At 47.1% G+C, this 69,885-nt stretch overlaps 4 protein-coding genes across 8 annotated transcripts; 2 read left to right on the top strand and 2 right to left on the bottom strand.

Annotated features, from left to right (window-relative positions):
- Positions 1–12,237: 12,237 nt before the first annotated feature.
- ARL10 (ADP ribosylation factor like GTPase 10) lies at positions 12,238–22,022 on the top strand. Of its 4 annotated transcripts, XR_009335613.2 has the most exons (5): positions 12,317–12,611; positions 13,218–13,419; positions 16,305–16,480; positions 18,486–18,835; positions 19,262–22,022. XR_009335613.2 is itself a non-coding variant. In XM_059063528.2 (4 exons), exons 1-4 carry the CDS (start codon positions 12,429–12,431, stop codon positions 18,657–18,659), a joined length of 735 nt encoding a protein of 244 aa, XP_058919511.1. In that variant the 5' UTR covers positions 12,238–12,428; the 3' UTR covers positions 18,660–22,022. The 4 variants fall into 4 exon arrangements, 3 of the variants coding, with proteins under 3 accessions (XP_058919511.1, XP_066888009.1, XP_058919513.1); XM_059063528.2 differs by having other exon boundaries at positions 12,238–12,611; positions 18,486–22,022; XM_067031908.1 differs by lacking the exons at positions 18,486–18,835; positions 19,262–22,022 and adding an exon at positions 16,815–17,943.
- A 1,672-nt stretch (positions 22,023–23,694) lies between these two features.
- NOP16 (NOP16 nucleolar protein) lies at positions 23,695–29,355 on the bottom strand. Its single transcript, XM_059063533.2, has 5 exons — positions 28,157–29,355; positions 27,958–28,066; positions 26,736–26,805; positions 24,904–25,010; positions 23,695–24,156 (listed from the first exon to the last, which is right to left on the bottom strand). Exons 1-5 carry the CDS (start codon positions 28,261–28,263, stop codon positions 24,013–24,015), a joined length of 537 nt encoding a protein of 178 aa, XP_058919516.1. The 5' UTR covers positions 28,264–29,355; the 3' UTR covers positions 23,695–24,012.
- Positions 28,477–29,473, top strand: HIGD2A (HIG1 hypoxia inducible domain family member 2A). The gene is made up of 2 exons (XM_059063534.2): positions 28,477–28,696; positions 29,051–29,473. The coding sequence occupies exons 1-2, from the start codon at positions 28,543–28,545 to the stop codon at positions 29,215–29,217; spliced, it is 321 nt and encodes a 106-aa protein (XP_058919517.1). The 5' UTR covers positions 28,477–28,542; the 3' UTR covers positions 29,218–29,473.
- A 1,826-nt stretch (positions 29,474–31,299) lies between these two features.
- CLTB (clathrin light chain B) lies at positions 31,300–49,914 on the bottom strand. 2 transcript variants are annotated; one of them, XM_059063532.2, is made up of 6 exons: positions 49,131–49,914; positions 44,083–44,129; positions 36,970–37,087; positions 36,591–36,702; positions 34,610–34,663; positions 31,300–31,745 (listed from the first exon to the last, which is right to left on the bottom strand). In XM_059063532.2, exons 1-6 carry the CDS (start codon positions 49,315–49,317, stop codon positions 31,574–31,576), a joined length of 690 nt encoding a protein of 229 aa, XP_058919515.1. In that variant the 5' UTR covers positions 49,318–49,914; the 3' UTR covers positions 31,300–31,573. The 2 variants fall into 2 exon arrangements, with proteins under 2 accessions (XP_058919515.1, XP_058919514.1); XM_059063531.2 differs by lacking the exon at positions 34,610–34,663 and having other exon boundaries at positions 49,131–49,668.
- Between the last annotated feature and the right edge of the window lie 19,971 nt (positions 49,915–69,885).

Genomic DNA, 69,885 nt, shown 5'->3' on the forward strand with positions numbered 1-69,885 from the left:
GCACGTGGGCTCAGTAGTTGTGGCGCACGGGCTTAGTTGCTCTGCGGCATGTGGGATCTTCCCGGACCAGGGCTCGAACCCGTGTCCCCTGCATGGACAGGAGGATTCTTAACCACTGTGCCATCAGGGAAGTCCCGAAACTAATTTTCTAAATACTTTTGACTCGGAATTTTCTTTTTGCACCTCCTTGGGCACTTCATACTTTAATAAACTTGGAGCCTCTAAAATCGACCAGAATCTCTCTTACATCCACCCAGGATGCCCCAAATCATCCTGCATTTCTACTTCATGGGGGACGGGCAGAGAGTGGAACCACACTCTGCCCACCTGCCTTCCTCTAGACATCTGCGCTCTCTGGCCAGTATAAGCCCTCAGAAAGGTCCACTCCCTAGATAGACCTGCCAACATTCTCAGCACCCATCAGCGGACTGAAACTTGGTCACTGGGATGGTAGCAGGTGGGGCATTTGCATTTCTGGGATCTCTAGACTTGGAACTCTGGAAACCTGCCCCCTATAATATCATAGATAAGGGATTCCACCTAGCCGTGCTTAGGCATTGTCCATTTCCATTGCCCATTTCGCAGCAGAGGAAACTAACACTCTCAAGGGAACTTTGGATAAGATACCTCAGCCAGGAAGCGGCAGTGTTGAAATTCAAGACGGGCTGAGTGCCCAGCTGCTGGCTGTCCTTGGCCTCAGCTCCTCCACTTTAACATCCCTGGGGCAAGAGGGTTGAAGGCCCGCACATTCCCAAGGAAGAAAACAACGAGAGGTAACACTGCCCTCTAGTGGTGAGGGGTAAAGATTTCACTGAAAAAAATAAGGATGCTTGGTCAGCTGTCAGACTGTCCTTAGACACCAACTTCCCCCGCCTAATATCACAGATGAAGCAAGTAAGGTGCAGAGAACAGAAGGAACCCGGCCACTGTCACAAAGTTAGTCCAGGGCAGTTGGTTAGCTAGAAAATGTGTTCTTGTGTCTTACTTTGCGTCAAGTCCTATGCGTGGTACTCAGGATACACTGGGGAGGGTCCCTGGCTGTTTACAGGCTGACTTGTGTCCTCCCAAAATTCATGTGATGAAATCCCAAACCCCAGTGCCTCAGAACTTAACAGTATTTATAGATAAGGGCTGTAAAGGGGTGATTAGGTTAAAATAAGGCTGGTGTCCTTATAAGAAGAGGAAGAGGCCCCAGAGTTACACAAGCACAGGGGAAAGGCCATGTGAGGATACAGTGAGAGGTGGCAATTTGCAAGCCAAGAAGAGAGGCTGCAAAAGAAACCAAACCTGCCGGTACCTTGATCTTGGACTTCTAGCCTCCAGAACTGTGAGAAAATTAATTTCTGTTGTTTAAGCCACCCACTCTGTGATACTTTGTTATGGCAGCCCTACCAAACTAATAGGAGGAGATAGACAACGAATGAGAGATTATGAATAATTAAAAGCCAGATATCAGGAGGCAATAGCACCAGGTGCTATGTAATAGGGGGACTGACTCTGGAACATGAGGGGAGGGTGCCCAGAGAAATACAAGTTACAGAGGCAAGGAAGTAGGTGAAAGAGGGTGCTCCACTTGGGGCACCAAAGCAAGGGCAAAGGCCCAGAGGCAGGAGAAAGCTTGCGTCTGAGGAGAATTGGAGGGTGGGGAGTAATTAGCAGAGTCCTTGAGGTGGCAGAGCCCCCACCAGCTCAAGGTTTATAGGCCAAGGTATGGATTTTGGTCTTTCCCCTGAGAGCCATGGGGGTGAGGGGCCACCTGGAAGTGTACATAGTGTAAAGTCCACAGTCGGCCTTGGGTGGGGAGGGGAGGAGAGGGGAGAGTTCGAATGGTTAGTTGCAACAGGCCCTGGGGTGATTTTGTTAAGCTAGGTTTTATTAGGCTCTGTTGGGGTTTATCTGACAGCAGTTTGAACACATTTAAATGCATTTGGGAAGAATCAGCAGAGAGGGAAGTGTGCAAGATGCAGGTGAGTAAGGGGTTAAGAGCTCTGAGATGCAGGAAGGGGCACCTGACATTTGATCAATTACCTAGGGCTTACAGGCTTTTCAGGGACCCACAAAAACATCTTTGAAGGCTAAAAGTTAAATGATTGGCTCCAAGATTTTTTTTAAAACTGCAGAATCAAAACTAATATGTCTAATTAAATGTCCGCACAACAGAGTATTACATCAACTTCCTTTATGATAATATTTAACTCATAAAGATGGCGTTGCATTTGAAAACAAATTGAGAGCTAGATTTTTCTCACCTCGAAAAATACTCCCAATGAGCAACTTAGTGCTTCCCCCCAAAAAAACAAAAAAACATAGTCAATCACAAATTAGACAAGCTGGGACTTCCCTGGTGGCACAGTGCTTAAGAATCCACCTGCCAATGCAGGGGACACAGGTTCGAGCCCCAGTCCAGGAAGATCCCACATGCCGCGGAGCAACTAAACCCGCGCGCCACAACTACTGAAGCCCACGCACCTAGAGCCCGTGCTCTGCAAAAAGAGAAGCCATCACAATGAGAAGCCCGTGCACCACAAGGAGTAGCCCCCGCTGGCCGCAACTAGAGAAAGCCTGCACGCAACGACAAAGACCCAACGCAGCCAAAAATAAATAAATTAAATAAATAAATTTATTTTTAAAAATTAGACAAGTTATCTGTAGCTAAGTAATTTTTAAAGAAAAACTTTTACTTATTTAAATGTTTTACAGCAATATGTTTAACATGGGACGTGAGTACATTTGAATATGTTTGTTTGGTACAGTATGTGGTGGAATGTTCTAAGGAAGGACAGACTAGGGCAGAGGAGACCTAAAAACCACCCTGGGGTGGGTCCAAAGCATGTGACATGTGAGGGACTGGCCTGGGAAAGAAGGAAGTTTTCAGGGTGTTTGGTGGAGAAGATTGGCAAGCCCCCCTCTACTGGCTTTTTTGTTGTCGGTGAGGTAGGAGATGAGCTGTCTCTTCTGTCTGTGAGCAGAGAGGGGGAAGTGAGGTGAGGGACGAAGAGAGAAGAACGTAAAGATTTGAAATTGCCATTTCAGAGAGTGGAGGAGGAGAAACTGACTGGAAAGTGCGGATGACCCAGTTGAGGCTGGTCACCGTGAGTAACTGATTGTGCCAGTCTGTCTAGTTGTGTGTTTTCAGGAGCATATGGTTTAACAGTCTGGAAGCAAGAACACCCTGGACTCACCCAGGGCTGGGGTTCAATAGGGGTAGCAGGATGAAGTTACATCGTGTGCACAAGAATAGACACTCTTACATACACTGCCTCATCCATAAGGATCATTATATTGATTACGATGCATTTGGCTGCAATCAAGAGAAAAACTCAACTAACAATGGCCTAAAGGTATTTGTTGTTTATCTAGGAGTCTGTAGGAAATTAGACCTAGGATTGGTTTGGAAGCTCCAGAATATCCTCAGAGACCTGGGTTTTTCCTCCCACTTGGTGCCTTCCCTCAGCAAGTTGGGTTTCATTTGCAGGCTTGGACCTCACGTTTGAACTGTGGACGCCCCAGCTCACAAAGCAGAGCTTCCTCACATGACAGCACTCTCTGTGGGAAGGGAGAAAATTACTTCCTAGAAGGCTAGCAGTCTTCTACCTACATCCCCTGGGCCAGAACTGAGGCAGATGCTCACCCCTACACTAAAACTGGATCAACAGGAACTGGAAGGCTCCAATCATCTTAGTTTTAAATCATGACTCCTCCCAAGGCTGAGCACATACCAAATAAATAAAGTTGGGGTTCTGTTAGCAAGAAAAACAGAGGGATGGCTCTGTCGGATAGGCCACCAACAGTGTCAGCACAATCATTATCTTCATTTTACAGTTGAAGAAACAGGTTCAAAGAGGTTATGTGACATGATGAAGGTCATAGTGGGTCTGGAAATTGAGCCCCGATCCTTCTGATACCACTATGCTGTGCCCTGTTCAGGTCTTGCTGATTCTAAGACCAGTTTTCTTTGCATGTAACAATGGTTCCCAACTAGGATTTGAGGACACTAGGGGTCCCTATAGCCCTTACAGAGAGTTGGGGAGAGGAGGGAACTTCCTGCGTATTTATTTCCAGTGTAAAAAAATTAATAAACAGAAATCTTGGGCTTCCCTGGTGGTGCAGTGGTTGAGAGTCCACCTGCCGATGCAGGGGACATGTGTTCGTGCCCCGGTCCGGGAAGATCCCACATGCCGTGGAGCGGCTGGGCCCGTGAGCCATGGCCGCTGAGCCTGCGCGTCCGGAGCTTGTGCTCCACAACAGTGAGAGGCCTGCATACCACACAAAAAATAAAAAAATAAAATAAAATAAAATAAACAGAAATCTTAATTAAATAGTCAGGAGACCAGAAGCAGGAGGCTCTCACACTCTGTGATGACGATAACAGAGCCCAACAGGAATGAGAAAGATTCCTCTTCCTTCCTGACAAGGACTCATCCAATGAAAAGCCATGGACTCTTGGTTTACTGTAGCCCTCCCAGCTTCCTTTTCCCCTTAATGAAAGAGTTCTCCTTCCCTTGCCATGCAAGGACTTGCACATGGCTTCCCACAATTGCAGGCCCCAAATTGCAATTCTCTGCTCATCTTGAATAAACCCACCTTGGTTAGAGAAATATCTGGCAGTCTCTTTATTTTAGGTCAACATTTTGGTGGCCCATATGGGGGCCAGAGTTGATCCCTGCTGGTTCCGGGACTGGTAAGCAAACAGATGCAGTACCCACAATTGAGCCCATGTCACTCACTGCTTTTCTCACCAACCCTGGTCTTTCTCCTGGATCAAGCTCACACTCTCTTTGCCTCTGAAGCTCTCCAGGCTTTGGGGGAGATCTACTTCAAGCTTTCGTCTTTCTGGTTAAGGTCTTGTTCTGTATGCGAGTACTTTTTTGGCACTTTGCTCTGATTTTTGAGATCAGAATGTTTCAATTGAAGCTGGCTGAGAAGCTGTGGGCCCATTCCTATGGGAACAAGAGCTGCTTCACTGAAACTGTGCCAGTTCAGCTGTCAGCCCATTCCTTAGGAATAGGGACTATTCTCTAGAAACTGACTGAGAAAGTCTTTGGCCTGGCTTCTCTGGGACCAACCTGTGTCCTTAGAATTGGATGGTATCAGCTTTCAAGTTGTTTGAATAGAGTGGTTTGAGCTGTTTGAAAATTGTTCTTTTACTCTAGAGAAAAACCTGTAAGAAATAGGATATCAGTTACCTAAATAGTTTGAAGGTGTCCTCCCTATAGGGACTCTGAATGATTTTCTGTTTAAAAACTGCATCCTTCTTCATGCACATTTCAACAAATGGACCAACCCGACCAAAGGCAATTTAGAATATCAATGGCCATTTGGAGGAACTTTTGAAATCCGCAAACTTAATTTCATTAAAACCAAATTGGACTAAAATGGCTCAAAAAATTTCCAGAACTGAGCAGTATACCTGTTTCAATTGGTACTTTGAGGATTCTCAATGTTATCAGGAGTCTAAAATTGCCTCTCTGAAAAATAAGATTTTAAGATTAAGTACGACAAATGAAGAAAAACAAAATGGTTCCCAAAGCCTTGGACTCTTCTTCCTTGGCTTCTTTGTCTCCCATTCCGCCTCTGACACCATCTTATCTCTCTCTCCCTTGGTTCTTCATGTTCAGGCCCTGCTCCCAGCACCATCTTCCTCCTTCCCTTCTATACCACCTACACCTCCTCTATGCTCTCAAGTCCCCCATGCTAAATCTCTCACCAAACTTGTCCTTTTCTCTAAACTCTCCCTACCCCCTTTTCCTCTGAACCTTTAAAATGAAAAGTTCAGAGGAAAATCTGTCCCTTTAAAATTAAGCCTCCTGAGGACCCAGAGAAAAACCCTCAATTTCTTATATTCCCTGGACTAAAATTAAACTGGGAGCCATAGTTAAAGATTTTCCCAAAGTAACTGAAGGTCCTCACGGATTTGCTGAGGAATTTAAAAGTATAGTCATTCAAACTAATGAACCTGGTTTCTCCAACTTATATCAGCTAGTTAATATGCTTGTCAGTGGCCCAGCCTTAGATAAAAACCCCTAATTGGGAAAATCATGAAAGGGCTCTAGAATTACAACTGGGAGAGCAGCCCACTAATTGATTATATGATCAGGCTTGTTCAATTGCTAGGTGACTTCACTGAGCAATTTCTAGGGCTTTTCCAAAGCCTATTGATTGAGACAAAATTCAAGCTTGCCCACAAAAATCTGATGAACCTGTTCACAACTATTACAATCAACTTCAGATTATTTTTTAAGAAAATTCTCATCTTCCTTCAGATGTTGATTTCCCACGGGTAACTTTTAACTCTGTTTATTAGTGGGCTGAACCAGGACCTTTCCCTTCTAGTAAAAAGGACCAGGATGAAGTGGGAAATTATGTCCACTCTAGATTTAGGTAATCTGGCAAACCAGCTCTCACACTGTAGGTGGGTCACCACCAAAATTCTTAATCTTCAACTCCACAAATGAAGTCCCCTAAATAAAATCAACACCCTCCCAGTTTCTGCCATTACTGCAAAGAGCCAGGACATGGAAAAGAGATTGTTACATACTTAAGCACTTCAGGCACCATTATCCCTCTAACCAGCCTTTCCGACTTCTTCCCAATTCTCACTGACAGGGCTCCAAGGAACTACAGGGCCTCTTCCCAATCCTCCCTCTTAATCAGCTTGGGGAAACATTCCTCCAGATTTGGGATGGATCTCTTCTCATCCTAACTGACACTGCAGCCACACTCTCGGTGCTCAACCCCACTACTATAAAGCAGCCCCTGCCTTGGAGTATTAATACAGTTCAAACAGTGGGGATCTCTGATGAACCTCAAGCGCTTCCTGTCCCTGAACCTATTCTTTTTTGTCTAGACCCTTTGAAAGATATACATGCCTTTCTCCTCAGTTCCTCCACCTCATCCATTTATTAGGCCAAGACTTCTTACAGAAGTATCACACCAGGGACTTCCCTGGCAGTCCAGTGGTTAGGACTCCACACTTCCACTGCAGGGGGAATGGGTTCTATCCCTGGTCTGGGTCCTGAATGCTGTGTGGTGTGGCCAAGAAAAAAAGAAGTATCATGCCAGAATTTCTTTCTCCAAAAAAAGGAAATAATTCTAGAATTTGACAGTAGTCATCAAAGTCACCCACAAGGTGAATTAAATGATCCTTTGACATTTTTTATTTGTTCCATCTCTGACAGTATTAGAGCTTATTCTAGAAACACAGATCATTTGTGTCTATTGAATCAGCTACCATCCCCCTTCTGGGTAAAATCTCCAACTGATGTTGGCAAAATTCATAGCGCATCTCCGATCAAGATTCATATAGACCCCTCAAAACCTCTCCCCAGAATTAGTTAACACCCTATAAGATGTTCTTCAGGGCATAAGACCCATAACAGTTACAAGGCTCAAGGCCTCATCATCCCTTGTAGTAGCCCTGTAATACTTACTCCCATTTTACCAGTGAGAAAACCTAAGGGTCAAGTGTGGAGGTTTGTGCAGCACCTCAGAGCAACAAAGAACACTGTTATCCCTCCACACCCTGTCGTTCCTAATCCTCATATGTTGCTAACACCCATTCCCACCAAATGTAAATTTTTTAGTGTAATTGATTATGCAGTGCATTTTTAGTATTCTAGTTGATGAAGCTACCTACCTACCTTTTTGCCTTCACTTGGGAAGTAAAACAATTCACCTGGACAGTAATGTCTCAAGGTTCTACTTGAGACATTACTTCTTATTTCTTGCAAATCCTAGAAGCTGATCTGGATGATATAAAGTCCCCTAGAGGTTCTACTTTGTTGCAATATGTAGATGATTTGCTTCTTTTCTCTCTTTCTCAAGGTTTCTCACAGAGAGACAGCATCCAGTTGCTAAAGCTTTTAGCCTCAAAGGGACGGAAGTTCACCAAAGAAAAACTGCAGTTTGCCTGAACCCAGGTTTGATATTTAGGACATCTGATATCAGAACAAGGGCTACACTCAGATCCAGATAGACTTCATGGTGTCCTAAGTTTCCTAAAACCCAAAACTAAGTGCCCACTGGGAGGTTTTCTTGGGCTAGTTGGTTTTTGCCAAAATTGGATTTCAAATTTCTTATAGCCAAACCTCTGTAATATTTTACTAAACAATAACAACCTGGACCCAATTTTATGAGAAGAACCAGACAACATAGTTTCCAAGGCCTTAAAGGAGAGTTTGATGAACCCCACTTGCTCTTGGGCATTGCAATTATCAGATTCCCTTTCTCCTTTTTGTTTATGAAAAGGAAAAGAATGCCCTGGGGATATTCCCCCAACAACGTGGGACTACCATTGACGCTCTGGGTATTATAGCCAGCAACTGGACCCTGTGGCATGAGGACACCCTCCTTGCCTTAGAGCCATTATGGCCACTGCCCTTTTGGTTAAGAGCACCAAGAAAATTATTGTGGGATCCCCGTTAACCATCTTTGTACCTCATGCAGTAGAAGACTTCCTGAGTTCTCATCACACTCAACATTTCTCAGTCAACATTTCTTCACCTCCTATGAAGGCCCTTTGTTAACTGCTCCTCACATAACTCTATTATGCTCTAATAACTTTTAACACTGCTACTCTTCTCTCCTCCAATACATATGAGAGACTTCAGAGCCAAACTCTGAGTTTTGCTTCTTTTTCAGATGAAAAGTATGATAAAATGAGTGGACCTAGGTTCCAGCAACTGTAAAGGGGGATCTAGGGTATTTAAAGCATGGTTTTGCAATCACACAGACCTGGTACAAACCCCAGCTGCATCACTTATTGACTCTGTGATCTTGGGGAAGTCACTTCCTCTCTCCAGGCTTCAGTTTTCTCTCTTAGGAGATGGAGATAAGCTGACAAGTTGGCAGATAGCACAGGCCAGCCCCAGGTCAGGGGGATACCCAATAGTCACAGGGAAGCTGGCAGATCAGAAAACCTCACCCTGTGGCTACCAGAAGAGGGCCAGGCTGGGGTGTGGACAATGGGATCCCAGAGCAGAATAGGACACAGCCCCATCAGAGTTTTCTGATAGATACACACTTTCTTCTTCCCCACCTTGCCCAGGGCAGACCTTGGCCAGCCCTATAGCTGTCACCCTACTATTACTGCAGGCTGAGAAGGCACTGGCTGGGTGGGGGTGGCTTACAGCCTCTGGGTGGGGAGGGAGGTCAAAAACAAGTACAAGGCAGTGAACTGGCCTGTACCTTAGCTTCTCTTCCACCACTCCTCTTCGCCCTCCTGATACCTTAGGCACTAGGTTATGGCAACCATGGGTAGCAGCCTCTAGTAAAAGTCCTACCTGATAGAGAGGTACAGGGAGGTTCTTCAGGGATGCAGATGTCTGCTCAGGACAGTATAAACCAGGAGGTATAGACTGTACACGAGAGTCTCCTTCTCAACTCACCAGGAAAAGTTCAAGCTACACTTGGGCTCTGCCCCCTCCCTCAGGCACTCAGTCCTGGCCCCAAAGAAATAGGACCTCACAGGGGCAGATAAGAGACAGCTGAGGGACACACACCCATCAAGAGAAAGACAACATACAGGGCAACCTTATCCAGACACAGCAGAGTTCATGGACAAGGCAGGACAGGAAATGAAATACACAATTTAAGTATTATTCTAAAAAGGAAAAGAGAGGATTGGGGAAATATGAAGGAGGAACAAGAAGTCATACAGAAGAACCAACTACAGTCAGACATGAAAAATGTCATAGATGAAATAAAGACCTCAAAGTTTGGGGTGAATAGCAGAGTGGATATAGCCAAAGAAAGACCAAATAAGCAAGTATTGATATTAAGATCAGGTTGAGAAAATCTCCTAAAAAGCATGAAGAAGGTATAGATATTTTACATGGTACCCCAGTACACACACACACACACCCTTAAAACAAAAGTTTCATGAGAGGGTGTTATTGTCAACTGTATTCCATATATATATATATATGATATAAATTGATTTCACAATTCACTAATGGTCTTAAACTACAGTTTGAAACACAGGACTGGAGTCATACTCTTAGACTCTCTTGCTAAGCATTACTTCTCTCCAGAGGAATGATTTCTTTGAATGGGGAGTTTGGGAGAAGACAGGTATGCTCAACCCAGCTGCTTCTGGGCTCTTCTGCCCTGCCCAACTGTAGAGATGGTGGGTCAGGATGCTCTCTGACTGCTCGGGAGGGGCCTGGCCCTGTAAGGTTTCTAGACAGTTTCTGTTCTCACTTCAGTGCCTACCCCTTTCCGACTATTTGGTGCCTCTGCCATGCTGGCTGTTAATATTCTTAGTATAAAACTCCTGCCCTTGCTTGATGAGTTGAGTCACTGATCTGGTGGGTAGTCCATCTGTTTCAGGAGAAAGTATCAGCAAGTCTATTTCGGCCCCATGTCTAAGCCCCTTTCTCCAATTCAGCATTTATTGACAACAAAGATGACATTTTTCTCTCCATTTGAACATCTTCTTTGTCTTCTCCATTAGTTCTAAACTTGGGAAGCAGAAGCATTCTTTATAAACCTGCTGTTATGGACCAAATGGTGGCATCCCCTCAAAATAATTATGTTGATGCCCTAATCCCCAGTGTAATAGTAATAATGATAGTATTTGGAGGTGGTGCTCTTGGGAGGTAATTAAATTTAAATAAGGTCGAGAGGGTGGGGCCCCACCATGGGATTCGCATCCACATAAGAGGAAGAGAAAGCAGAGCTCACTCTCTCTGCCACGTGAGTACACAGTGAGAAGGTGGCTGCCTGCGATTCAAAAGGACACTAGCTGGGAACTGAATCTGCTGACACCTTGATCTTGGACTTCCTAGCCTCCAGAACTGTGAGAACTAAATTCTTATTGGTTTTCACCCAGTCTGTGGTATTTTGTTGACAGCCCAAGAAGATTAAAACATCTTTTAAGATTTAACAGTGTTGGGGCTTCCCTGGTGGTGCAGTGGTCAAAAATCCGCCTGCCAATGCAGGGGATATGGGTTCGAGCCCTGGTCCGGGAAGATCCCACATGCCGTGGAGCAACTAGGCCTGTTCACCACAACTACTGAGCCTGCGCGCCTAGAGCCTGTGCTCTGCAACAAGAGAAGCCACTGTAATGAGAAGCCCGCACACTGCAAAGAGTAGCCCCCACTCACTGCAACTAGAGAAAGCCCGTGCGTAGCAACAAAGACCCAATGAGGCCAAAAATAAATTTATTTTTTTTTTTAAAAAAAGGGCTTCCCTGGTGGCGCAGTGGTTGGGAGTTTGCCTGCCAATGCAGGCGACGCGGGTTCATGCCCCGGTCCGGAAAGATTCCACATGCCGCGAAGCGGCTGGGCCCGTGAGCCATGGCTGCTGACCCAGCGCGTCCAGAGCCTGTACTCTGCAATGGGAGAGGCCACAAAAAAAAAAAAAAAAAAATTTTAACAGTGTTAAATGGTGCCAGAAGGTCAAGCAATAAAAGAACTAAGATGCCACCAAGGGATTTACCAACAAGGGGTTTGTTAGAGACCCTGGTGAAAACAGCTTCTCTGGGTGGGTGGGTCAAAGAATAGGAAATGCACATTATCCCAAAGCAGGGCTAAAATGGAAAGAAGAGGTAGCAACCAGAGGCAGAGGAAACAGGAGACATCTGAGCATACCGGAAGGTGACTAGAAAAAAGCCCAGAGTCCTCCCTGGTGTATAAGATGGCTTGAAGTGGTTTACAGTAAAAATATACCCATTCACCCCACAGTTCCTCACAGGGTCCTCCTCTTAAGTACCCCAGACCCGTTTCTCCTGCTTTTCCTCCTTGTGTTACATCTGGAAACTTTGGCAGTCACCGGGGGTCACGGAGGACAAAGTGGTCAGGTCTAAACAGACTCCTGGACCTGCCTGTTTTATCAGGATGCCAAGAGACCACAAGAGAGCAGAACCCCTGGGAACCAGGCAGCAGCCAAGGCAGGGTAGAGAGTACTAACAGTCAGGGACCTGGGTTCCAGTCCTGCTTCTGCACTCCATAACCTGCCATCCCATAGAATTCCTCTCCAAGATCTTGAGGGATCCAGGAAACAGATCGCCTGGGTTTGAGTGCAGGCTTCACCAAAGTACTACGGTGTGGCTTGGGCCTCGGTTTTCACTTCTAAGAGGCACCGTTTTAAGGGGTAACCTAGAACAGCTGTGAGCTAACCCCTTGGCACACAGCAAGTGCTCGGTAGATGCCAGTATCACCGCCTCTTGTCCTGCCCAGGCACAGCCTCTCGCTCCACACCTCACCTTGCAGAGTGGGCGGGAGGCCCCCACGCTCCGGCCAGCGCCCCCGCTCCAGCCGCCAGGGCGCGGGCGCCCTGTCGCGACAGCGGCGGTGCATTGTGGGGCTTGTAGTGCGGGGCTCGGTTGGGTGGGTGGGCGCGGCCGAGGCAGTTCGCAGCGGGGCCATCTTCGGCAGGCCGGCTGGCTCGGCCTGTGGAACCGGCACCCGCGCCCCTCGCCCGGCCCGATGGCGCCGCGGCCGCTAAGCCCTTTGGTGCTGGCGCTGGGTGGTGCGGCGGCCGTGCTCGGTTCGGTGATCTTCATCCTCTGGAAAACCTACTTCGGCCGTGGACGGGAGCGGCGCTGGGACGGAGGCGAAGCCTGGTGGGGCACGGAGCCTGCCCGCCTTCCGGAGTGGGACGAATGGGACGTGAGTACCTGGAGGGGATCTGCGCCTCCGCGCGCGCAGCCGAGGGGTGTGACCGCCGCCCTGCGGGGCGGGAGCTTGACGCCGCACGCCTCGCGCGGGTGAGCGCGCGTTGGGCGGCCGGGAGTCCAGGAACCTAGGAAGGGGTGGGCCTTTGGGGGAGTGTGCTATGCTGCGCCGCCGTAGGCCTAGGGCTTCCTCTGGGAAGCCGAAGCCTGTCGGGCCCGCGCTGGGCCCAGCCCGAGCCCGCCCGGCGCCTGCGCAGTGCGCGCGGGCCGGGGGATGCCGGGAGAGGCTCTCCGCCCCCTCACCCGGCCAGAGCGGTTCATTTGCGCGTTATCCCAACTCGGTGGCTCCTTCCGCTGTGGGATGTGGGGATTGTCAGTCTGAGGAGGGGTAGGAATTTGCCCGAGGTCACTCAGGAAAAACCTGAAGAACGGGTCTTGAGATTCAGGACTCCATAGGCCCCGCTTGTCCCTTTGCACCAGAGCGGGCCTGGCTGCCCCTTAACGGCGGCAGGGCGGGGAATGGGCGCTTTTTGCCTTCGGTCTTCTATGGGGAAGGGTCAGGCGGGAGGGTATCGACCGCAGCCTGACCCGTGCCCCACAGCCCGAGGACGAGGCGGACGAGGAGCCGGCGTTGGAGGAGTTGGAGCAGCGCGAGGTGCTGGTGCTGGGGCTGGATGGCTCTGGGAAGAGCACGTTCCTGCGCGTGCTGGCCGGGAAGCCACCGCTGGAAGGCCACATCCCCACCTGGGGCTTCAACTCCGTGCGGCTGCCCACCAAGGACTTCGAGGTGGACCTGCTGGAGAGTGAGCAGAACTCCCCCCCCCCCGCCACACACACACACACACACACACACACACACACACACACACTCTCCCGCTGTCTCCCCCCCCCCCACACACACACACTCTCCCGCTGTCTCCCCATCATCTCAGCTGGACCCAAGCCGTGGCTTTTTATCTAAGCAGGACACACCCCTGTAGAAAGTCCTTCCCTGCCTCCCTGCGACACGGGATATAGTCCAAGCTTTGTACTCTGGCTTGGTCGCCCCCTGTCCCTCACCCTTACTGCAGCCCACATGCCTAACACTGAGATACTAACAACTGAAGTTTCCAGTATGCCAAGTCCTTGACAGACATCAGTTTAAAACCCTCCCAACAACTCCATAAAACCGGAAACAGTTACCACCTTCATTATATGTGAGGAAAGGAGGCCCAGAAAGTAAAATAATTTATCCAGGCTCACACAGCTTGCCGGTCAGCTAATGCAGACTATCTGGCTCTGGGCTCTCGATGTTAAGCACTGTGTACAGTGCTTGTTTCTGAAGCGTGCTTGCTGTTTTCTTTCTAATCTTCTGTGCTTTGCATGCACTGTTCCCCCAGTCTGGAAAGCCCTTCTTCCGTTGTTAAACTGCTGTTCATCCTTCAAGATTTAGATCAAACATGATATCCCACTGAAGCCTTCTCTGACCCCTAGTCCCTGACTAGGCATCTGGGGCACCGATAAATCCGATCCAGCTCTGGCCCCTAGGGCCCAGCCCCAATCAGGTACCTGGGAGAACTTGTTGAGTGAATCATCAGAGGGGGTCTGAGTATCCTCCTGCCCTCAGTGTTAGGCCTCTTGGGATCCCAGGAGAGGATGGGAGAGAGGGTATTGAGAGCGGAGCAGTACTTAACCACCTGTGTCCAGCCACAGACTCAGTGGGGAGGGACGGGTAGCCTTCCTGCCAGCCAAAGGACTCAGACCATAAAGTCTAGGTGGATTTAGTTAAGTCCTAAAGTGGTGGGATCAGACTCTGAGGGCCTGGCTGTTGGCCTGAATGGGCCCAGTTCCTCTGGTTTCAGGTCCTTGCCTGCTAGCCTGCCCTGGCTACATCTTTTCTCCCTGACTGTAGCAAACGTTGACTTTCACCTGAGATTTAGTCCTTTCAACAAGCTTTCCCTGTCTCCATCTCGTGTGCCAGGGACACAGAAAATTCAAGTGGGGCTTCTGCACTTAAGGCCCACTCTGTCTGGCAGAGACAGTTATCGCCCTCCCTCCACCTTGGAAGAAGGGGTTTAGTGTTTTCATGTTACCCAGGGGTCTGCCCTGTTAACATCCCAGGCTCAGTAAGATCACCCAACCTGGATTCAAACCCAGATCTCCCATTCAAGTCCTGGGGCTTTCCCCTCCCACAGCACTCACTTCACTGTGGTCTCCTACAGTGCCTGGGCTGGAGCCCAGCTGAGAGTGAGCACTTTGTGCATTTTTGATGACTTTTCCCTTCCCCGCACCTCCTATATCCATTTTATTAGCTAGTTAGGTCAGCTTTATCCTCCAATAGAGTCTGCGTCTGTTCACTTCTCCCCACCTCCATCTCTGCCTAATTGGTCCAAGCGATGGTCACCTGTCAGGACTACAGCAGTCTCCTTGCTGGTCTTCCTGCTTCCACTTCTGTCCTCAATGTTGGCCAGCGGTATCTTTCAGAAACCCATATCAGATCATGTCATTCTTGCTTAAAATGCTTAAGGGGCTCCCCACAGACTCACTGTGGCTTTACAGGCCCTGTGTGGTCCAGCCCTGGGCAGCCTTGCTGGTCATGGCTTCCTCCTCTCCCCTTCTGGCGGCACCTCAGCCTTCTGTTTCTCGAACACATGGATCTTGCTCTGCCCACTGCTTGTAATGCTTCTCTCTGCCTCATCTCATGACTAGCTCCTTCTCGTCATCCCAGACTCAGCTCACATGCTGCCTCCTTAGACCACCTTCCCAGACCAACCAGTCCAGAGCCACCAGCACATACAACCACCCCACCTCGCCCCTTTCACTTTTTCTGTTTTACTTCCTTCCTTTGTGGAATGTGTTTATGTGTTCCTGCTGTGTTGTTTCTGGTTACGGAGGGAACTCCTTGAGAGCAGAGCCCCTGCCTGCCTTGCTCACCTCTGTATCTCCAGCACCCAGATCAGTGCTTGGCACCTAGTAAGCACTCAGTATATACTTGTTGAGTGCCTGCTATGTGCCAGGCATTGTGCTGAGGGCTTTGGGGGGATCCAGAGATAAATAGCTCTAACTCTCAAAGAGCTTAGAGCCCACAAGTGTCAGAAGTATAACCAGAAACACTAGGATGCAGGATGACCAATGGGGACTTTGCAGAGGGACAGAGGGGAACAGGAATAACCCAGGTTGGGGGTGCTACTTGGGCAGCCACTTGGTGGCACTATTGAGTATGGTGTTTCCAAGGAAAGAAAATGGGGTGACTAGACTGAACAAGAGAAGCCGAATGGAGAATGGCTGTGCACAGGCAGGGCAGGGAGTCCTGGCTGCTGACCACAGCCGCCACTGACCCAGGAGGAAGCTAGGATTTGGGAGGAGGCAAGGCAGCCCAGTAGAAAGAACCAGAGTACTATTTATTGAGCATATACTATACACCAGTCCTGTGAAAGGTGCATTGCATGTGGTACCTTTGGGTTTTGCTGCAACCTGTTAGCTAAGTTCAGTGAGGAGGAGACTGATGCTCGGAGGTAGCGACCTGTGCAGGGCGACCTACCTGTCAGAGCTGGAGCTAAACTTAGGTCTGATTGGCTCTGGAACCTGTGGACTTTCCCTTGCTCCTGGCCAGTGGAGCCTTGGAAGGCAGGAAGTGGGGTGGAGTCAGGCTATATGTAGAGAGCCAGGGCCCAGGGAGGCTCTGAGCTGGCCCCTGGCCTCTCCTCAGTCGGTGGCAGCCAGAATCTGCGCTTCTACTGGAAGGAGTTTGTGAATGAAGTGGACGTGCTGGTGTTCGTGGTGGACTCGGCTGACCGGCTGCGATTGCCCTGGGCCCGACAGGAGCTGCACAAGCTACTGGACAAAGACCCTGACCTGCCTGTCGTCATCGTGGCCAACAAGCAGGTGAGGGCCATGGGAGGCTGGCTCATGCCAGGCGGGCTTGATCCACAGATGCCTGGGCAGGGGCAGGGAGCACTGGAGAGGTATTCGGGCCTAGGCCCATGACCTGCAATGCTTAGCTGAGAAACTGTCCCCCGCCTCTGCTACCTGTACTCTTTCTGCATTCCTAATCCGCATCCTCTCTCTGCCTTCCTCTTTGCCTGTCATTTGTCATCCTAGAGAAATGAAAAAAATTATTATTAAGTGTCCACTATTTCCCAGGTGTGGTTTCAAATAACATTTCATATTATGCTTCTGTTCACCCTACAAATATGGGATTACTCTTTCCATTTTACAGATGGGGAATCTGAAGCTCAGAGAAATTTTGTACACCTTGAAAATAGTAAAATTGGAATGTCTTAACTCCAAAACCTGCACCTTTTCCACTATGCTATGTCTGTATGATTTCTGACTCTAGATCAGAGAGCTACAGCTAGGAAGTGATAAGAAGTTGAACAGATTAAATAATAAGAACTAACATTTATTTTGTGCTTACAGTGTGCTAAGCACCCGGTAATCTTGACCTCACAAAAACCCCACTATAGGCCTTGCTGTTAGCCCAAAGTTACAGCTGGTATGTGGCAAAGCCAGGAGTTGAGCTTGGATCTTCCTCAAAGTTCCTGATCTTCACTTTACCTCTCCTGGCCCAGCAACTCGCGGCATCACACACTTAAGATGCCATTCTCTGCCACAGTATAGAGTCCTGTCATATTTCATGTGGCCTGTGCCCATGGTCCTGATAGCTGTGGGGCATGTTTCCAGCCTGGCTTGGAGAGAGGCTGTCCATCTTTGACCTCAGGTTCCCCCTGCCTATCAGGAAATACTTGGCGGTCATGTATAAATAGGGTAACCATATGTCCTAGTCTGCCTGGGACAGCCCCCATTTATGCCTGTTGCTCTGGTATAACTATTACTAGTACCTACTTTGAGTCTCTGAATTACCCCAGTTTGACATGGGGAGGGGGAAGGGTAAGCTGGGACAAAGAGAGAGTAGCAGTGACATATATACACCACCAAATGTAAAATAGCTAGCTAGTGGGAAGTAGCCGCATAGCCCAGGGAGATCAGCTGGGTGCTTTAGGAGGTGGGATAGGGAGGGTGGGAGGAAGGCACAAGAGGGAGGGGATATGGGGATATATGTATATGTATAGCTGATTCACTTTGTTGTACAGCAGAAACTAACACAACATTGTAAAGCAATTATACTCCAATAAAGATGTTAAAATAAATTAATTAATTAATTAAAATAAAAAGAAGTACCCCAGTTTGGACAGTGAATCACATCATCATGTTGTATATAAACTGTAATTTATAGTGATTTTGAACCTACAGGAAACAACACCTGAGGTCCCAGCACTCTATGAATTGCTCCAAGAAGAATCATTTTAATCTTGGGCCAGGCTTGAAATTAAAATGTACCATCACTAGCCATGTTGTGTAGTGGCTTCTTTTTCTCGTCACTGGGTCTCTAGAAGTCTAGGGAAGGTTAAGGCCCTTGTCTGGAAGTGACCCTGCTGTAATATCTCTCCCCCATTAAGTTTAGGAAACTGAGCTAGGATTCCTATAAAGGTTATAAACTTGGTCATCAAGCCAACCTGAGTTTGAAACCTGGCTCTGCCACTTATCACTGTTTCATTGGCTAAATGACTTCACCTCCCTGAGCTTTATTTCCTCATCAGTTAAGTGTGGACTGTGAGAATTAAGTAAGATTAAGTGCCTAATCACAATGCCTGACTTAGACGAAGTGCTCTTTCTTAGCACAGTGGCTGTGGGTAAGAATGATGGGGTGGAAAGAGATTGATACCAAGAAAGTCAGAGATGAGGAAGAGAGTTTACACCAAGTGGCCGTGAGAGAACTTAGGCCCCAGTGTTCCCCCAGGGAGCTGAAGAACAGTTTATTTCATGGATGACAAGGGTGGGTTGTTGGGAAACACTGTCAGTCCCGCCTGACATCTCTGTTGCATCCCAGGACCTGAGCGAGGCCATGAGTATGGTGGAGCTGCAGCAGGAGCTGGGCCTTCAGGCTGTCGATAACCAGCGGGAAGTCTTCCTCTTGGCAGCCAGCATTGCCCCTGCAGGAGCCGGCTTTGAAAATCCTGGCACCGTGCACATCTGGAGACTGCTCCTGGAGCTTCTCTCCTAGGCTGGTACCCACCTGCTCACCAGCCAGCCCTGGGACGCCAGTTCTGCTCCTCCTGCTTCTTCATCCCTAGCCGGGGCCTGGGGCACAGGCTATGTGGCAGCACTTCCCTTCTCCCCTCCTCGCCCTCTCAAGATCAGGGCCTGGTCAAGGCCAGGAGCCATATGGAAGCCTTCCTGGTGAGCTAGCCATGAAGCAAGGAGGCGGGTGAGGCTGAGGGTGGGAGAGAACAGTGTCTTGCCCATTCTGGGCTGGGAGTGAATCCCACTTTCACCAGGGAGGGCAGCCTCGTCCTCTGACCTGTACAGTGAGCTGCTCAGCAGGCTTAGTTCTCCCCGCCCTATAGGTCCCAGTGGTTGAGGACCGGTTTAGGTGTCCAAAGTATGCCCAGTCTAGACCATTCCCTCCTGGTGACTTCACACCCCTCTAATGTGGGCAGGTTCTGGGCAGTACACTGTGAGCTCAGACCCCCACTCCTGCATTATCCTCCAACCCCAGCTGGCTCATGGCCTTGTGCAATCCCTCCCTCTCTGGCCCCAGGGCCATCCTTTTTAAAGAGAAGTGATTTCTATGTTTTTTTTCTAACTTGGAGGTATATTTCCCAGCCATGAAGATAAGAAGCTCAAGGACGAACCTAGAGATCCTAGCAAGGAGCTTTCTGAAACCTCCCTGCTTCCCCGAGGTTGAGGCCTGGCCCACCAGCCTCTTGACTACAGAGTAAGTGGTATTCACCCGCTAATCAGAAAAATTGAAAGCTTCCCCCAGCCCCCCACCCCACCAAAATCTGGAGACAGAAGCTGCTGCTCTTACACTAACTGTGCCAATGCCCATGTTTACATAAGTCTGGGGAAGGAAGGAGCCTGCCTGTGTCCCTGGGAAGAAGACTGTCAGTGGAGCGGGATGTTGACCTCCAAACTGCATTTAATTATTTATTTATTTATAAAAGGAACAGGCCAAAGTTTAGGCTCTGTTTCTAGGTGCTGTTATTAAAACCTCAGATGATTGTCATGGAAAATTTGGGTCTTTTGAGGAAAATAACTGGAATCTTGAATGACAGTGTGGTAAGCTACATGTGTCAGTGGCGACAGAGCTCGCACTCCCTTGACCCTCTGTGGCTGTAATTGATGTCATAATACTTCACGATGATCCATATGAACTTGAACTCCACCACTTGGCCCAGTAGTCAAAGGGACACAAACTCTGTGTAGGTAACATGATTCTGGGAGAGGCAATTTCATCATAGTTATCCAAATAAAAAGAAATGAGAATTAGTAGACCAACCAACAGGGTAGCCTTGGGTACCTCACTCAGCCTTTCTAGACCTGCTGATTGCCCAGCTAAGGCAAAGTTGGACAGAATTTCTGCTGTCCTCTCCAGTACACATTCCATGATTCTCCTGTTTCCAGTGATCAGCCAGTTTAAGGACTGTCTCTGTATTGACACTTCTTTTTAGTGCAGGCAAAAGAAGGAGTCTTTTGTCTGTCATGGGCCACTGAACTGTCACCGCCACAAATGGGCCTTTTTTTCAAGGAGATATCCAACTCAGTTTGCTTTTTAATTGAGAACAGAGATTATGTGCCTTTGTTTCATTTGACATTTACTCAGTGTGCTGCAGTTCCATGCTGTGGCCGGTGCAAGAGGGGCAGGCTGGGAAGGTGGGCTGTAGGTGTCTCAGAATAGAATCACTTTCTTTGAAATTCCGATTAACTTTCTGCTTTAAGAATTGATTTGACTGATTTTATTTTAAATATTTCCGGAATGACTTGGGTTTTAGAGTAGACTTTGAAGCTCTGTTGACACTTTTCATTTTGCCATTAGAAGGTTGAGAGACTTTACTTCTCTGTTCTATGAACTCCACGTCGTCCTCTAGTACTAAAAAGTTACCTTTGGAGTCAGCATTGTTGAGGGGGGCACCCTTTTCTACTAATTAAGATCTGCCTTTGGTCTAATGAGTATCACTATGTAGTACAGTTTTTAAAGTCCCCATTGTTGGGAGGTGAACTTGAATAGAGTCTAACTATATGTACTTTAGCAACTTTCAAAGACCACTCTCAGAACTGACAGGTCCCAGTGGCACACCAGAAGACACCACTGAGGAGCACTGAAGGTCTGGGTTGCCACGCCCTGGTACTTGCACAGTGTATAGACGTTCTGTTGGCCTGTGGCTGTGCCTCACGTGTGGAGCTGCTGGCCTGTCCTGGCTGGGTGGCAAACAGTACTCATCTGCTCCAGTTCCTAGCAGGACCAGATTGGGCAAAGTGGGGAAAGGCCTTTCTTAAGAACAGCTAACTGCCTGGCCTTGTGGTGCTCTTACCTAGTTGTTCCTGAATGTGACTTTGGTTCTGGAGCCCAGATGACTGCTTTAGGGAACCAGTCATTACCTGGAGCTGTTCATCTCAAAGTGAGGTTCCTGACTAGTCTGGGTGATGCTGTGTTCCCCCTACTGCCCTGACTCTACCTGAGCTTGGGAATAGGGAGTGAATGGCTGGGCAGCTCTCATATTCTAATGAAGACCATACAGTGCCCACTTCACATGGGAAGGAAGTTTCTGCACCTACTTGCTGGTTGAACCTGTGCCTGGATCACTTACCCTGGCTCTAGGGGCTTCTGTTCTTAAGAGTTATTTAAATGAAACCATGGCTTCAGACCTGCTGCTATCCCTCTGAAGAGAGGCCAGCCTGGCCCAGAGCTTGGACATGTGGATGGTCTAGGCAAGAGGGGTCCTGAGGCTGCTGGGACCATCACCTTGGACTGGCCGCCTATTCTAAGAAGCCTCCTCTGGCACTTCTTGGCGCCCAGAACTGCCCGTTGCAAGCTTGTGCTGACACATTGGTATCCAGCTGTAAGGACTGGGGAGGAGGTGAAGTTGGTCCATCCTGGCCTCCCGATCCTCCACAGAGAAATGCTAATGAAAAATCTCACAACTCTAGCCTGTCTGTCTGAATGAAACCCCAGGTTCTCCAGAAGAATGTTTCCACTTGCCTTTGGGAAACATTTTGTTCTTATGCTAGTTTAGTAGCAGCTGCCAGCATCTCGAACCAGCTGCTAAAACTCGCCTGTGGTGTCCATCGTCCTCATCCTGCCCCAGACCTCAGACCTGGGCAATCTGAGCAGTCTGCCTCTCACCTTTGCTGTGTGCTCCCACATCCTCTTAAGTCCTTTCTAGTAACTGAAAAGGGGAACCTCCAAGTTTTCCTGCTGCCTCCAGGAGGTGGGCCCATTAAGGGACAAGGGGAAGATTGCCGTCAAAGATCTGAAGTAAAGGAGCCTTGCTGTCCCAGCCCATGCCCTGTGAACACGGACCCACAAACTGCATAAAACAGTGTTGGTGGCTGTTTGAGGTATACAATAAATGCCCAAAATTTGGATATGGTTTCACATAAATTCTGATTTTGAGGAACATGTGCTTGGTGCTTATAGTTCCAGTGAGGGGCAGCTATGGAGGGTGGTCCCAGAACACTTCCTGTGACACGTGTCAAACAGCAAGTTCCGGTCCCCTGGCCCTGCAGTCCACATGGGGGTGGGGGGGTTAAGGAACATAAGCTTTGGCCTAACTCAGTACTTTCAGGGAGGAACCCAAACCCTTTCTTGCGAGGAGTTCTAGCTGTCGGGGCCAGAGCCAGGCGTGGAAATGGGAGCGAGAACATCTTGAGTGCCTCCATGCCAGAGGTCAGAATGCAGGTGGCGCCATTCCACAAACATTCCCCCAGTACCTGCCTTGGGCTGCGCTCTGGGATTCCTAGACAGGGTCCCTGCACTCAACCCCAGTCTGATAGAGAATGTCAACTAGACTAAAAGGTAGTTATGACTGTGATAGGCACTGCTATAGGAAGTCTGGGGCATGGGAACTCCAGCCTGGGGGCAAAGGAAAGTGGTATGGAAGGCTTCCTAAACTTGGCACCTGAACTGGGTGAAGAAACAAGGTTAAGGGTCCAGCCTGGTCAAAGGCCTGTATTTGGAATGCTGTGAAGGGCAGAAGTTAGGAGGCCAAATCACGAAGGCCCCCAGGAGCTCTGCTGCAGACTCAAATCATAAAGGCTGTGCTCGAGGTGTTCACAATGGCTAGTCACTGCTGGAGTCTAGCAAGCCGGATCTGATGGGGGGTGGTTTCTGTCTAGTTTCCAGCATGCCTTAATGGTGTGGGACGGGTGGGCTGCCTTCAGGGTCCAAAGAGAAGGTCAGCAAGATAAAGTCTAGGCTTAGCCATCGTGCAGACTTGACTTCAAACCCCACGTTAATGCCTCTCAAGCCTGTTTCCTTACCTGCAAGATGAGGATCCCACACAACCTTAGAGGGTTTTATGTGAAATGTTCTATGTAAAAACATAAGCCCTTCTTTTCAATAGCGGTGAGGAGAGACAAATTTTACGTGCTTTAAGGAGAAAGCTTAGGAACAGAGGTTTTCTGTATTATTAATAGCTGAGGATAACATATCAAGACAAGAAAATGCCCAGCACCCACCCCACACCTTGTCTGTGATCCTGCTACATACCAGTCGTGCCACCGAATTAGGCACGCCTGGCCCCAAGGAACGGCCATGCAGTGTGTAGCCCAGTGCTTGGCACACAGCACAGTGGTATTCAGCAGTCCCCAGATGGTCTCAGAAAGCAGGTTTGGGGGCTTCAGACTCCCTTCAGGAAAGACAAGTAGCAAAGGCAGGTCACGTGAAGACAGACCAGGAGGCAGCTATACAGCTCCTTACCTTCTGGCACTTGAGCCACAGCTGGCCTCAGACCAGGGCCATGGAGAACCGGTCCACCAGCCCCCGGCCTGGGTTGAGGCAAGCACTGGAAGCCCCTCCCAAGCAGCCCAGGGTTCCCAGCAGGCTTCTGTAGAAGCGTTAGTGGAACTGCTATGCAGGAAACCAAGGCAGAGAGCAGTGGAACCAGAACAGGGGAGAAGAGGAGGGAGGCAGTGCCTAGAAGGGCATGTGAATATGGAGCAAAAAGGGCTGAATGGCCTCTTTACCTTGGCTGAGTAGGTTTTTGCAGGGGCAGCCCCAGGGCTTGGCTGGGAGGGGCAAATACAAAACCATCAGAGAAGTAAAATACTGTATTTTATTGTACACAGACTATATTCAAACAAACCACCCACTCTGAAAACAGCAGGTTCTGGCTTTTCCCAGAGACTCCAGAAGAACATAAATTGAAGCCTCTGGGAGACAGTGCCTTCCCCAAAGGGAAGCGTGAGAGAGATTTTGTGTGTGTGTGTGTGTGTGTATGTATGCACTATAACCTTTTGATTCCATGGGGTTTGGCTAGCCTCATCTGTAGCCGCACACCTCTCCTTGCCTTAAACCCTGGCTCCAGCTTCTCTGGTCCAGGAGGAAGCCTCAACCTGGGGCAGGTGTAAACCAGTCACTCAACCTCCATCTTATTCTTCTGCAATGAATCGACAAAGGCTTGCCACTCCGCTGGGTAAAAACGCTTATAGACGTTGATCTTATTCCGAATCTGTTTTGGAGTATCTTGATAGTAGTTCTTCTCATCCCGGGCCATAGCCTAAGAAGGGAGAAGGGCCACGTGAAGAAGGCTGGACAGGCAAGGTTCAAATCCTAGCCCTGAGTTGGGCAAGCTACTTCCCATCCCTGAGGTTCAGATTCCTCACCTCAAAAGCCATAGTGTATGTGGGGAAATGCCCTCAGGGACTAGGCAGGAGCTGGGACCAGGTGAGTAGCTCATTCTCCATCCATTGCCAACTGATCCCACCTGGGCACAGGGGTCCAGTGTACCCAGATTTCAATTTTTAGGAGAAGCCAAAAATAAGGACTTTTATTTGAAACCTCCGATAATTAAAATGGCAACTACAGTTAACCCTTGAACAACACAGATGTGAACTGCATGGGTCTACTTATACACAGATATTTTTCAGTAGCAAATACTACAGCACTACATGGTCCATGGTTGGTTGAATCCCTAGATGCGAGGAAACGCAAACTTGGAGGACCAACTATAAATATAGACAGATTAACTCTCAAGTTGTTCAAGGGTCACCTGTAGTTCAAGTTGATTAATAAAAATACCATGCAAGTAAAACATTAATGAGTGCGATATGAACCACAGGCCACTCAGTCTATCCAATTATAAGCATTCTGTCAATGACATCCATTTCTTAGGGTCTCTCTTTCCTCTCTGTTTCCACTCAGTCTCAGGAAACAGGCACTAGCCAAGCATATCAGACCCTGAATGGTCCAGGGTACCTTCCCAAAGGGCCCAAGTGGTTCCTCCTGCCAGGCCTAAGCCACTCACCTTATAGTCCTCCCCATGGTTCTCCACCATGTAGCAAACATAGTCAATGAGATCCCGAGATAGCGTATTTCCTTTCTTTTCTGGAAGGCTGGCTTCTGCCTCTAGGTCTGATTTGAAAGAAGCCGAGAGACAGGGAATAAGGCTTTGCTTCCTGCACAAGTTGAGCTGCTCAGTCAATCCCAAGCCACAAGAGTTGCTACACCAACCATCTGATGAGCTTTTCCATCTGCAAATTCAGTGCTAGAAACTTCTTTTTAGCCCCTCAGGTCCCAGGCTCTGTCTATGGCACAAGCATCTATCAGTATGGCAATGAACTGAAAAGCAAGTCACCGCTCTTGGGCATCAGATGGGTGAAAGAAAGGCACCAAACTAAAAATCTCTACTAAGTGCCAGGTCCTGGGGACAGAGATGAAGATTAATGCATTGCCTGTCCACAGGACAGGGCTCCCTTCCAGCTCTCAAACTCTCTGAGAACCTCTTGAAGAGTTAATAACAATATGTGAAATGGAAAGGTGTGAATAAATGAGAACTCGAGCTGTAAGAACTAGGGCCTGAGGCACCTCTCTGCTCCACGCGAGGGGAAAAGCCAAACTCCAATAATGGCCTCACACCTAAAATACCTAGGTAAATACTCCCCCATTCCTCATCTATGAAGGGAGAAAAATAGCTAGCTCATGGAAATGAGGTAGTCAAATCTTATCCCATGTTAGGTGCTAAAATTGCTTATAGTCAAAATTATCTTTGACTTGGTTGCCATGGGTTGCAGGGAGGGGAGAACAGGGCATTATTGTTTAATGAGTAAAGAGTTTCAATCGTGCAAGATGAAAGTTCTGGAGTTCTGTTGCAAGACAATGTGAATATACTTAACACTACTGAGCTATACATTTTTAAATGATTTAAGATGGTAAATTTTATGTGCTTTTTAACCACAATTAAAATTTGTTTTAATTAAAGAATTAAAAGTAAAACTTTTTAAGATTAGCTTTGACTACAGAGAGTACACATGATTTTGTATATACAGTCCTGTGCAGTCAGTAACTCTTATAAGAATCATTAAAATAGACTACAGGGCTTCCCTGGTGGCGCAGTGGTTGGGAGTCCGCCTGCCGATGCGGGGGACGCGGGTTCGTGCCCCGGTCCGGGAGGATCCCACATGCCGTGGAGCAACTAAGCCCGTGAGCCATGGCCGCTGGGCCTGCGCGTCCGGAGCCTGTGCTCCGCAATGGGAGAGGCCACGACAGTGAGAGGCCCGCATACCGCAAAAAAAAAAAAAAAAAAAAAAAAAAATAGACTACAGACAGGAACTCACAGAATTCTATATCAAATGTCTGGTCATTCAGATATTTTAAACTTTTGGAGAACTGTTAAAAATCACAGACAGGAAAGAGGAAGGATGGGTAGAATATTCCAGAGTATTCCTGCTTCCCTGCAGAATTTACCCTCTTCTGTTTTAATATTCAGTCTCTATAGCCTTACTATACATAAAATTGGATTTATCATTGGAAAGATTACATGGTGGAATCTTTAAAAAAATCTGTTCATCCTTAATCTCATAAGAAGCTGAATGTGTGCCTGAGACTTACCGTTTTCTCTTCTATCCTCTCAGGCAATAGTTACATCCTCCCTGAACATCTCTGACCTCCCTTCACACACTGGAGCTTAGCCAGTAGACTGAAAATGTCTCAGCCGGGACACAGTCCTAACTCTGCAAGCTGAGCCCTAGACCAGCTCACTTCTTCCCTCTGAACCTCAGTTTCTCCATCTGTAAAATGAGAACATCTGAGGGTCCTTTGCAGCTCTAACTGAGCAGGATGAATGTGGCCCACACCCACCTTTGAGCACATAGGGCTTCTGCATGAGCTCCTTAGGCCTCTCCTCCACGTCCACTTCCAGGGCCTTTACCTGCAGAGAACAGAGACTGTGAGACCAGTAGACACAGGAAAAGATTCTGGATGAGGGGAAAGTCTAAAGGCTCCTGCCCGTCCCAACACAACTGTATTACCCACAAGGATCCCTCCACAAAGGCAAGAAGAGATGACAAAATGAACTAATGCCCTGGAAGCTTCGTGGTTCCCAAGAGGCTCAAGTAAGCAATTCATCTTTCTGTGCCTAACTATAAAATGGGCATAATACCCCTTTGCCTGCCTCACTTAACTGTGTGGTTAGCAAATGAAACAATGCACGTGAAATCACTTTATACTTTACAATGAGGGAGAGATGTCAGACATCTCTTGTGCAGAGGAGCAAGCTGACGGTGCTTGGCTATAGCTTCATAATTGTTCAAGAAACAGTAGCGCCATTTTCTGGCATGAAGGGATAAAAAGAAACATGCCTGAAGGCAATGGGACAAATCCAATCAGTAAGCCCATTCATTAGGTTAACTATTTATTGAGCACTAGTCACATCCTAAGCACCACAGGATTTAGTAGTGAATGGAACACAGATTCTTGTCCCCAGGAGATTATGTTGGGGGAAAGAGGCACAGACAATAAACAAATACACAATATAATATACCATCAAATATTTACAAGTGCCAATGAATTAAAATAAAGCAGGAAAGAAGTTACTGAGTGAAAAGGGGTGGTATTTTTGAGAGCGGTCCAGAAAAAGAATTATTCCAGAGAAATTAGCCCTGGGAAAAACTACCCCTAGGGAAGCCTCAGACCAAGGACGATTGGATAACTGAGGAAAGGTGTAAGTAAAGATTCCAAACTACTTATTAGGAAAGTTAAGGGTAGAAAAAGAGAAATTCTGGAAAATGTGGCTGAGATGCCAAGGGACCCAAACAGTTTAATTTCAGAGGAAAAAAAGTAAGTGCAGAAGGAAAGGGGAAGCTCCAACCCAAGTCCAATGTGTGCTGGGGGAGGGAGTATGAAGGGACCCTCAGCCACAGTCAGTACAGCCTGGCCCGAGTTGGCCGTGGGGAAGTCGCAAACCCCGGAAGGGCGTGAGGGAGATAATAAACAGGATTAAGTTCTGAAACCCAGCTAAGTATGGCGGGGGGGACGGGGGGGGAGGTGGAGGGCAAGGGCCGGGACCCTACCACGTCACTACCTTTCTCTTAAGAAGGGGCACTGCCCTGTTGGGGTCCATAGCCAAACCCATATCGGCCAGATTCTGCCGCACCGATTTGGTCTGGTCCCAGGCATGTCGGATGTGGGAGCTACGGGAAAAGAGAGGGCGATCGCGTCACCATCATCTCGCCGGCTGTCCCGCCCGAGGCCCCCTGCCTCCTGAACCTTCGTCCCCTCACCATTCGATCCGCGGCGCTGCCTTCCGTCGAGCATTCCGGTTCAGACGCTTCCGGTTAACATTATAACCGAACTTCTGCCTCCGGGTCTTCCCCTTGGCTTTAGGCATCGCGCTGACCCCAGCACGAATAACTCAGACTCGGTGCCTCTCACTCCAAGTACCTCATGTAGCGACTGCTTCCGGCTAGTGAGTGCGTGGTTTCGCAGGCTTTGGGGAAATGTAGTCCTCCTCGCAGCAACAGCAGCCATTACTACGACTCCCAGAATGCCATGAGGGATTACACCTGCGTACAACACTGAGCAAAGTCCTTTTCCCCGCCCTCTTGGATGACCTCATCAGGAGGCGGGTTTAGCGTCCGGATTTTCTTCAGCAGCTGTAGCCTAAAACATGGCGACTCCTGGCCCTGTCACTCCGGAGGCACCCTTTGAACCATCGCAGCCCCCAGTCATTGACGGCTTTAGCCCCAGTGTATACAGAACTTCAGAAAGCTTCAAGGAAAAGTTTCTTCGCAAGACCCGCGAGAACCCAATGGTACCCATAGGTAAGCAAGCGGGCGCTAAAGGTACTGTAGACCAAGAAGACAGTGATGTAGAGGGGAATGAAATCGGGGAGGACCGGGGACGCCAGGGGAGGACCGGAATGAGAGTGGACCAGAGATGTAGCGAAGGGGCCGGGCGGTGAGGGGCTGGGCGGTGATTGCAGCAGGAGCTGGACGGGATTGGAGAGCTGAGATGGGGCCGATTCTGACGCGGAGGACCCCAGCTTCGGCCAGCCCCTCCCAGCTCAGCTCCACCCCATACCCCCCTCTCCTCAGCAGCTGTTTAGAGATTTTGACCCCGGGGGCGGGAGCCCAAAGCGGAGAGGTTGCTTCCCACCTGCTTTGTCGCCTCTTCAGGCTGCCTGGGCACAGCGGCCGCCCTTACCTACGGCCTCTACTGCTTCCACCGGGGTCAGAGCCAGCGTTCCCAGCTCATGATGCGCACCCGAATCGCCGCCCAGGGCTTCACGGTCGTAGCCATTTTGATGGGTGTGGCTGCATCCACTCTGAAATCTCGACCCTGAGTCGGTGGCCTGGCCTTGAAAGCTCCGCGGAGACCGTTCCCAGCTCCAGGAGCAACCACCTGTCCTGCCACTGGCATTATTCCCTCATCTCCCCTGACAAGCCCCTGTATCAGTGGGGGCAGAAGTGGCCAATTGTGTAAGCGACAGATTTTTTTCAGGAATCTCAGGTTCGGTTCAGTTTGCGGGGTTGCATACTTCTAGTTGTGCTGCACCTTCTCCACTCCCTACTTAATAAATAAACTCTGATCCACTTGTAGTTTGGTGAATTCATTCCCAGTCTCACCCTCATGGTTTTTGGTCTTTGGTTTTAGGAGAAAACAGACTAAAGACTGCAGGGGCTCTTAGAATTCCAATAGTCTACTGATTCTCAAACTTTCCTGGTAACAATCACCCTGGGGTATTTATTAAAAGTAGAGAGTCTCTACATTGATGTTATATGAAAAAAAAACAAAAAACTGATCTTTCCAACAGTTTTCAAACTTTCAGTAGAAAACCTTCCTTCATATGAGGCCTGCCATGGTTCTGTCAGAGGCACGGGGCTCTGCCCTCCACTTCTGCTCCTGACCCCAATCCCACCTCCTGAGAGCACCTAAGACTCCACGGATCTAGACCATCTCAGCTTGGTTCTTGATGCATTTTATGGACCAGGAAGCTGAGGCTTAGAGAAGCAGCCTGGTGTAACAGAAAAAGCATAAGGCATAATCCCAAAGCTTGCCAGTGGTTTGTGGCAGCACCTAGTGTTTTATGGCTAAGGATAAAAGGAGGCTGGGGACCTGAGCAACCTCTAGAAGAGAGGCAACTCATGACTTTCTCATTCATGCAAAGTCTCAAACAGGTGTTCCTGGTCTGCAGTCAGCCCTAAAGTGTTGATTCGGATTCAGGTTCCTTCCATCCATAACTCCCATCAGTTTCAACACCAGCTGGATGACTTAGGCCAGCTAAGTTTCTTGCCACCACCATGCTCTTTCAGCTGTAAGACAGAGATTATAAATGTAAAGCAGTACTTGTGGTGACCCTTGGCCTCTACAAGGAACAGATATGAAGTGGTGAGGACTATGGCACTTCTAGAGAGGATGGCCACTATTTTTAACTGTTGGTGTTGTGGGCTCCCCCACTCCAAATAAAAAAGATTTGTTGAAGTCCTAACCCCAGTACCTCAGAATGTGACCTTATTTGGGAATAGGGCCTTTTCAGAGGTAATCAAGTTAAAATGAGGTCAGTAGGGTGGGCCCTAATCCAATATGACTGGTGTCCTTATACAAAGGGGAAATTTGGACACAGCAACAGACACGTATAGAGAGCAGGCTATGTGAAGATGAACTCAGGATTGTTGTAATGCTTGTACAAGGCAAGGAACACGGATCTTTCCCTAGTGCCTTTAGAGGGATCATGGCCCTGCTGACACCATGATTTCAGACTTATGACCTCCAGAGCAGTGAGACAATAAATTTCTGTTGTTCTAAACCAGACGCTGTGGTATTTTGTTATGGCAGCTCTGGGAAACTAATAACGGTTGGCAATTAAATATTTTTAAACATTGTTCAGATCACAATGGCTTGAACATAACCTGTTTGCAACTCTGTTGAAGGGGAAGGTGTTGTCACTGATTGTTTCTCCCAAATCCACAGAAGAGCACAGCTGAAAGAGGCAGAGAGTCCTGACCAATCCCAAGGAAGGGCTGTGGCAGAGGCTACCTTCACCAGCCCCTCACCCAGGCAAAAAGGAAGCCCCCACTGGGAACCTCTGGTCTTGCCTCTTCCCTCCAAGCTGCTTCCCCTCTGGGTGTCTGTGGCTATATGACAGACCAACAGAATCCCTATGTCACGGGTTTGTTCAAGGATCAGAAAGGATCAAGCTTGCAAAAGCATTCTGTGAGAGGTTGTCTTTCCTCCTGGGGCTAGAGGCAGCAGACATAGACAGATTGGGATGCCCTCTGCCAGCTGGGAGCTCCTGGGTTACCAGGGAAATAGCCCTACCTTCTCTCAAGCCCATGAAGCTGGGAAAGTTCTAAGCACAAACAGCCCTGACACCAGTTGTGGCTTCCAGAGAAATGAGAATGATAATAAATAAGTGTAAAAAGAGTTAACAACACACCCTTTAAGCCAAGAAAAAAAAATACATCAGGAGGGACAGTCACAATTTTGTGAACCGAGAGATGTGAGGGGCTGGGCCGTAGGGCCGTGAGGGAATGACAGTTGAGAGGGGTGAGGGTTCCCCTTCCCGGCCCCGGGAGATGGCGAGGGACGGAATAGGCTGTGCAGCAGCTGCTGGAGGCATTTCCCCCCTGTGGCCAAAGCAGCTGCTCCTCCTCTGCCCGGCCCGGCTCCTGTTTGGTGGCCATGTTGGTGGCAGGCTCCTAGCGGGAGAGCGGCGTCTGCTTCAGGGACATGAGCACCGAGCGCAGGCGGGACACGTCTTTGCACTGCTTGCTGCTCTTGGGGTTGAAGTCACACAGCTGGGCCACCTTCTCCCACTCTGTACCTGGGGTCTCCTCCTTGGATTCCTTCACAAAAGCCTCCTCAGATGCCCTGCAGGTGGAGATAGGACAGAGGTTTCATAGCTGTCTGCCTTTCCCCTTAATCAGTGATGCTCTGCTCCCACTGAGCAAGGCTGCTTTGTCCAGCCTACTCTGGGGTCCTTTGTCTAGACGTCTCGTCCCCAGCCCTGGGCCCTCTGACCTCAGGCCCCCAGGAACAGCCTTACCATCAGAGGAAGCCTAGTTTGGTCCTGCCTCAGGGCCTTTGTACTTTCCGTCACCTCTTCCCCCAGACCTGTTCATGGCTTGTTGCTTCTTGTAATTCAGGTCTGAGTGCAGGCCTTGCCTCCTCAGAAAGGCCTTCCCTTGCCACTGTAGCTCAAGTAGCCCCCTACCCCTGCCCCAGCACTGTCTGTTCATTACCTCTCTGTCAAGAGTTCCCAAACTGGGGCTCCTGACACCTAAAGGCCCTTGAAGGAACTAATGCAGTACCTCAGCTATTTTCAACATTTCCAAAAACTGAGCAGGACATTGACTAACCCCCTAGCTGAAGTCTCTGGTTCAGCATTGCCTCTGGGTTCTGTGGACCCTGTAAAGTGTTCTTTAGAAAAGAGTTGTGGTCAAAAATGTATAGAAGAATCAGTTAAAGAAGATCTTCAAAACAAGACTTGCAAAGCCTTTAATGTGCTTATGTGCACCACGAATGTGAGTACACAATGGATATAGAATCTGCCATATCCCAAGCATACTTGACTACAGAACTCTTTTTAGCCCCAAATAACTATTATCTCGGTGGCGCCACAGCCTGAGGAATGCTCCACTGGAGTCTTTGCCTTTGATTAGAATCAAATTAGGATGGAAACTGGTGGGTTTTTCATCAGGCTGACAGTTATAGAAGCCACTGATTAAGGAACAACGGGGAAACAAAGTATAATAGCTGTAGTTTAGTGGACAAAACCTAAACATGGGAGTCATTAAGAGAAAAGCAATAAGGGATTCTGGGGTGGGAAGGGCTGGGTCTGTGTCCCGTTTAGCCAACAAGTGTCCCTAAAGCTCCTTTCTCCTTAGAAGCCCCCTGCATCTCAAGCAGGGCCGGTTCTGCCACGTGCCAGGCACTGACTGATGGCAGGGAGCTCTCCAGGTGATCCCACAGGATCGAGGATGAGCCGGGCCCCAGATCAGGTGACCCGGCCCCTCGCTAGTGATCTTGCTTCCCTGGTGTGTGCTTATTTCCTAACCTGGGAAGGGAGGATCAGTGCCTCCACCTTGCTGATCTGTCTCACTGGCCTGAGAATCAAACAACGTAGCAGGTATATGCAGGCTTGAGAAAATGTAAGGTGCTGTGTGGCATTGGCTGACCAGTGGGGCTGAGGGGAGCGATCGTAGGAGCTCTCTCTTCTGGGTCAAGAGGCTCCCCTCTAACCTTGTGGCTCAAAGTGGGGTTCATGGTCCAGCAGCACCGGCATCACCATGGAGTTTGTTGCAAATGCAGAATCATGGCCTCACCTCAGTCCTTCTGAATCAGAATCTCCGTTTTGACAAGAGGCCCTGGTGATTCATAGGTACATGGAGGTCTGAGGAGCGCTGGTCTAGATTATTCCTCTCTTCAGGACTCCCTTGGGTGCTCCTTGGGCCATTTCTTCGGGCGCAACAGGAGCACTGAACCCCCTGTGGTATTCCCCAGCGCCGGTGCCCTTCTTCCATCCCCTCTCCTGCTTGAAACCTCCCATGGCTCCCCGCTGCCTTCAGGATCAAATCTGAGCTTTTTAACATCTCACGACAGGCTTTTGCAACTGGCTCCAAAGTGACCTTCTCTCCCCATTCCCACCACCCCAGGCGCTGTAGGCCGCTAGATATTTCCCATCTCATTGCCTTTGCCCCAGCAGCTTTTCCCACCTAGGATGCCATTCCCTTCTCACCCTCCCCACCCAGCACACTCCTTCTCACACTTTAAGGGCCAGCGGACTCTGATCTCTGAAGCCTGCCCGGGCTCTCCCTGAGCCCACCGTGTCCTTGCATGTGGCTCTTATCACAACACACTCCTGATCATGAGCAACTTGGGGGGAACAGACCGTGTGTGTCTTATTCCTGTCTGACCAGAGACTGGCACTGGACAGATGGCAGAGCGGACGGAAGGAAGGAGTGGAAGGCTGTTATTCTGGTGTGTCCCATGATCTGTGAGAGATGCGTTAGCCCAAACAGTGTCAGAGGCCTGCCAGGGGCGTATCCAGAGCGAGGAACAGCAAATATTTGGCACATACACACGTGGCAATCATCACACATTCATCACTGCATTTTTTTCTTCGGCTTCACAATCCCCAGCACACCATCCAGGCTGTCACTACCAGCCAGTGGGGCGACATAAGAGGAAATCTCTGCCATCTCTGGTCTGGATCAGGCACAGGGCCAACTAGACCCCAAAGCAGAAATACGTGAAAGGGAACCACTGGTGGTCTGGACAGGGGCTCATGACCAAATTCAGGCTGAAGTTTTAAGGAGGAGCAGTGCACTTGTGGGCAGGAGCAGGGGATGGCTGTGCATTCTTTATACCTCTAGCACCAGCACTCAATGTTTGTTTTGTTCTACAGAAGACTCACTCCACCTCCCCCCTCCAAGAGGCATCCCAGAAGGAGGGAGTTGGGCTGCTTTGCCCTTTGCCTCTCTCACCTGGGGATGGCCGGACATTCCTTTCTTTTCTTTGCCTGGATTTTAGCAAAGCTGTCTCAATGATGCTCAATAAACATTTGCTGGAGGGATGGAGGTGAGGGTTGGTGCCTGCACCCACCCCTCAGGCTCACCTCCTGCTCTGATCATTGCCCCAGGCCCAGCCATACTCATTTATACCCCACAAGGGGGAGACTCAAGAAACTGCCAGCCACACACAGGCCCTTGCAGAGGAGCAAAGGAGACACGTACACGTAGCCGATGATATCAGCATCTGGCTGCTGGTAGAATGCTTTGTCAGCGATCCTTGAGGGAAGGGGGTTAGGTGGGGGAAGACGGGATGGTAAGATGGACAGACAGGCAGAGGGTTAAAGAGAAAGAGAGACAGCGTTAGTACCTCCAGTTGGAGACGTGTTAGGAAGCATAGTTCTGGAAGGCTTGGCAACTCTCCACAGTCCTGAGAGGAGAGCAGGGATCCTCCACCCACCCGAGCAGGTGGCCTTTTCTAAAACTCAGCCCTGTCATATTAGTCCCCCTGTTTACAAACCTTCAGTGGCTCCCCACCGCCTGTATGTGCCCGCCCCTCGCCTCCGAGGCCCTGCACACGTGAGCCCTCATTCCGGCCCTCTCTCCCGCCACTCCCTGGTGCCCAAGCGCAACGTCCTTTCTTTCATATCATGCTGTTCCCTAGTCTAGAATACCCTCCCCCACCCCCTGCCCTCTTTCTCCTGGTGAACTCCTAACCACCTTCCAAAGCCCAGGTCCCCAGACACAGAGGTCCCTCCGCGACCCACATCCCTTGCTTCCACAGCTTTCCTGCAGAGGGCCCTACTACTGAGTTCAGCCGTACCCGTGTGTTTCCCTCCTCTGCTCTTTGAGGACACAGACTGGGTCCTTCTCAGCTCGGCCTCCCCAGTGCCCGGCCCAGGGCCTGGCATGTATCAGCTTCCAGCTGGTGGCTTCCCAGAGCCAGCCTTTTCCTTCCTGGCAAGTCTTGTACCTTGAAGTGCACAGCCTCAGAGGCAGGGGCTGCTGGCAGTCTCTAGTCTGAGACCATTTCTGCAAGGTATTCTCCAGTGGGCCTCCGCTATCTTTCCTGATCAACATCTGTCCCCCTTCTTCCAGGAAGGGCATCATGATTGTCCTTTGAAGCATCAGCTGCCCCACTCAGTCCCTGTGGTTTGGGTGGGATCGGACCCCATGCACAACCCAAGTAATGGGACTATCGACCAAGCTGGGTCCATGGGAGAGTTCCTCCCCCGGGACAATCTCTGGGCCTGGGCTGGGCACGTGACCCACACCAGACCAATGAAGGTCAGGTGGAGGACTTCAGCTAGAGCTGTTGGGAGCAAGAGGCTTATTTTCACTGAAGTTGCCAAGAAAATAGAGCAGAAGCCTGGAGCTGCTAGTGGCCACCTTTGCCCCCATCCCAGGGGTGTATGCCCAAGAGTGAAGGCCACGTAGGGGAAAGCAGACCGAGAGCAGTACCAGTGAGCTCTGACAGACTTTGTTTCAGTGCCTGAGTCTTGGGTCTGCAGCCCTTATCCCTGGCCTTTCCAGTTATATAGGCCACTAATTTCCCTTTATTCTCTAGCCACTTCTGGGTGGCTTCATTTCTATAAGCAATAAAATCCTGCACACGGCTTGGTTCTTCCTTTCCAGCCAGGCCTGTGTTCTCTGTCATGATAACCATGGCCACAGGGGGCCCAGGCCGAGCTGTTGGCCACTGGGCTCCAGGACAGCCTGGCTTACATTCCAGTGGGTCCCAGGACCTCGTCTGCTGACTGGCAGACTCACTTTTCTCTGTCGTGGTGAGGAGGTCAGAGCTTAACGGCGTACCAGCTCTGCAGAGTTCAGCGCGCTGAGTTCCACAGGCCACTGAGGAAACATCATTGTGGGTTCGGCTTCTCCTTCCTCTGTGTTCTTGCCACCAAATCACCCATCCTCGAGACAGTCCCCCCCACCATAGTTCCTCTCACTGTCCCCATAGGTCCTCTCATGTCCCCGTAGCTCCTCATATCCCTGTAGGTCCTCTCATGTCCCCATCAGTCTTCTCATGTCCCCAAAGGTCCTCTCATGTCCCCATAGTTCCCTCATGTCCCCATAGTTCCTCATGTCCCCATAGGTCCTCTCATGTCCCCATAGGTCCTCTCACGTCCCCGTAGGGACTCTCATGTCCCCATAGTTCCCTCATGACCCTACAGTCCCCTCGCACCCTCATAGCTCCTCTCACCGGTTGTTGATCTTGTTCTTCTCAACTTGTTCACTCTGGCGCTGGTTCCATTCCTCCAGGTCCTTCTTGGCCTTCTCCCTCCACTCCTGTTCCATCACTTTGGAGGCAGCATCTGCAACCCCCAACAGGTGAATGAACAGCAGCTTTCCAGGAGGGATGTGAGGCACAGCCAGCTGTGCTTCTGGCTGCTGCTTCTCCCCTCGGCCACGGTAGGTAGCCCTGGGTCCATCCTCACACTAAGATGGGACAGGGCCAATCCCACACTAAGGTGGGGCAGGGCCCCATATAGCCTAAGGCTTCCCCACCCAGAGAGCCAGCCCAGTGGGGAGCCCGGGGCCAGGGGGACCAGCCCAGCTTGCACACTCAGCCTTGCCCTCACCCAGCTCTTGCAGCCGTTTCCGCTGCTCCTCTCTCCATTTGCGGATGCTCTCGGGTTCCTGCGTCAGCCTGTCAACCTGGGCAATTGCAGCGTAGCCATCAGCTGGACCATTAGCCTCCTAGGACACAAACACACGGCAGTGTACCCAGCCTGTCCACCTGCCCCTCTGTGTCTGGCGCCTGAGTACCAGGACACCCCCTCACATCTCAAACCACCTCATACCCACTGTCTCCTGGGACTACCCTGCCTTTGCACTGGCTGTGCCCTCTGCCAGCAATTCTGCTCCTTGTGTGACCGTGGGCAAGTTACTCAACCTCTCTGTGCCTCACTTTCCTCATCATAAAATGGGCTACAAAATAGCACCCACCCCACAGGGTTAGTATGAGGATGAAATGAGTTTAAAAAGTGTAAAGAACTTCAAACGCTTCTTGGCACTCAGAGAGTTCCCTGTGTTTCTATCATTAAAGCCCCACCCTATTAGTTTTATTTACCCAATAACACAGTCCCAAATGGCCTCACTTTATAATATGCTTACTTCATTGTCTGTCTCCTCCATCAGAATGTCACTCTTGTGGCAACAGGGACCTTGCCTGTCCTGTTCACTGCTGTGTCCCCAGCATCCAGCACAGTGCCTGGCATGTAGCAGGTACTCAATAACTATTTGCTGAGTGAACAAGCAGCCCTGAGGTAGGCAGGGTGGCCATAGCTACGAGTATACAGTGATGAAAAACTCAGACTCTGCAGCTGGACCATCTGGGTTCAAATCCCACCTCTCCTGCCTGCTATATATGTGTGTAGCCCAGGCAAGTTGCTCAACCTTGCCTGGCCTCAGTTTTCTCACCTGAAATGGGAATAGTAATAAAAGTACCTCTAAGAGCTAGTTGTGAGGATTTGATGCAACAATATTTATAAGACATTTACAAGAGTGCCTGGCATGGAATGATGGCTCAGTAAATAGTAGCTAGAATAATAATAATAATAATTATTATTATTATTATTATTATTATTATTAATTCCCATTTTATAGGGGAGGAAATGAGGCCAGGATAGAAGGCACAGCACAGTGGCAGAAGCAGGGCCAGAGTCCAGTCCTCTGGCTCCCAAGCCAGGGCTCTGCCCAATTCTCCACACCACCTGCCAGGGTGGTGACTTGAAGCGTTGCAGGCTGAGGGCTCAGCCCAGCAAGGATGGGGCTCCCCTCTGGTCTCGCAAAGCTGGAGACTTTATGATCCAGCCCCATCTCCTGGCACACCCACCCTGGAGCTCTGTCCGCCCCGTGCATTCCTGTCTGCACACATCCCACACGCCCATGCTGCCCGCCTTTGTCTCCTCTGTGCTTTTGCCCTTCAGCTGTCTTCCCTCCTTTCCCTAGCTGATGAAATTTTATTCCACCCCACAAGTTTCCAGCTCAGAGGTCACCAGCTCTGGGATATTTCCCAGCCCGCAAACAGATTTCACACCCTGTCCTCTCTGTGCTCCTTGTCACACCCCCATCTTCTACTGCGGGTGTCTCCCCACTGGACCGCGAGCTCCTGATGGGCAGGACAGGACCTTGTTTATAGCCTCTGAACTCCTGTCCCATCTTTTCATTGCTCCCTGTGTTCCTCCTGCAAGCACTGATCAAAACTGTCACGAGTACCAGAGGATCTTCTCCCCACCCAACAACATCTGTGCAGTGGTGCCTGCTGTGGGCACACAGCTGGTGCTCAGTAAGCAGTGGCCATGTGGATGAAGATCCCCCCCGGGGCCAGCATGTGCTGGTTCAGAGGAAGGGCTGGGTAAGCGTCTCCCAGCAGGGCGAAGGAACACGCAGATGGAACATCAGGGCTGCATCTCCAGCTGTCTTTGGGGAGAAGGAAGGGCAGGCCCAGGGCAGAGAGGTGCAGCCTGGCTCCTCGGATCAGGCCCACCCTTGGGTGGGGCAGTTGGGGCGCTGTCCTTATTCCTCTTTCCTGCCCAGCATTACACTTCAACTGAGAGAGTCCCTCAAGACAGCTCAAGGGGCCTTTCCAGGGCCCTAATCTGGACAACATGAGTTGATCACGGATGTACCTTTCCAGTTCTGGGAACAACCCTGTCCTGAGGCTAGGCTACCAGGACCTCTGCCCAATCCTATAGACTGTCCCATCTGCAGACAAATGCAGTTACTTTTACTTTCTATGTGTTTATCCAGGTGCTACATTTTATTTCTTCTTGGCACTCAGGAGATCTTAAAAGCCTGGTCTGTTTACATGTTTACTATCTGCCCTCCCCACCCCACCCTACCCCACCCCCCAGTAAGTGAATTCCATGAGGACAGAGACTGCCTGTCTCTGTATAGTATGTAGAACATAGAGGGCCTGGCTGTGGGAGGATTTCAAGAACATTACTTGAATGAATTAACAGATGTTCAGGCTTGGGGTCAGGGATGAATGAGACAGCCCATCATCCGGGAGCTTGGTAGAGGGAGTCTCTCACAAATGAGGACCATGGCTGGGGTACATGCATAACACGGGTCATGAAAAGACTGGGGATGAGGGAGGGCATGACCTTTCTAGCCTAGGAGCAGAGCAGGCTGGGAAGAGATAGGGAAAGAGCATTTCAGACCAAGAGCTGGCAGCTTAAGGACCACATGAGGCCAGTGCCTTTGGAAAAATCTGAGTAGACAGATGCTACCAGGTGTGGAGCAGACGGGGTGGGAGAGGTGGGCTGGGGGGGGGTCCTCTGGGCAAACGTCATCCCATGGTGTCCTTCAGGACCCACCGTCTCCATCAAGACTGCCCTAAAATTAAGACTCACAGGTTACAGCATTTTAAAACTGGCAGAGGACTTGCAATTAAACTGTTCTCTTTGGTCTTTACAACCCTACATGGTGGGTGTCATTATCTTTGTTTTACAGGTAGGAAAAGTCTAGCTCCAAAGTCCCAAGGTCACCCGGCCAGGAAATGGCAGGGCCAGAATTCAAACTGAATTCCTGGGTGTCACACATGCTACACGTGTGGCCACACATAGACAATAGGGACCAAAGTTACTTCTGTGTCACGTGATTTTGGTCTCCCTGATAAGTCTACCATCCCAAGATTAGAGACTGCACCCCCACTCCCACTGCCCCACGCCCCATTCCCCACCTGTCTCTCTCACACCCACACATGTACCCCGTTTGGCTCACTTAGTGGCTAGGTCAGGGATTTAGAAGCAGCTTCCAGGGCTACAGAGCACTTTTCTCAACAGACCTGCGGAGGCAGCAGTGCAGGGCTTCTAATCCCAATTTCACAAGTGAGAAATCCAGCTCAGAGCAGTGACTAGTCCAAAGCCGTCCGGCTGGGAAAAGCCAGAAATGAAGTGCAGGTTGTCTGACTCCATCCAAACTCCTCTGCCGCAGCCCGCCACAGCACCCCATGTAGGTGCAGCGCCCCATGTAGGAGCAATCTGGGTGTAGGAGCAGCTTGAGAAACCCTGGAGCTTCTCTGGGTCTTGGGGGTTGGAGGCGGAGCCTAGAACAGCTGCACTGCACATCCGGGGCACTGCTGTGGTCCAAGCATGCTGTGCCCAGAGGTGGCCGTGGCCCAGGCCCTGGGCACAAAGCCTGGCCAAGCTGGGCCTGCGTCCTCCACCAGCACGGCCTAGTAATAGGCTCTGGCTGGGAGCTGTGCCCGCCCCCCCAACCCCCATCCCTCCCACCTGAGGGCACAGCAGCCCTGCACCCGTGGTCTCTTCAGGTTCCCCCAGCACACCCTTCTCTGCAGCAGGTGCCAGGCTCCAGGCAAGCCCCAGACTGCATGTCTTATCCTCTGTGCCTTTGCACATGCTGTCCCCCTAGCCAGGACCACCCACATGCCCCTGGGCGGCCTGGAACCCACTTCCAACATCCGTCCCTGTCACACTCTCGGACTTCAGTGCAGCGTCTGCACCTGAGCCTGATTCAGGTCCCAGCTCTTCCCAGCTGTGCAACTATAGAGCTATTAAGCCTCCCTGTGCATCCTCCTCCTCATCTGTAAAATGGGGATAATGACAAAACCTACCTCGTAGGGGTGTCGGGAGGATGAAATGAGTTAATCCACATAAAGCTTTTGGGTGGTGCCTGATGCACAGTAAGAACTCTTGAGACCAGCCCCACACCCGAGCCCTTGCCATCCTGCATGACTTTCAGGCCTCTGTCCTTTGAGCTCTTTGAGGACAAACATCCATGGGATTTGCCTCTAACATCCGAGGCCCTGAGCACAGCGCATGGCACTCAGAATGCGAGTTGACTAAATGAAGGAAAGAGGGGCTGCCTGCAAAGTGATGCGGAGGGCTCGGGGCCACAGCATCAGAGCGACTGGGCTTTAAGTCCCCTCCTGCCACTCACTGGATGTGCGACCTTTAAGAAGTCCCTTCCCTGGGCTCCTTAGGTTTCGCCACCTGTCAAATGTGAGTGACAACATCCCACTCGGGGTGCAAAATGGGGCCTGAATGCGATAACTGCCCTGCAACCCCTGTAGCCTGTAGCGGAGATGCACATGCACATGCACGGGTGGCAGAGGTGCAGGGCTCACCACTGCCCATGGCAGGCCCCCAGCAGGCCGGCTTGCATTGCACCATCGCCACAACCAGGAAGAAAACAGTGATGCTGTCAGCAGACAAGGCCCTGAGAAGCTGTTTGCTGGCTCCCCTTCTCCAGCTTCTCTGGACCTATTTTCCTGCCCTGCGCCTGCCAGTGAGCAGTGAGGTCAGGAGGGCCACAGCCGGGCTCCTCTTTAATCACTTGACTGTCACAGTGAGGAAATCGGGTCAGCCGCCAGCGGGGCTGGCAGCCCAGGAGGGTTCACCAGGGGCTGCAGGAATGCTCTGAGCCCCTCCCAAGCTCGAAAGGGAAGGGGTCAGGCATGGCCAGGACCAAAAGGCCACAGGCTACAGTCAGGGCCAGGCTTGTCTCAGCCCAGCTCCCCAGCACTCCTCTCCCGAGGGACCCCTCCGCTGGACACTGGATACCACCACAAGGGCTTCCGGGGGGCCATGCTGGCCGAGCATGTGCTGTGTGACTCCAGGGACAGCCAGGAGGGTGAGGCATAACCGATCTGTGGGATTGACCAGCTAAAGCTAAGCTGAGCTGAGCTGTTGATTCCTCTAAGTAGCTCAACGGGGATGCAGGCTTATCCCTAGGCCTTGCTGGGGATCAGGTTCACACTTGGACCCCCCTAGTGGCCCATAGCCTTCCAGAAAAGATTAAGAAAGGTAGCAGGAAAGTTCTGCCCAGGACGCTTGAAAGCCTGGGGTGCACAAGCCAGACCCTGCTCTATGCTCCCTCCTAAGAAAAGTCCGCAGGGGCTTCCCACCCGCCAGCCGGCTGCTGTGGCCTGCCCTGTCCAGCAACAAGGGGATGGTACAAAGGGCACCAGATCAGGGGCAGGAGACCTAGATGAACCTGAACTTGGCCACTAAGCTTCTGAGTGACTCGCCTCATCTGTGACCCCTCCCCTACCTGGAAGGATGCTAGCATGACAGATGTGAAATGAGTTACAGATAAACATAGCTGGGGTTATTCTGGTAGCAGGGAGAATAAGAGTTCCCACCGAGATTGGGGAGGAGGCCCAGGGTTTCTCAGATCCATTAAATACAAAGCAAGGCCTGGGGCAGTGAGGGAGAAGGCCTCAAGATCCTAATGTATAGAAAGGGAAAATTATCCTGCTCATGGTGTTCTAGGTACTTCTCCGGTCCCAAGTGTATCTCCAGCTCCAGGGCCACTTTAGGACACAGACCTTTTGGGTCAGGCCATGTCCTTTTGAGTGTGGCCAGGACAGGAGCAGCCTGAGTCTCAATGCTCTGCCAAACTCTACCGGCGTCAGTGCTGCTTATTTGGTGCTCTCAGGCCCAGGGAGACACGAAGCCCTTAAAGTCCTAGAGACTGACTTTTCTAGCTTGCTGGTAGTTGAGTAATTTTCCAGAAATGGGACTTGGCCAGTTGCCCTGTGTAAGGTACCAGCCCATCCCTCTTACATAAGAAAGTATTGTTTGTTCTCCCTGAGGATTTAGGAGGCCAGCTCCTCAACGAAGCAGAGCTCAGGAGATCCTGCAGCCGCAGCTCCAGCAGTCAAGGGTGTTTGAGCCAGTCCAGTGGGAATTAAAGTTTATCCAGTGAAGGTTTTGCCCCCACCCAGGTATCTGCAGGTTGGAGGTGAAGACTCTTGCATCTGTAGGGTCCTGAGGATGCTATTTGTGGTCCAAGTTCTTTAAGTACTTTCAAAATGATCTGTGCATGTATGAAGGGAGGGGGTTAAGTGAGTATGGAATGAAGCAGTCTTTAACTAGAAATATCTTTACTAGCTGTTTTTTATTTGAGGGGGGGGTGAGTGTGTGCACGTGTGTGTTATAGGATCACTACAAAGAATTTTAAGACAATCCAGTGAAAGTGAAAGCCCTTTCCTTATCTCCCCTTCTCCCACAAGCTCGGGGCTAACCACTGTTAACAGTTGGTACACATCCTTTCAGATCTTTCATGAAAACATATTTCTAAAATAAAAAACAGGACCATACTGTGCACATTATTCTGCAAGCTGCTTTTCCATTTACTATATTATAGGCATCTTTTCATGTCAATACAGAAAGCTCTGACTGCTCTTTTTAACAACAGAATGGTTTTCCAATTTACCTACCCAGGCCCTCAATACTAGGCACTTAGGTTGTTTCCAGTTTGTCTGCTGTTATAAATAATCCTGCAAAGAATCTGTGTGTCCTTGTCCCGCTATTTCCTTTGGGAAAATTCTGAGAAGTGGAATCTCTGGATCCAAGGCTCACCCAGTTAAGATGCTCAGACATGGTGGAGATGACCCCTGGGTTCAGCCTCCCACCAATGGCACACACGTGTGCAGGGCCCTGTGTTTCCTTTAGTCCATGCCACTGCAGGCCACTTAATCTCTCCCTCTGGAAGCTGGACACCATCACGGGCAACCTGAGGCCACACCCCATTGATCCCTGTGGTCCTTATTCTTCATCCCCTTCTCCTACATGACCAAAAAAAACACGTCAAAACCTTTCTTGATGGTCCCATCCCAGTGAACTGAACTTGAATCCCTAATCCTACCCATGATGGGGGCCAAAAGTTACTGAGACCCAGGCTGTCGGTCCCTTCCCCTGCTACGACAGAATCTTGCTTACCTGATACACATCACCATTGACTGTGGTCCCCATGTCCTCAGAACCAGCTGGAAAGAGAACAGGAGACAGCATCACTCATTGCTCAGCTTATAGCAAGCAGGGTCTTATATTAGCCCCCGTAGCAACCTCTGTATATGTCCACGTGCGTACTGACTCCCCACCCTACATGCACACGTAATGACTACAAAAATAACCTGGGCTCAATCCTTGACTGTGCACAAAGCCTTCTCAGAGCCATTATGATGTCTGATTTTCACCATAGCCTTGCGACAAAGTTGTTAACAACCCATTTTACAGATTCTCAAATTGAGGCTCAGAGAGGCTACGTGATTGCCCAGGGTCACCCAGCCAGTAATAGCTCCTCACCTACCCGAAATTAATTTCCCCTCAGCCACAACTGGGAATGGCCCGACTGTCTGTGGAGCTTGTGCTCGGTGAGCAGGCAGAGGCTCTGGAGGCTCAGGGCAGAGTCTGCGAGGGCTCAGGAAGAGGGGCCTACGCGTCTCTGCCTGTCCCTGTGGTGCCTTGAGCAATGGCTCCACCTGGGAGAGCAGGAATCACAGCCCTCACCAGGCAGCACCTGGCCTATTTTTCTTCCTCCTGCCCCTCCCAGAAGGATTCGATTTTGCCCTCACCTAAACAATGACTCCTCCCGGTCCCTTTCCCTGACATCCGGTTAGTCACAAACTCCTGTGGCTTCTGCTGCAACAAGAATCCTCAAAGTTGCCCTCTGCCCTCTGCCCTCTGCCTGGCCCACCTGTACAACTACTTTGGCCTGTCTGCCCCGCTAGTGGCAAGCACCTGGACAGGCACGCCTGTGTCCATTATCCTCACCACTATCTTCCCCAGAGCCGTGCATGGTACCTGTGACTTAGGACGCGCTCAGAAACTATTTGTTGAATCAGCAAATGAATCAGTGCATTAAAGAAAGAAGGAATAAATGGTTTTTGTCCACACACTGGCCTCCCTGCCTCCAACTTCACCCTCTCCCAAACCTCTTTCAAACTAGCTGCCAAGGTTGACGTTTTGAAAAGCATACACTTACCTATGTCACTCCTCTAATTAAAAATATAATGAACACAAACCAAAAGGAAATCCACTTCCTGTGGACCATGGTGGCCAACAGGGCCTGCTCCTTCCTTGGGGCCTCGGCAGGTGCTGTCCCCTCTCCCTAGAAAGCTCTCCTGCCCATTTCCATGTGGGCTGCTCCCTCACACCCTTCAGCTGCTGCTCAAACACTGCCTTATTAGAGGCCTTCCCTGACCACCCCTGACATTCATCCCCCAGCACCCCTACCTCCTCCCCTGGGCAGTTCTTTTCTCTGTAGCACCTACCACAGCCTGATATGTTTATTTTTGTATGTGCTTATTATCTGTCTTCCCCACTTGAATGCCCTCTGGGAGGGCAGGGACTTTGTTTTGTCCACTGCTGGGATCCAGCACCTAGAACAGAGCCTGGCACATAATAGGAGCCCAATAAATATTTGTTGAATGAGTACATTGAACCTTGGCCCATAGCTCGTGAGGATCTTTACAATCTGGCCCTGACCATTTTTCCTGTCTCACTTCCCACCAGTCCCTCCCACAAACTCTATTCTGGTTTCCTCCTTCCCCAAACACACTATGCCGCATCCCACACCTTTCTTCCTGCTTCCCTCACTAAAGAATGCTCTTTGGGAGCCAGTCATTCTCCAAGGCCCAGTTCACAAGTCACCCCCTCTGGGAAGCCCTCTACTACTTCCCCTACTTCCCTGGGTGCTGATGGAAGGTCTCAACTCTGGGGTATCCCAGAATATCGTACAGAAACCCCCATGCTCTTATGAGATTACTGTGACCTCCTACGGGTCATTCACTCCCTTATCAGGCTCTGTGCCCCATTCAGCTCCTAAGGGTGAGCAGTGTTGGCTAAATGGAAGCTGAATTGCTCTTTGGAGGCCCACTGTTATCTACAAGGCCTGAGGAGTCTCAGAAACTGCAATGCCTCTTAGCCAAGACCCACAGGAGGCTGCATGAGATCACTGCAGATGGACAAGTACACTTTACCAGCCAGGTAGAGCTGTGAGTAACGGTGACAGTGTTTTCAGCTTGGGGACTGAAGAGAAGGATACTTAATCCCATGGAAATAATGCCCAGCTGATATAGACTATAATCAACTTTGTTTTCACAGCCAAACAGTGATTGATTTTGACCAACCGTTGTCAGCCATCCTCCCTACTCATTCAGATGGGGTTTCTCCTGCATGGGTGGCCTGGCCCCTAAATCAGTGGCAGCATCTTCTGCAAAGTGGCTTCTTCTCCTGGGGCATCTCCTCTACCAGGGCCTTACGTTACCAGGGTCCATTCAAGATGATGCTGGTCTGTGCACCTGGCATTTCTGGAGGGGAAGTTGTGCCCCCCCCCAACCAGTCCCAGCCTCAGGCCCCTTGTCCACAGGTGCCCACCCTGGCCTTCAGAAAGTCTCTGTGCCCCAGTCTCTCAGTGTTCCCCTGGAACCATGAGTGTTCCCCTGGAATGAGGCTTAACCTCTTTGGGAATCCACACACACCCACACACAGAATTACAAGTCTCTGTCCCCACAGTGAGTAGCCCATGGCACGTTGATAATCACGTGTCCACAGTCTGAAGCCGGCAGAACCGGAGTACGGCAGATACTAGTCCCAAGGATAACCCCGTGGGTGTTGCTTCTCTCAGATCCCTGACCCCTTTTGGAATGGGGGCAGACAAGGGTCCAGAACATTCCTGAGAGGTTACTGAGGCCCATCGGGGAAATGGGCTTGCCAGGAAATGACTGGGCAAGTCGGGGTCAGAGCCAGGTGGAGTGCTTAGAAATGTAGGTGTGAAAATGTACACACCTCCTGGGCCCTACCCAAGGCTGATGAATGGAAACAAAGTATCCATTGCTCAGGCAGGCCGTAGTTCCAGCCCCAGAGGAGAGACTCAAAGTGGCTCAGGCTCAGGCCACACTAAACAGTTTCCCCAGGGGTACCTGTGAGCCCAACGTCAGTGCACTCAGCACAGGGGCATCATTTAAGAAACGAGACCCAGCAGTGATGAGTGGTGCTGGCTGCGGGAGCTTCCGCTCAGCTCCCAGCAGCCCAAGGCACATTTTCTGCACCTCATTTGGGCTTCTGGCACTCATCACTGGTCTTGGGGGATTACTTGCTCATCACCGTCTAGGCCTAGGAGGATCAGATCAATTCCATCCTATCTGGCCACCTATTGAGCCGCCATCCCATAACCCCTCCTGGATCCCCATGCCCCACTCAGCAGAGCAGCTGAGCATTTGAAGCTTTAGTGGTTGTGAGTCTGGGAGACCCTCAGAGGGCCATGTCCCTGCTTCTCTCCCTGCCACCTCAGGTCTGGGGCCAATCTGTGCACCACCCCTGCCGACGAGGAAACCTCCCATCCAGGTTGTAAACCCCTGGAGCCCCATTGTCCTGGGAGAGGTCACAGCCTGCTCAACCCCCAGCCACCTCTGTGGCCCTCTGCCTGACTTCTACCTGCTTCTCTCTTAGGTGGTTCTGACACTGGCTCTCCCAGCAGGGCCTCTCCCAGGCCAACCCGACTGGGGAAGCTGGTGGTCTTAAGGGGAAGCTGTGGACAAATGAATACTGGTACATGAACGTGGGCCCACATTTCCTAGGAATTCCCTGGGATGTGTGAGGGTCCCGCTGAAGTGCTAGGAGCTGCTCCTTCTTCAGAAGTCCTCCACTGCTGGCTTGGTTGGGTAGCAAAAGACCCCCCCTCCCTACCTCTACATCTCATCACCTCCCAGGGTGACTGCCACAGCATTTGAAAGAGCATGGCGCCCACAGTTGAGAAGCCTGGGATCAAGTCCCAGATCTGTCACTCATGGCTGTGTGACTTTGGGCAAGATATTCAGGCTCTCTGGGCCTCCAGTTTCTTATATGTTACAAAAGGCTTGTTATGTTTCTCATACCAAGAGGATACAGAGATGCTTCAAGCTCCTCAAGCCACAGGAACTGTATTATTCATATCTCTATCCCCACTGGGCCTGGTACACAGTAGGTGCTCAGTAAATGCTGAATGAATACAAACATGACTAAAAGGATCCTTACTTGTAAACATTTTTTTAAAAAATGTAAGGTACCACTTATTCCAACAGGCCCATAAACTCCTACCAAAATGACATTAACAAGAAGCAAGCGCTGTTTCGGAGGTACCCCTTAAAGTGATATCTACTTTTTTACTAGATACTTTAAGAACATTGTTGATAAACACAGTATTGCAAGGACCAGGCCCCAAATCCTGAGTCCTGGACCACCTTTGGAAAACCATTGAGCTACAAACCCCAGGAGGACAGGACCACATCTGACTGAAGCCCTCTGTGCTCCTGCCCCCACCCTGGTGCCTAATTCAGAGCCAGAGCCTGGCATATGGAAGACAGTGTGGTCAGGTGGGAAGGGTTAGAGTTAGAGAGAAGTGGTTTAGAGTCCTCACTCTGCCACTTACTAGTTGTTTCAGTAGTGTACCTTTTGAGCTTCGGTTTTGCCATCTCTGAAATGGGTTTAATAATGCATATGAAATGATTAAATGTAAGAAAAGTGCCTAGACCAGTGACTGCAGGATGGCAGGTGTTCCCCAGGGAAGGTCTGTGAGTTCTTGGAGCACTCAGCGTCCCCTGCTTCCCCCGCTGTTAGGAGGGAGCTACTTCTGAGGGGCAGGGAGATCTGGGGTTCTGCCCAGACCTGCAGGGCTCAGCCTTGGGCAGCCAGCCTACTGGGAAGCTCAAGCCTGGGCTGTGTTGGATTCCAGAGCCAGGCAATAGTGGAGTTGGCTTGGGGATGAAATGTCATGACGAATTTCTACCCTGGGAGCCACCAGATCCACAGCCCCAGGCAAGGCCTCAGATCGGGATCTCCAAAATATCCCCGCCCCCGTCCCCACTGCGTCTCCTCCAGGTCCCGGTCAGGTACACACTAGCCCCAGGCCCGCTCCTGGCTGGCCATAGCAGGCCCTCTTCACTCCACCCGGTACCCCGGGTGCGAGCCCCAGGCCCCCCAACCCCCAGGCCACCGGGCTGACTCACCCCCACTCGCGGGTCCTGGCTGCGTGAGGGCTGCCTGGCTGCCAGCAGGTGCCCCGAAGCCCTCGTCATTCTCTATGCCCGCGATTTCACTCTCCTGCTGGGCCAGGAAGGCAGCCGCCGGGTCCTCCTCGGCCGCCTCGGGGGCCCCGCTCTCCGTCGACGAGAAGAAGCCAAAGTCATCAGCCATTTTCCCCACGTCTCTGCTGAAGCGTCCGCCTGGCGCTCGGCTCTGCCCGGCGCGTGCCCCGCCCTGCGCCCGACGGCCGCGACACTGTCACCCGAGCCGCCCCGGTGAGCCGGTCTCGGCGGGGACAGGCTCGGCGCGGCGGCCCCGCACTTCCTCTCCGCCACCGGGCCCGGCTCGCCTGTCACTGCGGCTGCAGGCGGGAGGAGCCGGGACGGGAATGCGGTGATGTCACCGGCCGAGGGAGGAGGCCCGCAGGACGGCCGGAGGTCGCCTCGCAGCGGCCACAGGAGGGCGGCAGCAGGACGGCGGCGCAGCCCGAGGGGCCCAGAGGCCCGGGCCGCGCTCCCGGCTCTGGGCCAGCAGCACGCATTTCCAGGACACTAGGACAGGGCGCAGCTCCCGCAGGGTCTAGAGGCGAAGCGGACTGGAGAAAGTGACCATAGCGTGTACAGGGCCAACGCAGGTTGGCAGCCCGGGCTTCGGGAGCACCGAGGGGGTAGTCGCTGAGCAACCTGGCTCCTGATTCATTCTGCAAAAGTTTCTTCTCCTAAGCTAGGCGGGTATTATGAAGCCCATTATCATGAGCCTTGGAGAAATGACAGTAAGTCCCACGGCTTTATTGCATCTTTCCTGCAAGTCCAGGGCCTTTCCCACAAGGCCGTGTTGCTTCCGTGCATTTCTTCAACACTTCCTTTCATTCGGTGAGGCTTCAGCTCAGACTGCCAGAGTTTGTGTGTCCTGACTGGGTCCCTACTTGGAGGCTGGGTCCCTTAAATGTCCCTTAAGTATGAACCAGCTTGGGAAAGGCAGACCTAATTTATCCAGGCAGCCTGCCGCTCAGTCACTCTGAATAAACAGTCTCCAAAATACAGTAAAACCGAGCCTTGGCGACGGGGAGATTACAACCTAAGAGGCCTACAGATGGGAAATGGCCAGACAGCACAGTGTAAAAGGCGCTCTGACATTTAAACACAGGGTATTGGGTGGCCTGGAGAACCACCATTGGATCTGGGCTTTGGGATTTTCTCTTTCTGATTTGAAACCTGAAAGTCAACTATAACCTGGAAAAGAGAAATGAAAGATGCGATGCAAACTGTGGGTTCCCTTGGGGGTGGGGACCAGAAGGCTAGACCGAAGGGCAATTTCAGTTTTGCACAGTAATACTTGGATGTAGTTTTCACTGTCATGATGAGAATATAATCATTTATCAGTAGTGTAGGAAAGAAAGAAAGAAGCTTCAGGCCCTGCACAACCTGGTTCCAAGCACAGCACTCCACCATCATCCATCTCATTCCTCTTCCTCATTCCCCCAGCTGCAGGCTCAGGTGCTGAAAAGACCTTGAAAGTTTCCTAGTTTAACAAACCAGCCATAAATTTCGACTCCAGGTTTCGTAGAGACAGAAGGACTAGTGAACATGCTCTGTGCCGGCTGTGCTCTCCCCTGGATGTTCTTACTTGATACCCGGAGACTCTGGCGCCACTACAGGCACTCTTCCCAACTATTTCTTCCTTCGTTCCTGCTCCTTCCTAATTTAGCCATCAGCAGAATTTAGCTCCATGCTTAATTTATACAAGTTACTTGTCCAGATCATTCTGCAACCATGCTTGCTCTTGTACATGACTCTTATTCTTAATCATGAATATTAAAAATGATCGTTAAAAAGTTATCTTTTGGGGCTTCCCTGGTGGCGCAGTGGTTGAGAGTCTGCTTGCCGATGCAGGGGACACGGGTTCATGCCCCGGTCCAGGAAGATCCCACATGCCGCGGAGTGGCTGGGCCCGTGAGCTGTGGCCGCTGGGCCTGCGCGTCCGGAGCCTGTGCTCTGCAATGGGAGAGGTCACAGCGGTGAGAGGCACACGTACCGGAAAAAAAAAAAAAGTTATCTTTTGAACCATGCAGCACTTTTTTGTGCTGGAGATTCCCACTTTCTTGACACCTCCCTAAATATCTTTGGAGATATCTAAACACAGTTCTTGTCTTCTAATTCTCCATTTAATTGTGAAGGTCAGTAATGGTCAAAAGACATGAATAAATAAAGTTGAGTAAAGATATGGGACAGTCGCACAGAATCTAAATTTCAGCTTATGAAGTTTGAAGTGGAGAAATTATAAAAACATTTTTAATGGAAAATTTCAAGCATGCAGAATAGTAGAAAGATTGATATAATACAACTCTACATACTAACCCCTGAACCTCAGTGTTACCAACATAGAGTCAGTCTTGTTTCATCTGCAACCTTTATTCCTCCCCATATATTATATAATTTCATCTGTAAATCATTCACTATGTTAACTTCTATTTTTTTAATTTAGAGTTTTTTCTTAATTGTGGTAAAAAATACATCAAAAGTATGGCCTTTACCATTTTTAAGTGCACAGTTCAGTAGTGTTAAGTACATTTACATTGTTGTTCAAAAGATATCCAGAACTTTTTCATATTACAAAACAAATTCTAGGACTTTCCTGGTGGCACAGTGGTTAAGAACCTGCCTGCCAATGCAAGGGACACAGGTTTGAGCCCTGGCCTGGAAAGCTCCCACATGCTGCAGAGCAACTAAGCCTATGTGCCACAACTACTGACCCTGAGCTCTAGAGCCCGCGAGCTACAACTACTGAGCCTATGTGCCACAACTACTGAAGCCTGCATGCCTAGAACCCGTGCTCTGCAACAAGAGAAGCCACGACAATGAAAAGCCTGCGCACTGCAACGAAGACCCAACACAGCCAAAAATAAATAAATAAATTTATAAAACAAACAAACAAAAAACTTCTATACCTGTTAAACAATTCCTCACTTTCCCTTCATCAAAGCCCATGGCAACCATCAGTCTACTTCCTGCTAATATAAATTTGACGGCTTTAGATACCTCACAAAGGTGAAATCGTACAGTATTGTATCCTTATTTCACTTAGCATAATGTTCTCAAGGTTCACCATGTTCTGACAGATGTAGCATGTGACAGAATTTCCTCCCTTTTTAAGGCTGAATAATATTCCATTGTATGATGTATATACCGCATTTTCTTCATCCATCCGTCCATGGACACTTGGGTTGGTTCCACCTTAGTTACTATGAATAATGCTGCTGTTAACACAGGTGTGCAAATATCTCTTTGGGATCCTGCTTTCTGTACTTTTAGATATATACCCAGGAATGGCATTGCTGGATCATATGGTAATTGTATTTTCAATGTTTTGAAGAATCACCACACTGGTTTCCAGAGCCACTACACCATTTTACATTCTCACTAATAAGCTCCTTTTTTAAAAAAATTTTACTTTCAAGGTTTCCCCCCACCCTTTTCAACTTTTAATTTCAGACTTACAGAAAACTGTAAATAATTCCCATAGGCCTCTCACCAGATTCCTTAAATGATAACACTTTATAACATTGTCTTTATTCTTTTTTCTTCTGTCTCTCTTTCTCCTATACTGTTGGAGAGTAAGTTGTAGACACCATGACCCTACATCCCAAAATATTTCACTTTGTGTTTTCCTAACAATAAGGACATTCATTTATATAACCATTATACAATTATCAAAATCAAGGTATTAATATTGATATAATACCATTATCAAATGGACATAACTTACTCAGATTTCACCAAATGTCCCAACAATAGAAGAAAAGAAAATCCCAAATAATGTATTTATGTATTGCATTCAGTTACCTTCTCTGTTTGAACTCCTTCAATCTAGAACCGTTCCTCTCTTTATTTCTCTTTCATGACATTGATGTCTTGAAGATTACTGGTCAGTTATTTCATCCTTCAATTTGAGTTGTCTTTGCTTCCTCCTGATTAGATTCAGGTTAAACATTTTTGGCAGGAATAATACAAATGTGATTCTGAGTTCCTCTCAGTGCGTCATGTCAGGAAGCATATAATGTCAATTTCTCCAGTTACTGGTGATGTTTATTTATGTATTTTTTATATTTTAGCCGCTGGCATGCGGGATCTCAGTTCCCCAACCAGGGGTCAAACCCGCATCCCCTGCATTGGAAGCTCGGAGTCTTAACAACTGGACCGCCAGGGATGTCCACTGGTGATGTTAACATTGATCACCTGGTTAAGGTGGTGTCTGTCAGGTTTCTCCACTGTAAAATTACTACTTTTCCCTTTATAATTAATAAATATCTTGTGGAGGGTACATTAATACTTGTAAATTTTATGTCACTCTGTAAAATTACACCGATTCATTCATTACAGCATCTATTGATTTTTGCATGATTCAGGTATTATAATGATAGTTGCCAAATGATAATTTTCTAGTTCCATCATTCCTTATATATTTATTAGTTGGCTTTCTACTATAGGGAAAGTGTTTGTTTGTTTGTTACGTCTGCAAGATTCATAGACTCATTTGATCCAAGTGGGTTGTAGTATTTTGCTATCATTATTTATTTTACTACTGAAATTGTCCAAAACTGGGTCAGTGGGAGCCCCTTCAAGCTGGCTCCTGTGTTTCTGATATGTCTACATCATTCATGAGCGCATTCTCACTTTCTGGCACAGCAAAATGTTCCAGGCTTAAGAATAAACCATTTCTCTATCATCAAAACGTCTACAAAGAATAAAATGCTAGGGAGGGTGTGGAGAAAAGGGAACCCTCCTACACTGTGGTGGGAATGTAAACTGGTGCCGCCACTATGGAAAACAGTATGGAGGTTCCTTAAAAAGGCTAAAATAAGAGTTACCATATGATCCAGCAATCCTACTCCTGGGCATATATCTGGAAAAGACAGAAACTCTTGATTCAAAAACATACATGCACCCCAATGTTCATAGCAGCATCATTTACAATAGCCAAGACATGGAAACAACCCAAGTGCCCATCAACAGATGATTGGTTTAAGAAGATGTACCGTGTGTGTGTGTATATATATATATATATATATATATATATATATATGGCACAGCAACAGTAACATGGGTGGTCCTAGAGAATAGGCCTAGAGAATATCGTATTAAGTGAAGTAAGTCAGACAGAGAAAGACAATTATTATATAATATCACATATATGTGGAATCTAACAAACAATACAAATGAATCTACATACAAAACAGAAATAGACACACAGACATAGAAAACAAACGTATGGTTATTAAAGGGGAAAAGGGGGGAGGGGAGGGATAAATGGGGGGAGGAATAAATTAGGAGTACAGAATTAACAGATACAAACAATTATACCATACATAAAATAGATAAGCAACAAGGATTCACTGTATAACACAGGGAACAATATTCAGTATCTTCTAATCACCTCTAATGGAAAATAATCTGAAAAAATATATATATAACTGACTCACTTTGCTGTACCCCTGAAACTAACACAATATGGTAAATCAACGATACTTCAATTTTTTTTTGATACTTCAATTTTAAAAGAGAAAGAAATGGTGATTAATGTGATACATGTGCAGGCTAAAGCTATGGCAGTAATTATTTTGCAATATATGAATGTATCAAGTCAACTGGTTGTACACCTTAAACTTACTCAATGTTGTATGTCATTCATATCTCAATAAAGCTGACAGGGGAAAGCATAAACAATTTCTATGAGAACTTCTTGTACCTTTGAGAGGAAGATGAAGAAACCAAGATCACATGCCAGGTGTGATCCTTGTTATAGCTGCAGCTTCTCCTCTTCCTACTCCTTAGTCCTTATCTTCATCTTCTTCTTTACACAACCACAAAATTATTTTAACATCAAAAAAAGTTTCTCTTCCAAATTCCGCAGCGTCATCCATTATCTAGTCCGTATTCAGATTTCCCCACTTGTGCCATAAATATCTTTCTATTGTAGGTTTGCTCACTTAGGATCCAGACAAGGTCAAAACATTGCATTTGGTTGATATAACTCCTAAGTTCCTTAAAAAATGTTTTTATCATGGACAATTTCAATCATATACAAATGTAGAGGTAACAAAATTAATATAATAATATATAATATAATAATATATAATATAATAATAAAATTATAATTACAATAATATACTAAACTGCAGTGTGTCCATCAGCCAGCTTCAATAATTATCAATATTTGGCCAAACTTGTTTCACCTACATCCCCACCACTGCCCCATACTTTAATTCTTTTAAAGCAAATCCCACGTGCTATATCAATTCATCTATAAATATGTCTCTAAAATAGAAGGATTTCTTACCCCCTCTTAATATAATCACAATACAATTAACACAGATTAAAATTAAGAATATTAATATCAGCAAATATTCAGTAGGTATTCAAATGTTCATAACTGTCTTATTTTTTTTGCAGTTGGTTTGTTAGAGTCAGGATCTAAACAATGTCTCAATATTACATTTACTTATGTCTCTTAAGTCTTTTTGAAAAATCAGCTTTATAAGGTAAAATTTAAAATCAATAAAGTGTGTCCATTTTAAGTGTACAATTCCATGAGTTCTGATGTGTATACCTGTATAACTATCAGCACACTCAAGATATGAAACATCTATTACCCTAAAAAGTTCTCTTAGGTTACTTCTCAGTCAACTTCCCCCTACTTCCTGCAACCTCCAGCCCCAAGCAACCACTGCTTTCTGTTACTACAGATTACTTTTTGTTATTCACCCATGTTGTTTCATATATCAATGTTTTACTGCACTGTAGTAGTCTGTAATAGGAGGGACTTCACTGGTTGTCCAGTGGTAAAGAATCCACCTTCCAATTCAGGGGACGCGGGTTCCACCCCTGGTCGGGCAACTAAAATCCCACATGCCGCGGGGCAACTAAGCCCACGTGCCACAACTACTGAGCTCGCGCGCCTCAGCTAGAGAGCCCGCATGCTGCAAACTACAGAGCCCACACGCGACAACCAGGAAGAGAGAAAAAGAAAAAAAAAAAACAGTGACCACCTAGAGGGGTGGGATAGGGAGGGTGCGAGGGAGACGCAAGAGGAAGGGGATATATGTATACATATAGCTGATTCACTTTGTTGTAAAGCAGGAACTAACACACCATTGTAAAGCAATTATACTCCAATAAAGATGTTAAAAAAAAAAAAACAACAACAACAGCGGGCCACAACTAGAGAGAAGCCCGCGCCCCCCAAAGAAGAGCCTGTGCACCGAAACGAAAGATCCCGTATGCCTCAACGAAGATCCAGCATGCGGCAACTAAGACCCGACGCAGCCAAAAAAACAAAAACAAAAACAAAAACTCTGTAATACGAATAAAACATAAATTGTGTATCTTTTCACCTATCGATGGGCATTAGAATTGTTTCCAAGTTTTTGCTATGATACAAAAGCTACCGCCTTTGGACATATTTCCATTTCTCTTGAGTAAACATCTAGGAAGGAGTTACTGGGTTGTATGGAGAGTGTATGTTTACATTATAAGGAACAGCTAAACTGTTTTCCAAAGTGGTTGTATATTTTACATTCCTACCAGTAAATTGTGAGAGTTCGTGTTGCTCCACAATCCCACTGACACTTGGTCTTTTTAACTTTAGCCTTTCTATGTGTGCAGAGGTATCTCATTATGGCTTTCATTCGTGTTTCCCTGACAACTAATAATGTTGATCATTTTTAATGCACTTATTAGCCATTTGTGCATCTTCTCTTCCGAAGTCTCTGTTCAAATCTTTTGTCCATTTTATTATTGGATTGTTTTCTTATTGTTGAGTTAGTTATGAATTCTTTACGTTTACTCTAAATTCAAGTCCTTCAATAGATATATGTTTTGTGAATATTTTCTCATTGCCTTTCCACTTTTGTAACTGTGTCACTTAGAGACCGGAGGTTTTTAACTTTTATGAAGTCCAATTTATCAATTTATTTCTTTTATGGTTCATGCTTTTTGTGACCTATTTTAAAAAATCTTTGCCCTACATCGAGGTGGCAGGTTTTTTTCTAGAAGTTTTATAGTTTTATCTTTTATGCTTAGGTCTATGATCCATTCCGAGATAATTTTTACATAAGGTGTGAGATAAGGATTGAGGCTAATTTTTTTCCATATGATGTCCAGCTGTTCCAGCTTCATTTGTTGAAAAGACTATATAATTTCCCCCACTGAAGTACTTTGCCTCTTTGTTGAACATAAACGTACCATATATATGTGGGTCTACTTCTTGATTCTCTGTTTTGTTCCATTAATCTCTGTGTCTATCCTTATGCTAATACTACACATCTTGATTACTATAGCTATAAGTAAGTTTTGTAGTCAGAGAGTGTATTTCTTCCACCTATGATTTCCTCTTTCAAAATTGTTTGCTTCTTCTTGATCCTTTGCATCTCCATATAAATTTTAGAATAAGCTTTTAAATTTCCGCCCAAAAAAGCTGTTGTGATTTTGACTGGAAAGGAACAAAATCTACAGATCAACTTCTGGAAAATGGACACTTTGATGATATTGAGTGTTCAGATAAATGAACATAGTATATCACTCCACTAATCTCTTCTTCAATTTCTTTCAGCAGTGTTTTGTAGCTTTCAAAGTCTATTTCTTGGCTATCTAAGTGTTTCATGGTTTTTGGTGCTATTGTAAAAGACATATTTCAAATTTTCACTTTCTAATTATTTATTGCTAGTATATAGAAATTAAATATATTCCATTTTATTGAGATATAATTGACATATAACACTTTATTTTTTTTGACATATAACACTTTAGAGTTTAAGGTGTAGAACATAGCGATTTGCTATATGTATTCATTGCAAAATGATTACCACAATAAGTTTAGTTAATATCCATTACTTCACATAGTTACAATTTTTTTCCTTGTGTTGTTAGATATTTTAAATATATTGACCCTGTATCCTATGGTTTTCCTAAGCTCATGCATTCTAATATCTTTATTTATCTATTTTTGGCTGTGTCGGTCTTAGCTGCAGCACGCAAAATCTTTGTTGAGGCATGCAGGATCTTTTGCTGCGGTCGCAGGCTCTTTGTTGCAGCATGCGGGTTTCTCTCTAGTTGTGGCACGCGGGCTCCAGAGCACCTAGCCTCTGCTGAGGTATATGGGATCTTAGTCCCCCAACCAGAAATCGAACTCACATCCCCTGAATTGGAAGGCGGATTCTTTACCACTGGACCACCAGGGAAGTCCCCTCTAATAGCTTTAAAAAACAGATTTCTTAAGATTTTCTATGTACATGATTTTCTAGGTTGTGCTAGAAAACTGTTTATCCCAAAACTTAGTTGGATAGGGCAACAAACATTTTACTATCTCTCACATTTTCTTTGGTTTGGGAATTTGGAAAGTGCTCAGGTGAGGAGTTTTGGCACAGAGTTTCAGATGGTAGCTAGAGCTGAAAGAGCAAGGGGGCTAAAACCAGAGAGGCTAAGGTGGACATCTCTCTCCAGTCAAACAGTCTCAGAGCCTTTCTGTGTGATCTTACTGTGTGGGCTATTTGAGCCGTCTTTATTGCATAACATGCTCAGGACAATCAGACTGTTTACACGGTGGCTGAAGGCTTCAAGAACAAGTACTATTGTGAGCAAGGCAGAAGCTATAACACCTATGTGTCCTATAGCCTTCAAAGTTTCAAAGCATCACCTTCACAATACTCTATTGGTCATGAGAGTCACAAAAGACCATCCATTTTCAAGAGAAGGAGACATAGAGGCCACCTCTTAATTGGGAAAATGTCCAAGTCACATTATAAGAAGAGCATATGGAATGGGAGATATCTGTGAAACCATCTTCGGAAAACACAATCTGCCATAATTATCATATCATCTGCAAAATATAGATAATTTTATTTTTTGTTTCTAATATGCATGCCTTTTTTTCCTGCATTATTGTGCTGGCTAGGACCTCCAGTACCATGCTGAATAGCAGTGGTAAGAGTGGATATCCTTGTCCTGGACTTAATTTTAGGGGAAAATCTTGAGTCATCCATCATCAATATGATGCTAGCTGTTTTTCATACATGCCCTTCCTCAAGATGAGGAAGTTCCTTTCCACCTAGTATGTTGAGAGATTTTATCATGAATGGGTATTAAATTTTGTCAAGTGCCTTTTCTGCAACTACTGAGAAGTTAATTAAAGAATAGTTTATTTTTTAATGTTAAGCCAACCTTGAATTGCTGGAATAAAGTTCACTTGGTCATGATGCAGTATCATTTTTGTATATTGTTGGATTCAATTTGCTAACATTTTGTTATTTTGTTTTTATCATTCCATTTCTTACGCTTTGAGTTTGAATTTGGGCTTCTTCTTCCACCTACGTAGAGAAGCTTAGTGTACTCATTTTAAACCTTTCTTACTTTTTTTTTTTTTTGGCCGCGCTGAGCAGCTTGCGGGATCTTAGTTCCTGGACCAGGGAACGAACCCATGCCCCCTGCAGTGGAAGCATGAAGTCCTAACCACTGCAGTGGACTGCCAGGGAATTCCCCAAACCTTTCTTACTTTCTAATATAAATATTTAATGCTATAAATTTCCTTCTAAGCACTGCTTTAGCCTCATCTTACAAATTTTGATATGTTGTTTTTAATTTTAATTTAATTCAACTATTTTCTAATTTCCCTCATGATTTTTTTTATTGACTTCTCAGTCATTTAGAAGTGTGTTATTGAATTTGCAGATATTTGGAGGGTTTTACAGGGAATATATTCTATATGATTTCAATAATCTGAAATCTTATGAGGCTTGTTTTATGACACATACAGTCTATCATGTGCTCTTGAAAACATATGTATTCTACAGTTTCAGGGTGGAGTATTTTACGTCAATTAATTCAAGTTGGTGGGTAGTGTTGTTTGTCTTTTATATCCTTACTGATTTACTTTATACTTGTTCGACCAAATACTGAGAGAGGAGTGTTCAAATCTCCAACTATAGTTGTGTATTTGTCTTTTCCTCCTTTTAGTTCTATCAGTTTTTGCTTCTCACCATTTTGAGGCTTTATTATTATTAGGTACATACATATTTTGGATTGTAAGGTCTCCTGATGAATTTAAGCCTTTTACATGATGATATGATCCTTTTTATCCTTGATAATGCTCCTTGTTGTGAAATCTATTTTGTCTGATCTTAATATAGGCATTTCAGCTTTCTTATGATTAGTGTTTGCATGGTATATCTTTTCTCATCCTTTCCTATTAACCTACCTCTGTCTTTGCATTTAAAGTGATTTCCTTATTGAAAGCATATAGTTGAGTCTAGCTTTTAAGTCCAGTTTGATATTCTCTGATTTTTAATTGCAGTGTTTAGACATTTACATTTAATATAATTATTAATCTGACGGGTTTAGATCTTGCTATTGGTTTTCTCTTCTCCCTCCTCCTCTTTGTTTCCTTTTTATTGCCTGAATATTTTTTAGGATTCAATTTTACCTCCATTATTGGCTTACTAATTATGCCTCTTTGTGTATGGTTTTTTGTTGTTGTTTGCTCGTTTGTTTGTAGTTGCTCTAGGTTTTATGATACTCATCCTTAACTTATCAGATTTTATCTTCAAATAATGTAATATCTTTTCATGTATAAAAACTTTACAACATTATACCTCCATTTCTTCCGTCTCATTTTTTGTGCAATTTTTATTCTACACTTATTTCTATGTACGGTTTAAACCACACAATATATTAATGATTTTTTGCTTTAAACTGCCAATTGTCTTTTTTCCTGTCATTTTGTCTAATTTTTTTATTGTGTGAAGTACACATACCATAAAATTTACTGTCTTAACAATTTTTAAGTATGTGGTCTAGAGCATTAAGTACATTCATATTGTTGTACAAACCATCACCACCATCCATCTCCAGAATTGTTTTCATCTTGTAAAACTGAAACTCTTTACCCATACAAGGGGGAGAATAACTCCCTGTTCTCCCCTCCCTGCAGGTCTTGGCAACCACTCTACCATCTGTCTCTGATTTTGACTACTCTAAGTATTTCTTATAAGTGGAATCATGAAGTATTTATCTTTGTATAACTAGCTTATTTCCCTTAACATAATGTCTTCAAGTTTCATCCATGTTGTAGCATATGTCACAATTTCCTTCCTTTTTAAAGCTGAATAATGTTCCATTGTATATGTATACCACAATTTGTTTATCCATTCATCTGTTGATGAACATTTGGGTTTTCACATTTTAGCTATTGGGAATAGTGCTACTGTTAACATGGATGTGAAAATATCTCTTCAAGACCCTGCTTTCAATTCCTTTGAATATATCCCCAGAAGTGGAATTGCTATATCATATTGTAATTCTATTTTTAATTTTTTGAGGAACTGCCATACTGTTTTCCATAGCGGCTGTACCATTTTACATTCTCACCAACAGTGCACAAGGCGTTCCAATTTCTCCATATCCTTGACAATACTTGCTATTTTCTGCTTTATTTTGTTTTGACAGCAGCCATCTTAATGGGTGTGAAGTGTTTTCTCAATATGGTTTTGATTTGCATTCCCCTGATGGTTAGTGATGTTGAGCATCTCTTCATGTGCTTACTAGTCATTTGTATATCTTCATTGGAGAAATGTCTGTTGAAGTCCTTTGTCCCCTTTTTTTTTGTTTGTTTGTTTGTTTTTTTTTTTTTGGCGGTACGCGGGCCCCTCACTGTTGTGGCCTCTCCGGTTGCGGAGCACAGGCTCCGGACGCGCAGGCTCAGCGGCCATGGCTCACGGGCCCAGCCGCTCCGCGGCACGTGGGATCTTCCCGGACCGGGGCACGAACCCGCGTCCCCTGCATCGGCAGGCGGACTCTCAACCACTGCGCCACCAGGGAAGCCCATGTCCCCTTTTTAAAATTAATTAATTTATATACTTATTTTTGGCTGCATTGGGTCTTTGTTGCTGCACACGGGTTTTCTCTAGTTGTGGTGAGTGGGAGCTACTCTTCTTTTCTGTGGGCAGGCTTCTCATTGCGGTGGCTTCTCTTGTTGAAGAGCATGGGTTCTAGGTGCACGGGCTTCAGTAGCTGTGGCACATGTGCTCAGTAGTTGTGGCTCACGGGCTCTAGAGCACAAGCTCAGTAGTTGTGGCACACGGGCTTAGCTGCTTTGCGGCATGCGGGATCTTCCCAGTCCAGGGCTCAAACCTGTGTCCCCTGCATTGGCAGGCGGATTCTTAACCATTGGACCACCAGGGAAGTCCCCCTTTGCCCATTTTTAAGTTGGCTTGTTTGTTTTTTGTTGCTGACTTTTAGGATTTATTTATGTGTTCTGGATATTAATTCCTTATGATATGTAAATATTTTCTCCCTTTCTGTGAGTTGCCTTTTTACTCTGTGGATAGTGTCTTTTGATGCACAAATTTAAAGTTTTTCCATGAAGTCCAATTTGTCTATCTTTTCTATTTTTTACCTAGGCCTTTGGTGTTATATCCAAGAAATCATTGCCAAATCCAATATTGGGAAGCTTTTGTCCTGGGTTTTCCTCTAAGAGTTTTATTGTTTTAGGTTTTACATTTAAGTCATAGATCCATTTTCAGTTAATTTTTGTATGCAGTGTTAGGTAAGGGTTCAGTTTCATTCTTTTGTGTGTAAATATCCAGTTCTCCCAGAACCATTCATTGAAGGAGTTGTTTTAAAGGAATGCAACTTAAATTTGTATGTTGACTTTGTATCCTGCTGCTTTATTGAATCCATGTATTGCGTGGGCCAAGATGACCTTTCGGTTTTTTAAGTAAAAATAAAAGACACATTTTTCATTTTCACCAAGAACCGTATTGAACAACATATTCACCTTTTTGTTCCACTACCTTCTGCCATTTTGTTTTGTTTTGTTTTGTTTTTGTGGTACACGGGCCTCTCACTGTTGTGGCCTCTCCTGTAGCGGAGCACAGGCTCTGGACGCGCAGCCCCAGCAGCCATGGCTCACGGGCCCAGCCGCTCCGCGGCATGTGGGATCCTCCCAGACTGGGGCATGAACCCGTGTCCCCTGCATTGGCAGATGAACTCTCAACCACTGCACCACCAGGGAAGCCCCCCTTTTTGCCATTTTTCAGGCAACTTCATAATTCCATCTTCCCAAAACTTTTAATCTTTTTGAGCAAAGAACTGTTCCAGATGCCTTTTAGGGAATTGAAATTTTTTCCATTAACAGAATTTTGTAAAGACAGAAATAAATGGAAATCCGAAGATGCAATGTCTGGTGAATATGGTGGATGAATCAGAACATCCCAGCCAAGCTGTAATAGTTTTTGCCTGGTCATCAAAAAAACATGCGGTCTTGCGTTACCCTGATAGAAGATTGTGCATTTTCTGTTGACTAATTCTGGATGCTTTTCATTGAGTGCCACGTTCAGTTGGTCTAACTGGGAGCAGTACTTGTTGGAATTAATCATTTGGTTTTCTGGAAGGAGATCATAATAGAGGACTCCCTTCTAATCCCACCACATACACATCACCTTCTTTGGATGAAGACCAGCCTTTGGTGTGGTTGGTGGTGGTTCATTTAGCTTACCCAACGATCTCTTCCTTTCCACATTGGGGTACAGTATCCAGTTTTCATAGCCCATCACAATTTGTTTTAAAAACGGAACATTTTGGGCTTCCCTGGTGGCGCAGTGGTTGAGAGTCCGCCTGCCGATGCAGGGCACGTGGGTTCGTGCCCCGGTCCGGGAAGATCCCACATGCCGCGGAGCGGCTGGGCCTGTGAGCCATGGCCACTGAGCCTGTGCGTTCGGAGCCTGTGCGTCCGGAGCCTGTGCTCCGCAACGGGAGAGGCCACAACAGTGAGAGGCCCGCGTACCACAAAACAAACAAACAAAAACAAAACAAAAACGGAACATTTTCATTACGTTTAAATACAGAATCGCATATGGAAATATGGTCAAGAAGGTTTTTTTCGCTTAACTTATGTGAAACCCAAATATCAAAGCGATTCACATAACCAAGCTGGTGCAAATGATTTTCAACGCTTGATTTGGATATTTTGAGTATTTCGGCTATCTCCTGCGTGGTATAACATTGATTGTTCTCAATTATTGTTTCAGTTTGATCGCTATCGACCTCAACTGATCTACCCGACTATGGAGCATTGTCCAGTGAGAAATCTCCAGCCCAAAACTTTGCAAACCACTTTTGACACGTTTGATCAGTCACAACACCTTCTCCATACACTGCACAAATCTTTTTGTGCATTTCAGTTGTGTTTTTACCTTTCTTGAAATAATAAAGCCTAATATGCCAAAAATGTTGCTTTTTTTCTTCCATCTTCAATATTAAAATGGCTACACAATTTTGATAAGTCCTTTTTAAAATGCATGCTGATATGATAGCTGTCACATACAATCTAATAAAATTGTTTCAAATGAACTTGAAGACAAATAAGTACTGCTAGATCCATCTTATGGAAAAAAACGAACGAACCTTCTGGCCCACCCAATATTAGTTCTAACAGTTTTGTGTGTATGTGAAAGCTTCACCGTTTTCTACATATAAAATCATGTCACCACATGTAGATTGTTATTTGGTCATAGACTCAAGGGCAATTCCTATGCATATTTCTGGAATACTTGCTCTGCCTCGTTCCCTCCTCTCCAGCACCCTGCCCTGTAAACCCTATCCAGTTCAATCTCCCCAAACTCCTATCTCTGTCTCCTATTTTTGAAACAACTGAGCTCTGTTTGTGGTCCCCTTTCATACTCAGCAGTTTAGAAATTCCTTCAGGCAGAAAGCCTGGAAAATCACAGGGCTTACTTATTTGTTTCTCTTCTCTCAGGGATCACAATTCTGTGCTGTGTCAATGTCTAAAAACAATTCTATCACATATTTTGTCCAGTTTTCTAGTTGTGCATTGTGGAAGAGTAATTTTGAACCCTGTTACTCCTTCATGGCCAGTGGAGAAAAGTAGAAATCTCCTCTTAATCTTTTTTTTTTTTTAAAAAAAAAAACAAATGAATGTGTTTATGAAGGATAAATATCACTGCTTGTGAAAAGCAGAGTTAAACTTCATTAGAGGATGTGCTTCTCCGAGACTTAATGGAGTTGCTGAAACTGAATGGAGACATTTCTTTGAACAAAATTTTCTTCTCTGTAGAGATTGGAGGAGGGCTTTCTGATTGACAATGAATACACATCCCTACAGATGGAGATGGCATTCTGAGGTTCCTGGCATTCTTGGTGCATCCTGGCTGGTGCTGGATTCGGCACATGGACCCTGGGGGCCATGGAAGGAAGGAGAATACCTTCACTATTGTTGATCTTGGGAATTCACAATTTTCCTGGGATGTCTGTGTCTCTAATATACCTGTCTCTGCCTAGAAAATTCAGGCCCTTGGAGGCCACTGAAGGCTGCAGGGTCATCCAATTAAAGGATCTGGCTGTGCTGAGACTCTTTCTTTATGCCCAAACATGCAATTGACATTTTCTTCTCTGTTCTCCTGACTTTCAGCATCTTTACTGCCCATAACGTAGCCCTGTTTTTTCTGGGCCTGGGCTGACAGGGCTTGTTCAGGAGATGGTCCTGCCCTTTGCCTTTTCGCCAGGTTAAAAACCAGTGAAACAAACCCTGAGTCCTAGTTCTTTCTTTTTTTTTTTTTTTAAATTGACGTATAACATATAACATCATATTAGTTTCAGGTGTACAGCATAATGATTCTATATTTGTATATATTGTGAAATGATCACCACAATAAATCTAGTTAACATCTGTCACCCTACATAGTTACAAACTTTTTTTTCTTGTAATGAGTGAGATCTTTTAAGATCTACTCTTTTATCCACTTTCAAATCTGCAAACAGTATTATTAACCATAGTCACTTTGCTATACATTACATCCCTATGACTTACTTATTTTATAACCGGAAGTTTGAACTTTTTGACCCCCTTCACCCACTTCATCCACCCCTCATCCTTGCCTCTGGCAACCACCAATCTGTTCTGTACCTGAGTCTTAGTTCTAAATTAGCATTTTGGAGGAAGCTTTCTTCTCCTTCTGTAATGCAAACTGGAGTGTCTCCCTCACAGGAGCCTCCATTAATTCCCTGTCCTGGGCAAGTAGCTGGTCTCTATGGTATGAGAGGTCTATATCTTACTTACCCTTAAAGTCTGGGGTCTCTTAGGGTCTCACTCTATCCATATGTGGTGAAATTTAACTTTAGGGAGCTTCCTAGCTCACTGGCTTTAAGGATGTTTCTTAAATCTTTTTTAATTTACACGTTTCCCCCCACACCCTTTTTCCTTGCAATTTGTTGTTGCTGTTGTTGAAGAAATACTATTGTTTTGTAGAGTTTATCTCAGTGTAGGTTTATCCATTTGCATTCCTGTGGTGGTGTTTAACTTGCTCTTCAGGACCTTTATTACTTCCTATAAATTAGTAGTCAGACCTAGAGTGGTGGTTCTCAACCAGGGTTGATCTCACCTCCCAGGGACCATTTGGCAACGTTTAGAGACCTTTTTAAATTGTCACAACTTGCCGGCTGCTAATATCAGCTAGTGGGTGGGAGCCAGGGATGTTGCTAAACATCTTACAATGCACAGAACAGCCCCTCACAAAAAAGAATTATCCACCCCAAAATGTCAGTAAAGCCCAAGCTGAGAAACCTTGATCTAGAGGCTTGAGCAGATTCCAGATGAATTTTTTGCAAGAATATTTCATACATGATGTTGGGAAATTCCCATTGTGTCACATCATATATCACATCATGTCTAGTTGCCTCTTAGTAACATTAACACTGATCAGCAGGTTAGGTGTTGTCAGCCTGATCATTTGATAATAAAGTTTCAGATCAGCTTTTCATCTCAGGCTTTTAGCACTCTATGTGCTTTTATCTAAATCAGTTACTTTATTTGGGGTTGAAACTGTGGTGATTCTATTTCTCTCACTATATCTGCATTAGCTGGAAATTCTTTTTTTAAATTTAATTTATTTTTTATACAGCAGGTTCTTATTAGTCATCCATTTTATACACATCAGTGTTTACATGTCAATCCCAATCTCCCAATTCATTATTTCTGTGATGCATTAGCTGGAAATTCTTAAAGAACTTTCTCTTGTTATCAGTTTGGTTGCCCACAGGTAGAGTTCATAGAGGACAGGTAAGACCAATGCTTGATTGCTTCTCTTAATTTATCAGCTTTCAGAAAAATGAACTGATGTGCTGGCAATCTCCAAAAGCAATTAACGAGCATGGGTTTCTGGTTGTTCTCTTTTTGATATCATAATAAGCTCCTGGTTTCATATATACTTGATGTGTTTCAATTCATTGTAGGCATTATACTTTTTAAGTACCTCTATTTACGTATAATTGACATGTAATAAACTGCACGTATTTAAATTTTACAATTTGATAAATTTTGACATATGTGTACAGCTAGGAAATCCTCCGTGCAATCAAGATAATGAACATCTCCAATAACCTGAAACATGTATTTGTTCCCTTTGTAATTCCTTTCTCTCTTACCTCCCTGCCTCCCTCCAATCCCCAGACATCCGCTGATGTGTTTTACGTATTGTCTTGAGTTTTATGTAAATAGAATCATACAAGACTCATTCTTTTTTGTCTGGCTTCTTTTACTCAGCGTAATTCTTTAAAGATTCATCTATGTTGTTCCATGTATCAATAGTTCATTCCTTTTTATTGTGCTGAGTACTAAAATTTGTTCATCCATTCACCTGTTGATAGATATTTGGGTTGTTTCCAGTTTCTGTTTCTGTTTCCAGTTTATCAATAAAGTTTTTATGAACATTTGTGTACAAGTCTTTGTGTGAATACATGTTTTCTTTTTTCTTGGGTAAATACCTAGAAGTGGAATGGCTGGATCATAGGGTAGGAGTAGGCTTAACTTTTATTTTTATCATTTAAAAATTTAATTTTTTAGAAGAGTTTTAGATTACAGAAAAATTGTGAAAGTAGTACAGAGAGTTTCCATACATCCCATACTCACTTTCCCCCATTAACATTTTAAATTAATATGGTATATTTGTCACAGTTAATGAAACAGTATTGATATATCATTAACTAAAGTTAGTATAATATTATTATATTTTATTTAAAGGCTTTTACCTAGTATTTAAATTGGACTGTTTGCTTATTTTACTATTGAGTTTTTCTTTCTTTCTTTCTTTCTTTCTTTCTTTCTTGGCTGCGTTGGGTCATAGTTGCAGCATGGCAGGTTCTCCGTTGCAGCGCACAGGCTCCTCTCTAGCTGTGGCATGCAGGTTTTTTTCTTTCTCTGGTTGTGGTGCATGGCTCCAGAGCGTGTGGGCTCTGTAGTTTGCAGCACACAGGCTCTCTCGTTGAGGCACGAGAGCTCAGCACTTGTGGCTTGGGGGCTTAGTTGCCCCTCGGCATGTGGGATCTTAGTTCCCCAACCAGGGATCAAACCCTCATCCCCTGCACTGGAAGATGGATTTTTTTTCCCCTGGTCCACCAGGGAAGTCCCTACTATTGAGTTTTGACAGTACTTTATATTTTCTGACTAAAGTCTCTCATCAGATGTAATATGCAAATATGTTCTTCCAATCTGTCTTTATTTTCTAAACAGAGACTTTTGAAGAGCAGAAGTTTTATATTTTGATGAATTATAATTTATCAGTTTTTTTATGGATCATACTTTTGTATTTTATCTAAGAAATCTTTGCCTAACCCCAGGTCGCAAAGATTTTTGTCTAATGTTCTCCTCCAGAAGTTTTATAGTTTTGTGTTTTACACCTAAGTCTATGATGAATTTTCCCTGAAAGGCACAAACTACTTGAATACCCATATATCTGTTAAAGAAACAGAATTTTTAGTTAAAAACCTTCCTATACAAGAAAGCTCACTTTTGCCACTTCTATTCAACATTGTACTGGAAGTTCTAACCAGGACAATTAGGCAAGAAAAAAAAAAAAAGGCATCCAAATTGGAACAGAAGAAGTAAAATGTTCTCTATCTACAGATGAAATTATTTTATATATTGAAAATCCTTAAGACTACACATCAAAAACTATTAGAGCTAATAAATGAATTTAGCAAAGTTTTAGGGTTCAAGATCAACAGATGGGGACTTCCCTGGTGGTGCAGTGGTTAAGAACCCGCCTGCCAATGCAGGGGACACGGGTTCGAGCCCTGGTCCAAGCCCTGGTCCAGGAGGATCCCATGTGCCATGGAGCAGCTAAGCTCATATGCCACAACTACTGAGCCTGTGCTCTACAGCCCGCGAGCTACAACTACTGAGCCCGTGCACCTACAGCCCATGCTCCACAACAAGAGAAGCCACCGCAATCAGAAGGCCGTGCACCCCAACCAAAAGCAGCCCCCACTCGCCGCAACTAGATAAAGCCCATGCGCAGCAACGAAGGCCCAATGCAGCCAAAAATAAATAAATAAATTTATTAATAAAAAGATCAACAGACAAAGAATAGTTGTGTTGTAAATCAACTATACTTCAGTAAAGTAATTTTTTAATGTTTTATTTGTTTTATTTTATTTATTTATTTTTTGGGCTGCGTTGGGCCTTCGTTGCTGTGCGCGGGCTTTCTCTAGCTGGGGTGAGCGGGGGCTTCTCTTGTTGCGGAGCATGGGCTCTAAGCACGCAGGCTTCAGTAGTTGTGGCATGCCGGCTCAGTAGTTGTGGCTTGAGGGCTCTAGAGCTCAGGCTCAGTAGTTGTGGTGCACGAGTTTAGTTGTTCCACGGCATGTGGGATCTTCCCAGACTAGGGCTCTAACATAT

Source organism: Kogia breviceps, chromosome 4 (assembly GCF_026419965.1).
Source record: "Kogia breviceps isolate mKogBre1 chromosome 4, mKogBre1 haplotype 1, whole genome shotgun sequence".
Taxonomy (NCBI): Eukaryota; Metazoa; Chordata; class Mammalia; order Artiodactyla; family Physeteridae; genus Kogia; species Kogia breviceps.

Coding starts and splice junctions, on each gene's coding strand:
- ARL10 (XM_059063528.2), top strand. CDS start 12,429: ATGGCGCCGCGGCCGCTAAGCCCTTTGGTGCTGGCGCTGGGTGGTGCG. Junction 12,612..13,217: donor CGGAGTGGGACGAATGGGAC/GTGAGTACCTGG, acceptor CGTGCCCCACAG/CCCGAGGACGAGGCGGACGA. Junction 13,420..16,304: donor CGAGGTGGACCTGCTGGAGA/GTGAGCAGAACT, acceptor GCCTCTCCTCAG/TCGGTGGCAGCCAGAATCTG.
- NOP16 (XM_059063533.2), bottom strand. CDS start 28,263: ATGCCTAAAGCCAAGGGGAAGACCCGGAGGCAGAAGTTCGGTTATAAT. Junction 25,011..26,735: donor GAAGCCCTATGTGCTCAAAG/GTGGGTGTGGGC, acceptor CTTTCAAATCAG/ACCTAGAGGCAGAAGCCAGC. Junction 24,157..24,903: donor ACCATGGGGAGGACTATAAG/GTGAGTGGCTTA, acceptor CTCCCTTCTTAG/GCTATGGCCCGGGATGAGAA.
- HIGD2A (XM_059063534.2), top strand. CDS start 28,543: ATGGCGACTCCTGGCCCTGTCACTCCGGAGGCACCCTTTGAACCATCG. Junction 28,697..29,050: donor GAACCCAATGGTACCCATAG/GTAAGCAAGCGG, acceptor TCGCCTCTTCAG/GCTGCCTGGGCACAGCGGCC.
- CLTB (XM_059063532.2), bottom strand. CDS start 49,317: ATGGCTGATGACTTTGGCTTCTTCTCGTCGACGGAGAGCGGGGCCCCC. Junction 44,130..49,130: donor GCCAGGACCCGCGAGTGGGG/GTGAGTCAGCCC, acceptor TTCTCTTTCCAG/CTGGTTCTGAGGACATGGGG. Junction 34,664..36,590: donor AAGAACAAGATCAACAACCG/GTGAGAGGAGCT, acceptor CCTTCCCTCAAG/GATCGCTGACAAAGCATTCT.